Source organism: Rutidosis leptorrhynchoides, chromosome 1 (assembly GCF_046630445.1).
Source record: "Rutidosis leptorrhynchoides isolate AG116_Rl617_1_P2 chromosome 1, CSIRO_AGI_Rlap_v1, whole genome shotgun sequence".
NCBI classification, from domain to species: Eukaryota; Viridiplantae; Streptophyta; class Magnoliopsida; order Asterales; family Asteraceae; genus Rutidosis; species Rutidosis leptorrhynchoides.
The window spans coordinates 71,850,971-71,923,059 of NC_092333.1; the positions used below are offsets into that span (position 1 = coordinate 71,850,971).

At 31.9% G+C, this 72,089-nt stretch overlaps 1 protein-coding gene and 1 long non-coding RNA gene across 2 annotated transcripts; both read right to left on the reverse strand.

Annotated features, from left to right (window-relative positions):
* Positions 1 to 933: 933 nt before the first annotated feature.
* LOC139861490 (uncharacterized) lies at positions 934 to 38,076 on the reverse strand. The gene is made up of 4 exons (XR_011763779.1): positions 37,695 to 38,076; positions 1,531 to 1,599; positions 1,237 to 1,330; positions 934 to 1,065 (listed from the first exon to the last, which is right to left on the reverse strand). It is a non-coding gene; the product is annotated as an uncharacterized lncRNA (long non-coding RNA).
* Positions 38,077 to 46,078: 8,002 nt separating this feature from the next.
* Positions 46,079 to 48,142, reverse strand: LOC139883658 (uncharacterized). Its single transcript, XM_071867832.1, has 2 exons — positions 47,785 to 48,142; positions 46,079 to 46,614 (listed from the first exon to the last, which is right to left on the reverse strand). The coding sequence occupies exons 1-2, from the start codon at positions 48,140 to 48,142 to the stop codon at positions 46,079 to 46,081; spliced, it is 894 nt and encodes a 297-aa protein (XP_071723933.1).
* Between the last annotated feature and the right edge of the window lie 23,947 nt (positions 48,143 to 72,089).

The window sequence follows — 72,089 nt, forward strand, 5'->3', positions numbered from 1 at the left end:
TTCAAGGATTTGAAGGGTGATGTTGGGGTTAATTGTGTTTGTGAACTTTATGAATCTGATAAACTGAGTCTATCACTATTGGATCAAATGTGCAAGTGTGTTTGTGAAGGTTGATTTGATCTATTCGGGACAGAATCCACTTATATGTTTGGTTGTAATTGTCGGATGTTGTCAACATGACTGATTCGTTGATATGATTAACCAAGAAAAATGTGACTTTTGATTGAACTTGAAACGGGAATTGAATCTTCTAGTGTTGTATTTGACAAATCTTTGTGTAAACCCTAACTGATAAATATGAGGATTCTGTTGATTATTGCGATGTTTCATTGACAGAAGTGTATTGAATATTGGGTAACGAGATCGAGTAATTAGAGTGAAAATTATTGACAATGTGAGTTGTGAACGAGAATTATGATGAATCTAATTAAATGATTGAATATGGTGTTTATGTGATATTTTTACCAAACGGTTGTAATCTTTAAGATGATAACTGATAATGTCTGATTATTTTGGGATTGCAAATGGTGTGACCTCGATGAGTTAAATTTATAACTGATGGAAATCAATTATTACTAATATAGTGGATTTTCTCAATTTATTAGTTTAATAATGCTTAACATGAAATTGTATTCCTCGACAAATGTTTGAACCATATCAGACTTTCCTTATTAAGTAACTCAGAACGAAAGTATAATTTAGAATAATATACTTGTGTCTAGCCAACAAAAGTATATTGTGGTAAATCATACAGAAATTCTGGGAAACTGAAGGAAATTTAGATGACTTAAATCATACATGAATCTTGGACTGTGTCACACCCCCTAAATGGGACCGGGGGTAACTGTGACTAACCAATAGCAAAACACAAGTGTAAAAGAGAGAACACCTCTAAATGAGATGTTTTTATTAAATTCAAATGTATTAAAGCAACGGAATTAAATTGTCATTACAAATAAAAATACAAAATGTAAATTTTAATTGTTTAAATGCAAGAACATAAATATAAATGCGGACTCCATAGCAGCATAGTCCAAGTAGCAAGTAAGCTTTAGCAATCATCACCTGAGACAAAACATGCTTCAAGTGTCAACCAAAATGGTTGGTGAATTCATAGGTTTATTTTAGTAAACTACCAAAGTTTTTATGCCACGAGATTTAGTTAAAACAGTTGATATATCCATATCAGTTGAAGGTAGTGCTGAAGTGTATGATATCGAAACTAAACAAGCTTACCCTATGACACCTTGTACTGTAAGTGCCGTTGAAATCATTATTATGTATCCATTGACCTACGGTCACCTGGATAAAGACGTCACTCTCAATAGGCCTACTCACAATAACTAAGTTTGCGTTATGCATAGCATTTAACGATATCATGGCAGTGATTTAGTATGAAACAAAGCATGGAACAGTTAAAGTTTGTGTACTTGTGTCTAACACATAAAACAGTTTAAAAGCAAGCATGTGTCTCAACCTAAAGTTGTAAAACAGTTATGAAATAGTAAAAAGTGGGGCTATGAAGTTCACCTTAACAGTAGTTGAAGTTATTTCCACGAAAGAGAAGAATGAACGGGAGTAAACGACCGAGATCTCAACCTAGAGATATAAGTTTGGTCATTAGTTTGTTCAATCTAACGAGTAAGTGTTCATAAGAGTCTTATGAGTTATTGAGTTTGTTTAACAAGTTGTGTCCACTATAATCAAGTTTAGATATTGTACAACTTACACAAACCTCGGTGCTATCAAGTAAGTCTAAAGATGACCAGATGCGGATCAGGATCTTTCGGCTACACTTAGTCTACAACCTTGGTCTAATCTAAAACCGTATTCCCATAAGCACTCTGCTACATCATCTCGTTGACCGTAAGTAGCGGTGAGATTCGTATAAGCAATACGTTATCGGTATGATTATAGTTTCCACGTTTTAGGTGCGTATAGGAATACGACACGTTAATGTATTTGATAATGCTAAAAACGAACATATATTTCATAGCATTATTCCTCAAGAAAGACAAGCTTTTAGTTGCAATTGTTCTATTTAAAAGTGATATTCGTTTAAATAATAAAAGGTGAAGACAAAAGACAGATTCGACGAATTGAAGACGCAAACGACCAAAAAGCTCAAAAGTACAAAAGACAATCAAAGAGGTTCCAATTATTGATAAGAAACGTCTCGAAATTACAAGAGTACAAGATTCAAAACGCAAAGTACAAGATATTAAATTGTACGCAAGGACGTTCGAAAATTCGGAACCGGGACCAGAGTCAACTCTTAACGCTCGACGCAACGGACTAAAAATTACAAAACAACTATGCACATAAATATAATATAATATTTAAATAATTCTTATAATTATTTAATATATTATATATATTTATAAATCCGTCGGCAAGAAAGACTCCAAAGTATCTGAGCTGTAATTTCAAACTCCGCGACTCACGGAGTTTGAAGGCAAAATTGGCCGCGAGTCGCGGAGCCCCAATTTCTGAAACTCCCTATAAAGCTCGCGCATTCTGATCGTAAAAATTCACCAAATATATATCTCTCTCTCTCAATATATCGTAAATATTTATATTTATATTTTAATTTTAATTTTAATTTTAATTATAATTCTAATAATAAGGGTATGTTAGCGAATGTTGTAAGGGTGTAAGTCGAAATTCTGTCCGTGTAACGCTACGCTATTTTTAATCATTGTAAGTTATGTTCAACCTTTTATATTAATGTCTCGTAGCTAAGTTATTATTATACTTATTTAATCCGAAGTAATCATGATGTTGGGCTAATTACTAAAATTGGGTAATTGGGCTTTGTACCATAATTGGGGTTTGGACAAAAGAACGACACTTGTGGAAATTAGACTATGGGCTATTAATGGGTTTTATATTAACTAAACAATACCTTGTTAATTTAATATACAAACTTATAATTTGAAGTATTTATATATAACCACATACGCTTGACTGGGTACGGTGGGCGGGATATCTATAAATACCAATAATTATTCATTTTACCGGACACGGAACTGGATTAGTAGTTAATAGACTTGTTGAAACAGGGGTGAATTACATTCAAGGGTAATTGGTGTAATTGTTAACAAAGTAGCAAAACCTTGGTTTACACGCAGTCGATAACCTGGTGTATTCATTAAACAAAGTATTAAAACCTTGTTACAATTCGAATCCCCAATTAGTTGGAATATTTGACTTCGGGAATAAGAATAATTTGACGAAGGCTTTCGCTCTTTATATTTATGACTGATGGACTATTATGGACAAATCCGTATGGACATATTAAATAATCCAGGACAAAGGACAATTAACCCATGGGCATAAAACTAAAATCAACACGTCAAACATCATGATTACGGAAGTTTAAATAAGCATAATTCTTTTATTTCATATTTAATTTCCTTTATTTTATATTTAATTGCACTTCTAATTATCGCATTTTTATTGTTATTGTATTTAATTGCACTTCTAATTATCGTACTTTTTAATTATCGCAAGTTTATTTTATCGCACTTTTATTATTCGCAATTTCATTATCGTTATTTACTTTATGCTTTAATTTAAGTCTTGTATTTATTTTTAATATTTTACATTTGGTTTTAACTGCGACTAAAGTTTTAAAATCGACAAACCGGTCATTAAACGGTAAAAACCCCCTTTATAATAATAATATTATTTATATATATATATTTGTATTTTTATAAAAGTAAACTAATATAGCGTTGAGCTTTGTTTAAAAAAGATTCCCTGTGGAACGAACCGGACTTACTAAAAACTACACTACTCTACGATTAGGTACACTGCCTATAAGTGTTGTAGCAAGGTTTAAGTATATCCGTTCTCTAAATAAATAAATATCTTGTGTAAAATTGTATCGTATTTAATAGTATTTTCTGCTAAAATTTAATAGTATTTTATACCCCTTAGCTTTGACATCAAGTATTTTTGGCACCGCTGCCGGGAAACTCTTTTAAAAGCTGGAAGCGCAACGCTAATATAAAAAAAAAATAATTAGTTTACTTTTATAAAAATTCGTTTTTATAAAAATACGTTTTAAATATTTGAAAATATAAAAAGAAAAATTTATATATTTTTAAAATTTTGTTAAATATTTAAGTTTTAGAAAGTTTCTTTATTTTTATTTTATAAAAATATAAGTTTTATTTAAGTATTTTGTTTTTATTTAAAACATAAAATCAAAAACCGAAAAAATATATATATATATATATATATATATATATATAATTCTAGTTTTAAGATTTTTATTTATAAAATTATAAAATATTTCTATTTTAGTTTTTAGATATAAGTTTTTATTATATAAATACTTTTATTAAAACAGAAAATTAAAAACAGAAATTAAAAATAAAAAAAATAAAAAAACGCGTAAAATTTCAAACTGCTCCAGAGTTGAATTTTGGAACCCCGCGACTCGCGGGGTTTGATGCATTAAATACCGCAACTCGCGGAGAAAACCTGACACGTGACAGAACCCTAATTCTGCATTAATTACGGGTAATTAATTATTATTATTATTTAACCCTAATTATTATTATTATTATAATTAGTTTTATTTTAACTTTTACTTTTTATTTAATTTGTTTTATTTAGTAAATTAGTTTAATTAAGTTATAAAATTAGTAGTTTTATTAAATAAATAATATAAAAATAATATTTTTATAAAAATTGTACTTTTTATAACTTTTTGTATACTTTTATATTTTGTCCCTTTTTAATCGTTGTAGCGTAATATTTGTATTTTTAGCTCATATTTAGTTTTAAACTTAGTTTTTGCCCTAGTTATTTTTACTTCTAGATTTTTAGGCTTTGCCGTAGAATTCCTTAAGTGCTTTTTCTTTAGACTAAGATATAGGTGCTTTAGAATTTTGCGACACCTTTTTAAATTTTAGTTTCTTTTTAAGTTATTTCCATTTGGGATATAGTTTTACTTGTAAGCTTTAATATTTTTAGACACCTTTTACTATGTACCAATTATCATTCCAATTAGTAATTTCAATTTGCGATTATAATTTTAAGTTAGTTGTAGTAATAAGGTTAGGTTAGTCAAGTATTTTTAAGTTTTTATAAGTTTCTTTAATTTTTTTTCGTCACCTTTTATTTTTCAACCATTTTTCTTTTTCGATCTTTTTCGACGAACTCTTTTTCTTTCTTATTTCTCGCTATTCTAGTTTTAGGACATAGATTTTTATTCTACTTCTTATCTAAATTTCTTAAAATTACGAAAATTTATTTTAAGTGGTTAAATTGATAGACATCAAAATTTTCCGGTTCGTAGTAATAGTTGGATTTGTACGTGGACCGGGTTATTGGAGCCAAACAGTCCTCAATTATATTGAGACCAAACGAATCCTGCCCCTCTGCTGCATCTTTTGGCTATTCGAAACGTGGGCAAAATCAGAAAAGTCTATTGATTGGATAACTTATTATAATTTTTCTTTCCTTTTAAAAAAAAACTAATAGGATATTCAGTGAATGCACCGAGCAAGACGTTCACCACCCTTTGTACGTTCACCACCTGTAACTAGATCAAGACATTTAGCAAATATAACCGCCGTTGATTTTTCTTTAGAATCGTCATCCAGTCGACCAAGTACTTCAGTTCAAATTTCCGATAATCCATTTTTTGAACCCGACCTCACAATTGAGAATCCAGAGAATATTCAGGAACGGTTCGTAGATCCTGAACCATTAAACTTTCCTCCGGAACCACCAATCATTCAAACATAGATTGTTGAGGAACGAACCATTAAATCAGAATCCTCTAGTGATTCCGATTCAACAAATTCAATTATGGAGAATCTGGAACCTTTAAGTATGGAAGACCGAATGAGAGCTAAACGCACTGGCCAAGGTCACGCAATTACTCATCCAGACATTAATGCGCCAGATTATGAAATCAAAGGACAAATTCTACACATGGTGACTAATCAATGCCAATTTAGTGGTGCGCCGAAGGAAGATCCAAATGAACATCTACGTACCTTTAATAGAATCTGCACACTATTTAAAATCCGAGAAGTGGAGGATGAACAGATATATCTCATGTTATTTCCCTGGACTTTAAAGGGAGAAGCCAAAGATTGGTTGGAATCGTTACCTGAAGGGGCGATTGATACATGGGATGTTTTAGTTGACAAATTTCTTAAACAATTCTTTCCCGCATCTAAAGCCGTAAGACTTCAAGCAAAAATTGTTACGTTTACACAGAAACCAAATGAAACTCTATATGAGGCATGGACTAGATATGGAAAGTTGTTAAGAGGATGTCCGCAACATGGTTTAGACACCTGTCAAATGGTACAAATATTCTACCAAGGATGCGACATCACTACAAGAAAAGACATAGATATAGCAGCTGGTGGTTCTATTATGAAGAAAACCGAAACTGATGCTTACAAAATTATTGATAACACTGCTTCCCACTCACATGAGTGGCACCAAGAAAAAGATATCGTTAGATCATCTAAAGCAGCTAGAGCCGATTCTAGCCATGATTTAGATTCCATTTCCGCAAAGATAGATGCTGTGGAGAGACGAATGGAAAAGATGACTAAAGATATTCACTCAATACGAATTAGTTGTGAGCAGTGTGGAGGACCACATTTGACAAAAGATTGTCTCAGTATTGAATTAATAATGGAACAAAGAGAGAATATCTCATACATAAACCAAAGGCCTGGAAATAATTATCAGAATAATTATCAACCGCCAAGACCGATTTACAATCAAAACCAGAATTATAACAGAAATATTCCATACAACAACCAACAAGGTCCTAGCAATCAAAAAGTATCCAATAATACTTACAATCAGCAAAGACCTAATTTTCAAAACAAACCACCACAACAAACCGATGATAAAAAGCCGAATTTAGAAGATATGATGACGAAGCTAGTTGAAACTCAAACGCAGTTTTTCACATCTCAAAAACAAACTAATGAACAAAATGCTCAAGCATTTAGAAATCAACAAGCTTCTATTCAAAATCTGGAACAAGAAGTAAGTAACCTAGCAAGGTTAATAGGTAAAAGAAAACCGGGAAGTTTACCTAGTGATACAAATGCTAACCCCCGGAATGAAACAGCTAAAGCTATTACCACAAGAAGTGGTACAACGCTTAAACCACCGGAAATACCTGTAACTTCTGATGAAGCTATTCCTACTCCACAAGAACCACAACCTGATCAAGATAAGGAAAAAGAACCGGTAGTTGAAAAGGTTAATGAAGATAACACAGTTAAGGCTAAACCTTATGTTAAACCATACCAACCACCACTTCCTTACCCGAGTAAAATGAAGAAAGAGAAACTTGAAGCCGAGCAATCCAAATTTTTGGATATGTTTAAACAGATAAATGTAAATCTTCCTTTCATTGATGTGATTTCAGGAATGCCTAGATATGCTAAATTCTTGAAAGATCTAATCTCAAATAGAAAGAAAATGGAAGAACTCTCGGCTGTTACTATGAATGCTAATTGTTCAGCAGTGCTGTTGAATAAGATACCAGAAAAACTATCTGATCCAGGAAGTTTCACAATTCCATGTTTTCTGGGTAGTCTTAGTTCAATAGAAGCATTGGCAGACTTAGGTGCTAGTATAAATTTAATGCCGTATTCACTATACGCTAAACTAGACCTTGGAGAATTGAAACCAACCAGAATAAGCATACAACTAGCCGATAGATCAATAAAATATCCTAGAGGGATAATGAAGAACATGCTAGTTAAAGTTGGTACTTTAGTATTTCCAGTAGATTTTGTTGTTTTGGACATGGAAGAAGATTCTCAAGTTCCTCTCATATTATGAAGACCATTCTTAAACACAGTTAAAGCAATGATAGACGTGTTCGGTAAGAAATTGACCCTAAGTATAGAGGACGAGAGTGTTACCTTTTTAGTTGATAGAGCAATGCAACATCCGGAATCTGCAGATGATACATGTTATTATATTCAAACTATAGATGCACATGCATAATTATTAGAAGAATTTCCAGAATTACAAGGAACAGGAGAATGTTCTTTAGGAGAAGGTAATGAACCAATTGATGAAGCTGAAATGTTAGCTACACTAATAGCTAATGGATATGAACCAACAACAGAAGAAATTCAAATGCTAAAAGAAGAAGACAGATATCGATATAAATCATCGATAGAAGAACCTCCGAAATTAGAGTTAAAGCCACTTCCAAACCATTTGGAATACGCTTATTTACATGGTGAATCTGAATTACCTGTAATAATATCATCTTCTCTTACTGAAAATGAGAAATCACAACTCATTTCTGTGTTGAAAGCTCATAAACCAGCCATTGCATGGAAGATTCATGATATTAAAGGAATAAGTCCTTCGTATTGCACACATAAAATCCTTATGGAAGAAGGTCATAAAACGTATGTGCAACGCCAACAAAGACTAAATCCTAATATGCAAGATGTAATTAAGAAAGAGATTATTAAACTACTAGATGCAGGTTTAATTTATCCAATTTCTGATAGTCCATGGGTAAGCCCAGTTCAATGCGTACCTAAGAAGGGTGGCATGACTGTCATTACAAATGAGAAAAATGAGCTTATTCCTACTAGGACCGTAACAGGATGGCGTGTATGTATTGATTATAGAAAATTAAATGACGCCACCAGAAAAGATCACTTTCCCTTACCTTTCATAGATCAAATGTTGGAAAGATTAGCCGGAAATAGTTACTATTGTTTTTTAGATGGATTTTCCGGATATTTTCAAATTCCAATAGCACCAGAAGATCAAGAGAAAACCACATTCACGTGCCCTTATGGTACTTTTGCTTACAAACGCATGCCATTTGGACTTTGCAACGCCCCTGCAACCTTTCAAAGGTGTATGATGGCATTTTTTCACGACATGATAGAAGAATGCATGGAAGTATTCATGGATGACTTTTCAGTCTTCGGTGATACATTTGAATCATGTCTAGTTAATCTGGAACGAATGCTTCTTAGATGCGAACAATCAAATCTAGTACTTAATTGGGAGAAATGCCATTTCATGGTTAAAGAAGGCATCGTTCTTGGACATAAAATTTCAAAAGAAGGAATTGAAGTGGATAGAGCTAAAGTAGATGTAATTGCTAAACTTCCACATCCCACCAATGTTAGAGGAGTTAGGAGTTTTCTAGGGCATGCCGGTTTTTACCGACGTTTCATAAAAGATTTTTCTAAAATTGCCACTCCTATGAATAAACTCCTAGAAAAGGATGCTCCATTCATCTTTTCAGATGAGTGTATCAAATCTTTTAATATTCTTAAAGAAAAACTCACTAATGCGCCGATCATGATAACACCAAATTGGAATCTACCATTTGAACTAATGTGCGATGCAAGTGATTTTGCAATGGGAGCCGTTTTAGGACAAAGGATTGAAAAACGATTTCAACCTATATATTATGCTAGTAAGACGTTACAAGGAGCACAAACGAACTATACAACTAATGAAAAAGAACTCCTTGCTATTGTCTTTGCTTTTGACAAATTTCGATCATATCTCGTTCTAGCAAAAACGGTGGTCTATACCGACCATTCTGCTCTTAGATACCTATTTTCAAAACAAGATGCTAAACCAAGATTAATCCGTTGGATCTTACTCTTACAAGAGTTTGATATTGAAATCCGAGATAAAAGAGGAGCAGAAAATCTCGCCGCTGATCATCTTTCTCGTCTTGAAAATCCCGAATTAGAAGTTCTAAATGAATCGGCCATACAAGACAACTTTCCTGATGAATATCTATTGAAGATAGATTATAATGAAATCCCATGGTTTGCAGACTATGCAAACTACTTAGTTTGTGGATTCCTTGAGAAAGGATTATCGTACCAAAAACGAAAGAAATTCTTCAGTGAAATAAAACACTATTTTTGGGAAGATCCACATCTGTTTAAAAGTTGTCCCGATGGAATAATACACCGATGTGTATTTGGAGATGAAGCTAGTAAAATATTAAACCATTGTCACACAGGACCAACAGGAGGGCATTATGGGCCTCAACTAACAGCAAGAAAAGTTTATGATGTTGGATTCTATTGGCCTACAATTTACAAAGACGCACACCTTCTTTGCAAATCCTGTGATGCTTGTCAAAGGGCCGGAAAAATAAGTCAACGTGATGAAATGCCACAAAATGTCATCCAAGTATGTGAAGTATTTGACATTTGGGGTATTGACTTTATGGGTCCATTTCCAAAATCTCATAATAATCTATATATACTCGTAGCCATTGATTATGTATCTAAATGGGCGGAAGCACAAGCTCTCCCAACTAACGATGCACGAGTTGTAGTCAACTTTTTAAAACGTCTTTTTGCAAGGTTTGGAACACCGAAAGCTTTAATAAGTGATCGGGGTACTCATTTCTGTAATAATCAACTTGAGAAAGTTCTTAAAAGATATGGAGTAACTCATAAAATCTCCACCGCATATCATCCACAAACAAGTGGACAAGTTGAAAATACCAACCGAGCTTTAAAACGTATTCTAGAGAAAACCGTAGGATCAAATCCGAAGGAATGGTCCATTAAATTGGAGGATGCACTCTGGGCTTTTAGAACAGCCTACAAAACTCCAATTGGAACCACACCTTTTAGACTTGTTTATGGAAAAGCATGTCATCTTCCAGTAGAAATTGAACACAAAGCATTTTGGGCTTTGAAGACATGTAATCTTGATATACATGAAGCCGGACGTCTACGATTAAGTCAACTAAATGAATTAGAAGAATTAAGACATGAAGCATACGAAAATTCGTTAATCTATAAAGAAAGAACTAAGAAATGGCATGATAAAAGAATCAGAAGTTCAAAAGAATTTAAGGAAGGAGACAGAGTTCTTCTTTTCAATTCACGATTCAAGCTATTTCCTGGAAAATTGAAATCAAGATGGTCTGGACCATTCATAGTCAAAAGAGTTTTCCCATACGGAACGATAGAATTAATAAATTCAAATGGGATTGAATTTAAAGTTAATGGTCACAGAGTTAAACATTACATACATGGTCAGATGGAAGTTGACAATGAAGTTAATCATAATTTCACCACCCAAGAAAACCTTCAAAATGAAAACATAAATATGTTATCAACAACATATGAAAAATCAAAACTGGAATATAGGGAGGATTCAAATTTGAGTGATGAAGAAGAATTCCTATACAAACCTCCTATTCCAATAAACGAAGAAAAATGTGAACAAGAAATTCAACTAGAAATGAAAGAACCAAGGAAAGAACACCCGAAAAAGGTTTACAAACCAACTCGACTTACTAAAGCAGGAGACCCGGGTGAATTTATCATTTCTTGCTTACTTAATGATGGTGCTGTATATAATGGACTCGCAGATTTAGGAGCAAGTGCAAATATTATGCCTCTTTCCTTATACAAAAGATTAGGCATGGGTAAATTAAAACCAACCAAAATAGGTGTTCAATCATTTGACCAAACCATTAAACACCCGGTTGGAATAGCAGATAATTTACTTGTTAAAGTGGGAAGTTTGACCTTTGTTGCAAACTTCATAGTGATTAATATGGAGGAAAACCTTGATATTCCTCTAATTCTAGGTCGCCCATTTTTAGCAACCACCAAGGCATTCATTGATGTAAGAGAAGGTAGAATAACACTTAGGGATGGTGATACATCGATCACCTTTGTGAACCGAAAGTTTAGATCTCCACAAACCAAAACTGTTAGACCAATAAAAACGCATAAGTGTGGGGAAGATGAAGAAACACTTAATGATGATCCAATCACAAAGAATGCCGTTGATGATACGAAATTAGATGAATCCATTTTTAACAGTTCAACGAAGAAACTTTATAAACGGATTCACGATGCTAAGATTAAAGGAAACTTTAAGTTATATAACCGATTAATATCCAATTTATCGTCAAAAGAAAAGGCAATGTTAGTTGAATTTGTGAAAGTTACGGAGGAAATCAACAAATGGATTGAAGTAAAAGTCAAAGATATACAAGTTGTTGATGATTCAATTGAAAATAATGTTAATCACAATTTCGATACCACAGCCAACTAAGTGTGGGGAGAATCAAGGGGTTTATGTATTTCTGTTAGAGTTAGATTGTCTGTTTTCGTGTAGTTCTCGAAAATGGAACCCAAATGGTCTTTCCCTAGCAGACCCTAAAGAACTAGTCTTCTCCCCCCATTCTGAATTTTTATTTTTTTTAGGTTTTTACAAAATGAAGACTGCCTGTGAACTAAACCATGGTCTAATGCTACACGCTTTGATCACTAAACGTAATAATGACATACTACCGAGTGAAATAGTATCAGTAATCAGAGAAAGAATGGACGGAGTTAGAAAAGAATCCAGATGCGAAGATAATAAGTTACAATTTGGTAAAGGAAAATCAAAATCCGCAGCGAAAAGAAGAGCACGACACCTAGAAAGATGTCACAAATGCGGAAAATGGTCACATGGAGGTAAATGTTCAAATAATCAAACCTATTCAAACACCGAATTTGTTACTTTATGCAGAGACGGACCATTCATATGTTTAGAAGAAAAGACACTAAATGCTCGAGGTTACGCCTATGTAGCCATGGAAAACCAATTAAACCAACTATCTTATGAATGGGATAGATCATATAACTAAGAAATCTATTTCACAGGTATGTCTGTACAGTTTTTATTTTTTATTTTTATTTTTAACCTTTTGATAATAAACGCTAATTTGTTCGCTAAAAAGTATTAAATTGGTATTGAATAAAATTAGGTTTGGCGACCGAAATTATTGATATCATTCAAAAATTTATTACATCACTGCGAAATTTAACGTTTATTCTTAAGGTATAAATATCTTTAATCAATCAACACAAAATATTTTAAAAATTCGTCATGAGTTAAATTAGGTCTTGGAACCGAAATTACTTTACCGAAAAGAGGGGCGCATATTTTTGATAATATTTGATTGATTAAAGTGGGATAAAATGCCAAAAAGATTTTTAATTTTATTTTTACCATGTTTTTAAAATTAATATTTAAATCTTAAATTAATATTGTAAACTTTGTAAAAACAATATATTTAGAATTGTAAATATTTGAAAAATTAATATAAGTTTGGTATGAATTTATAAATTTTTAAATTAAGTTTGGTGTGAATTTTTAATTTTTAAAATATGAAATTTTAATTTTATGCATTTCAAATTTTAAGTTTGGTGTGAATTTTTAATATTAATTTTGAATTTTATATTTAAATTGTGTGAATTTAAAAACAAAAATTTACTTTATCTCATTAAGTTAAAAATATGATTTTTAAAATTCGTCGTAAGTTGAAGACTAAGTCTTTGAACCGAATTTGCTTTACCCGAGGGAGGGACGAGAACTTTTATTATCATTATTTTTAATCTTATTGAATTAAAGTATGCCAAAAACATTAAAAAAACCCAAAAATCTTAGCTTTTAAAACAATCGCTACAAAAAGACAAATTTTAAAATTTTGTCGAGGGACAGACTAGGACATCGATCCGAAACGACCTCGTCCTCAATAATAAGGAAAACAAAATTTTAAAAATTATTTACTTAATTGTTTTATAAGTTAAAGATTATATAAAAAAAAAAATATATATATATAACAAACTCCGCGACTCGCGGAGTTTGAAGGCTTAAATGCCGCGAGTCGCGGAGGGACCAAAATACAGAAAAAAAAATATAAACGCATAACAGATCAGTCCCAACCCAAAACAAAAACATACTGCGAAAAACTGCACGAAAAAACCCGAGAAAAAACCCCCAAAATCACAATTTTTAACCGTTAATCACCAAATTTTTTACTAAAATCATGTTGAGAAGGATGCTATCTAGGAATTACTCAAGAAAAACGGTAAATTTCTACACCTAAACACCATTTAATCCGAAATTAGTGTTCTTGAGCAATTTTTTTCCCCAATTTGATTTTGATGCTTTTTAGTGTAATTATGCTTAAATTGTTTATGTATTATGCTTGTATAACCTAGATTGATGCTATTTAACATGATTAGAAGCCTTAAACTTCAAATTTTGAGTAATCTAGGGTTTGTGTTCTTGAGCAAATTTGGGACTTTTTGATATAAACAGGTTATGGCCGATTTTTGTCATGAATTGTTGCTAAATTAAGTAGTGTAACATGTTTAGGTAGTTAAATGATCCAAACTTTGAGCCTAAACATGATTTTGAGAATTAAAGTGGACTTTTTCAAAGTCTAAAATTCATGAACTTGATTTTTGAGAGATAATGCCATTTGAAACTTGTTTAATTGCTAGTAATGATTATTTTGACATGTTATTTGAGTTGAATGCTTATGAACTTGGCGAACATTTTCGTATATGCTTATTTGAAAAAGTGTAGATTTGATGAAAATATGAAAATGAGCTTAAGTTTGATATAAATTGATCATGTCATTGTAATTATTTTGATTGATGATTTTGCTGACACTAATGCATATTTGGATGCACAAAAATTGTGTTTGATGTGTTTTGCAGACTGAAAGGGGTGAATCTTCATCCCAAGCTCGCAATGCTCCTGCTGAGAATGCGGAACAACAGGAGGTGGATAACTACTACAAGCAGGATATACCTCATCCAGTCATGACCTTTTCTGATATGCACTTGGAAGAGTTGCACCCGAACCTGAGATTTGACAGACTTTGGATAGATTATCCAAAATATCAAAGGGGTTTGCATACTCTTCAATCTAAGGTTGTTGAGGTACCGAGGGTCATAGAATGGGGACCCTTAGAAGCTGTAGAATTGGCCGGGCCAATTAGGGAATTACTTGTACAGAGGTATGGTAATTCTACTTTTAATGACTGGGTACGTTTATTCACCATGCGTAGACCTGTATATAAAGTATGGTGTGAAGAATTGTTATGTAGTATAGAGTTGAATGATCGGGTAACTAGTTTAACCGATCGATCTTTTATTAGATTTTTGTTAGGCGGTTCGATGTGCCACATGTCTTTACTGGACATGGCTCAGGCTTTACGTATATATACGCCTGAGGAGTTAGCATCTGCCGATTGTAGAGGGTTGATACTAAACGGTAGAAAGATAGATGAAAATTTTGATACACACGGTGTGTGGAGTCAAATGACAAACCATCACCGTTTCAAAGGGGGAAATTACTCTTATTTGGATATAGATAGAGCCGAATTAAGAGTGATTCATAGGTTTTTAGCTAATTCGATTACACAAAGGGGTAAGAACAAGGAAAAGGTAAATGAACAGGATTTGTTTTACCATATGTGTATTCGAGACCCACAAAGCGCTGTAAGTATACCGTATTGTGTGGGTTATTATTTATCAGCTATGGTTCGGGGGATGAGACCGCATAGCATAATAGGAGGTGGTATTTTTATTACTTTGATTGGTGAATATCTCGGTGTGGATATAAGTCGGGGGGGATTATTAGTGGAAGAACCAGAACCCCGCGATACTATAGGTTTAATTGTATACCATGGTGCGAAACTTTTGAAGAGGCGAAATAACGCCGCAGTACCATACCATGGTAGACATCCACAGGTTGGGAGAAACCAACAGCAAGGTAATGTAGGAGGGGGGAATGAGATGCAAGAAATGCAAAGGTTTATAGCTTCTCAGGAGTACGAAAATGCTAGACAGAGAGCATTTGAAGATTGGCAAGTTCATCAGAACCAAATCATAGCTCATTGCCAACATATAGGTAGAAACTATATTCCTACACCGAAACCCATCTTCCCTCCCTGGTCTATAGAGATGCAGCCACCGTATCCTACGTATAACCCTGCCGAAGCATTCTATAGCACCTATGGTTATGCCTGGAACCCCTATTGGTATCAATATCATCCCTAGTTTACTTATTATATTTTTTATTTTTATTTTGTAATTTGTAATGATTGATACGTTTAATACTTATGTTAATATTGTAATAGTTTTTATAATTTTCTAACTTTTATTCTTAGATTTTAATAATTTTTGAATGTGGGGTAATATACCAAACTTCAAAAATATGTATATATGTTTGCAGTTTATCTTATGTACACAACAGGGTAAAACAACGCATTTTCAAAGACTGGCATTAAGTTCAGCAAAAGCAACTAATTTTGACGACAAGATGCAAAATATATGTGAAATAACAACAAGACGGAATGAACAAATGATGTGCACCATTTATCATTCAGCAAACAAACGCCAATATATTTGGAAACTTTGGTAAAAATTTAATCATTTTCACACAAATCACCCTCAATAATTTAAATTGTTACTGATTTCTTGCAAATGAGGGCATTGCAAGATCTTAAGTGTGAGAAGGGGTTAAATTCTTTTGGATTTTAAAATTTTTATCTTAAACACTTGGTTACCATTAAAAATACTAGTAAAGCAGTAGTTGTATTAGAATCTAGTGCTCTCTGATAATAAAGAACAGCCCTAGTCTTATATACTGACTACCCAATTCTAGTAAAATTTTTCAAAATTTTCAATTAAATGAACTCAAAATCATGTTTATACATATTTATGAACGATAAAACTAGGTTTTAACACCGAAATTATTGTAACCTCGAAAAGGACATAAATTGAGAAACAAACCAAAATGTTAAAATTCATTTAAAATGGAATAGAGGACGATAAAAAGGAAAATAAAAGCCAAGTGTGGGAAAATTTATCAAGTTATTTTAAACATATGTCACATATATCTGTAACAAATAACTGAAAATACTTTTGCTTGGGACTAAACTAAACTGTTTTACCCGATGAAAGAAAAGAAGAGATGGATCTACACGATGAATCAATTCCATCATTAAAAGGAAGTAAAGTCTTCCGAAAAAGACACGCGCTTCTTAATTTAGGTCATGAAGTTGTCGTCCAGACCAGCTGTAGGTTGACGAAAAATCCAGAAAAGTCATCACTAAAATCAGCAGGAAATCCACGGACCTCAGCATAAAATAGCGTCGCCAAGTGGTCAGATTTATCCTAACCATGAGAAGGATTTATCTTGTAAAATGGGGGGGCACCATGCAAATTAGCTGGATAAGACTAATGAATCAGATCCCCAGAAAGGATAATCTCCTTAAAGATTAAAAATCAGCTTTTAAGACTGATATTACTCAATCCTTGAGATTGACCTTAAAGATTGAGAATTACAAACTCATGGAATTCAATGATATCTAAACTCGAGCTTGAACGAGAAAATATTTTGATCAAAAATTACAAACCGATTTGTTTTCTGAAAACCCTATTTTCAATGCGTTCATTACCATTGAACGTAAAATCCTAGGAATTCACCTGGAATTCATTAGGTTACCTGAACCAAATCGGGTGTCAACCATAAGAACGGTGGTTGCATAGTGGTCAAAGACAGGACCTTGTGCCATACCGAAAAATTATAAGGGTGAGCTTTACTATTGCTCCTACCAAGGATAGTAATTGCGTCCGACACGTTATAGACCATAATTAAAAGCATGTCAGGGGACATTGCCTTAACAGTTTCTTGTTCAACGCTTTCCTTTACAACCGGACGGTAGTTTACCGAAAGGTAATATACGGGACAAGTAAACTGGACGTGTTGCTTTCCAAATACAAGGTTAGCAAGTGGGTGACACAAAACCATAAGTTTTGAGCTAAAAATTTTCAAATCTGAAACCCACCAAACCCACAAAAATATTTTGCAACACCAGTAAAGGGTTATCCCGGAAAACTTATCTAGGGTAAAAACTAGATTTAATTTTCAAAAGATCAAATGTTTTCATAAAGATCCAATTGCCTTAATGGATCTAAATTTTTATAGTCATGTGGGACTGTAACCATATCGTTACTACCATTGTTCATACCACCGTATAGAAATCACTGATGTACAAAGTGTGAAGAATAAAGAAGTGATTCTAGTATTTCAAGACGATATTGCTTGAGGACAAGCAACGCTCAAGTGTGGGAATATTTGATAATGCTAAAAACGAACATATATTTCATAGCATTATTCCTCAAGAAAGACAAGCTTTTAGTTGCAATTGTTCTATTTAAAAGTGATATTCGTTTAAATAATAAAAGGTGAAGACAAAAGACAGATTCGACGAATTGAAGACGCAAACGACCAAAAAGCTCAAAAGTACAAAAGACAATCAAAGAGGTTCCAATTATTGATAAGAAACGTCTCGAAATTACAAGAGTACATGATTCAAAACGCAAAGTACAAGATATTAAATTGTACGCAAGGACGTTCGAAAATCCGGAACCGGGACCAGAGTCAACTCTTAACGCTCGACGCAACGGACTAAAAATTACAAAACAACTATGCACATAAATATAATATAATATTTAAATAATTCTTATAATTATTTAATATATTATATATATTTATAAATCCGTCGGCAAGAAAGACTCCAAAGTATCTGAGCTGTAATTTCAAACTCCACGACTCGCGGAGTTTGAAGGCAAAATTGGCCGCGAGTCGCGGAGCCCCAATTTCTGAAACTCCCTATAAAGCTCGCGCATTCTGATCGTAAAAATTCACCAAATATATATCTCTCTCTCTCAATATATCGTAAATATTTATATTTATATTTTAATTTTAATTTTAATTTTAATTATAATTCTAATAATAAGGGTATGTTAGCGAATGTTGTAAGGGTGTAAGTCGAAATTCTGTCCGTGTAACGCTACGCTATTTTTAATCATTGTAAGTTATGTTCAACCTTTTTATATTAATGTCTCGTAGCTAAGTTATTATTATGCTTATTTAATCCGAAGTAATCATGATGTTGGGCTAATTACTAAAATTGGGTAATTGGGCTTTGTACCATAATTGGGGTTTGGACAAAAGAACGACACTTGTGGAAATTAGACTATGGGCTATTAATGGGTTTTATATTAACTAAACAATACCTTGTTAATTTAATATACAAACTTATAATTTGACGTATTTATATATAACCACATACGCTTGACTGGGTACGGTGGGCGGGATATCTATAAATACCAATAATTATTCATTTTACCGGACACGGAACTGGATTAGTAGTTAATAGACTTGTTGAAACAGGGGTGAATTACATTCAAGGGTAATTGGTGTAATTGTTAACAAAGTAGTAAAACCTTGGTTTACACGCAGTCGATAACCTGGTGTATTCATTAAACAAAGTATTAAAACCTTGTTACAATTCGAATCCCCAATTAGTTGGAATATTTGACTTCGGGAATAAGAATAATTTGACAAAGGCTTTCGCTCTTTATATTTATGACTGATGGACTATTATGGACAAATCCGTATGGACATATTAAATAATCCAGGACAAAGGACAATTAACCCATGGGCATAAAACTAAAATCAACACGTCAAACATCATGATTACGGAAGTTTAAATAAGCATAATTCTTTTATTTCATATTTAATTTCCTTTATTTTATATTTAATTGCACTTCTAATTATCGCATTTTTATTGTTATTGTATTTAATTGCACTTCTAATTATCGTACTTTTTAATTATCGCAAGTTTATTTTATCGCACTTTTATTATTCGCAATTTCATTATCGTTATTTACTTTATGCTTTAATTTAAGTCTTGTATTTATTTTTAATATTTTACATTTGGTTTTAACTGCGACTAAAGTTTTAAAATCGACAAACCGGTCATTAAACGGTAAAAACCCCCCTTTATAATAATTGATGAAGTGCGAGGTGTATATAAAATAGTTATTATTTTACTAGGAAAAACTATTAAATACGATACAATTTTACACAAGATATTTATTTATTTATAGAATGGATATACTTAAACCTTGCTACAACACTTATAGGCAGTGTACCTAATCGTACAGTAGTGTAGTTTTTAGTAAGTCCGGTTCGTTCCACAGGGAAATCTTTAAACAAAGCTCAACGCTATATTAATTTACTTTTATAAAAATACAAATATATATATAAGTAATATTATTATTATAAAGGGGGGGTTTTTACCGTTTAATGACCGGTTTGTCGATTTTAAAACTTTAGTCGCAGTTAAAACCTAATGTAAAATATAAAATAAATACAAGACTTTAAATTAAAGCGTAAAATAAATAACGATAATGAAATTGCGAATAATAAAAATGCGATAAAATTAAATTGCGATAATTAAAAGTACAATAATTAAAAGTGCGATTAAATAAAATAACAATAAATAAAAGTGCGATAATTAGAAGTGCAATTAAATATAAAATAAAGGAAATTAAATATGAAATAAAAGAATTATGCTTATTTAAACTTCCGTAATCATGATGTTTGACGTGTTGATTTTAGTTTTATGCCCATGGGTTAATTGTCCTTTGTCCTGGATTATTCAATATGTCCGTCTGGTTTTTGTCCATAACAGTCCATCAGTCATAAATATAAATTGCAAGTGTCCTTGTCAAATTATTATTATACCCGAAGATAAATATTCCAACTAATTGGGGATTCGAATTGTAACAAGGTTTTAATACTTTGTTTAATGAATACACCAGGTTATCGACTGCGTATAAACCAAGGTTTTACTACTTTGTTAACAATTACACCAATTACCCTTGAATGTAATTTCACCCCTGTTTTAATTATTCTAGTGGCTATTAATCCATTCCCGTGTCCGGTTAAATGAACGATTATTCGTACATATAAATACCCCGCCCATCGTGTCCGATCGAGTGTATATGGTAATTTATAGGGACGCCCAATTGTAAATCTTTATATTAACATTAACAAACTTTCATTTAGTTAAACAAATATAAAGCCCATTAATAGCCCATAGCCTAGTTTCCACAAGTGTCGTTCTTTTATCCAAACCCCAATTATGGTACAAAGCCCAATTACCCAATTTTAGTAATTAGCCCAACATCATGATTACTTCGTTTTAAATAAGCATAATAATAACTTAGCTACGAGACATTAATATAAAAAGGTTGAACATAACTTACAATGATTAAAAATAGCGTAGCGTTACACGGGCAGAATTTCGACTTACACCCTTACAACATTCGCTAACATACCCTTATTATTAGAATTATAATTAAAATTAAAATATAAATTATAAATATAAATATATATTACTTCGTATGAATGAGAAGAAAAAATGATGATGATTTTGATCAGAATTCGGGTTGATTTATAGCCAGACTTGATTTTTGGGGCTCCGCGACTCGCGGCCAAATACCCTTAAAACTCCGCGAGTCGCGGAGAGGTATTTACAGTTTACACCCTTGGAGTTTCCTGCTGCCGACGGTTTTAAATATATATATATAATATATATATAATTAATATAATTAATTATATATTATATTATATTTATATACATAGTTAACTTGTAATTTTTAGTCCGTTGCGTCGAGCGTTAAGAGTTGACTCTGGTCCCGGTTCCGGATTTTCGAACGTCCTCGCGTACAATTTAATATCTTGTACTTTGCGTTTTGAATCTTGTACTCTTGTGATTTTGAGACGTTTCTTATCAATAATTGGAACCTTTTTGATTGTCTTTTGTTCTTTTGAGCTTTTTGGTCGTTTGCGTCTTCAAATCGTCGAATCTGTCTTTTGTCTTCACCTTTTATTATTTAAACGAATATCACTTGTAAATAGAACAATTGCAACTAAAAGCTTGTCTTTCTTGAGGAATAATGCTATGAAATATATGTTCGTTTTTAGCATTATCAAATATTCCCACACTTGAGCGTTGCTTGTCCTCAAGCAATATTGTCTTGAAATACTAGAATCACTTCTTTATTCTTCACACTTTGTACATCAGTGATTTCTATACGGCGGTATAAACAATGGTAGTAACGATATGGTTTACAGTCCCACATGACTATAAAAATTTAGATCCATTAAGGAAATTGGATCTTTATGAAAACATTTGATCTTTTGAAAATTAAATCTAGTTTTTTTTTTTTACCCTAGATAAGTTTTCCGGAATAACCCTTTACCGGTGTTTGCAAAATATTTTTGTGGGTTTGGTGGGTTTCAGATTTGAAAATTTTAGCTCAAAACTTGCGGTTTTGTGTCACCCACTTGCTAACCTTGTATTTGGAAAGCAACACGTCCAGTTTACTTGTTCCGTATATTACCTTTCGGCAAACTACCGTCCGGTTGTAAAGGAAAGCGTTGAACAAGCAACTGTTTAAGGCAATGTCCCGTGACATGCTTTTGATTATGGTCTATAACGTGTCGGACGCAATTACTATCCTTGGTAGGAGCAATAGTAAAGCTCACCCTTATAATTTGTCGGTCTGGCACAAGGTCCTGTCTTTGACCATGTTATGCAACCACCGTTCTTACGGTTGACACCCGATTTAGTTCAGGTGACCTTAATGAATTCCAGGTGAATTCCTAGGATTTTACGTTCAATGGTAATGAACGCATTGAAAATAGGGTTTTCAGAAAACAAATCGGTTTATAATTTTGATCAAAATATTTTCTCGTTCAAGCTCGAGTTTAGATATCATTGAATTCCATGAGTTTGTAATTCTCAATCTTTAAGGTCAATCTCTAGGATTGAGTAATATCAGTCTTAAAAGCTGATTTTTAATCTTTAAGGAGATTATCCTTTCTGGGGATCTGATTCATTAGTCTTATCCAGCTAATTTGCACGGTGCCTCCCCATTGTACGAGATAAATCCTTCTCATGGTTAGGATAAATCTGACCACTTGGCGACCCTGTTTGATGCTGAGGTCCGTGGATTTCCTGCTGATTTTAGTGATGACTTTTCTAGATTTTTCGTCAACCTACAGCTGGTCTGGACGACAACTTCATGACCTAAATCAAGAAGCGCGTTTCTTTTTCGGAAGACTTTACTTCCTTTTAATGATGGAATTGATTCATCGTGTAGATCCATCTCTTCTTTTCTTTCATCGGGTAAAACAGTTTAGTTTAGTCCAAAGCAAAAGTATTTTCAGTTATTTGTTACAAATATATGTGGCATATGTTTAAAATAACTTGGTAAATTTTCCCACACTTGGCTTTTTATTTTTCTTTTTATCGTCCTCTATTCCATTTTAAATGAATTTTAACATTTTAGTTTGTTTCTCAATTTATGTCCTTTCCGAGGTAACAATAATTTCGGTGTTAAAACCTAGTTTTATCGTTCATAAATATGTATAAACATGATTTGAATTCATTTAATTGAAAAATTTTACTAGAATTGGGTAGTCAGTATATAAGACTAGTGCTGTTCTTTTTTTATCAGAGAGCACTAGATTCTAATACAACTACTGCTTTACTAGTATTTTAATGGTAACCAAGTGTTTAATAAAAATTTTTAAAATCCGAAAGAATTTAACCCCTTCCCACACTTAAGATCTTGCAATGCCCTCATTTGCAAGAAATCAGTAACAATTTAAATTATTGAGGGTGATTTGTGTGAAAATGATTAAATTTTTACCAAAGTTTCCAAATATATTGGCGTTTGTTTGCTGAATGATAAATGGTGCACGTCATTTGTTCATTCCGTCTTGTTGTTATTTCACATATATTTTGCATCATTGTCGTCAAAATTACTTGCTTTTGCTGAACTTAATGCCAGTCTTTGAAAATGCGTTGTTTTACCCTGTTATGTACATAAGATAAATTGCAAACATATATACATATTTTTGAAGTTTGGTATATTACCCCACATTCAAAAATTATTAAAATCTAAGAATAAAAGTTAGATAATTATAAAAATGATTACAATATTAACAAAAATATTAAATGTATCAATAATTACAAATTACAAAATAAAAAATAATAAATAAACTAAGGATGATATTGGTACCAATAGGGGTTCCACGCATAACCATAAGTGCTATAGAATGCTTCGGCAGGGTCATACGTAGGATATGGTGGCTGCATCTCTATCGACCAAGGAGGGAAGACGGGTTTCGGAGTAGGAATATAGTTTCTACCTATATGTTGGCAATGCGCTATGATCTGGTTCTGATGAACTTGCCAATCTTCAAATGCTCTCTGTCTAGCATTTTCGTATTCCTGAGAAGCTATAAACCTATGCATTTCTTGCATCTCATTCCCCCCTCCTACATTACCTTGTTCCTGGTTTCTCTCTACCTGTGGATGTCTACCATTGTATCGTACTGCGGCGTTATTTCGCCGCTTCAACACTTTCGCACCATGGTATACATTTAAACCTATAGTGTCGCGGGGTTCCGGCTCTTCTACTAATAATCCCCCCCGACTTATATCCACACCTAGATATTCACCAATCAAAGTAATAAAAATACCACCTCCTATTATGCTATGTGGACGCATCCCTCGAACCATAGCTGATAAATAATAACCCACACAATATGGTATACTTACAGCGCTGTGTGGGTCTCGAATACACATATGGTAAAACAAATCTTGTTCATTTACCTTTTCTTTGTTTTTACCCCTTTGTGTAATCGAATTAGCTAAAAACCTATGTATTACTCTTAATTCGGCTCTATCTATATCCAAATAAGAGTAGTTTCCCCCTTTGAAACGGTGGTGGCTTGTCATTTGACTCCACACACCGTGTGTATCAAAATTCTCATCTATTTTCCTACCGTTTAGTATCAATCCTCTACAATCGGCAGACGCTAATTCCTCAGGCGTATATATACGTAAAGCCTGAGCCATGTCCAGTAAAGACATGTGGCGCATCGAACCGCCTAACAAAAATCTAATAAAAGAACGATCGGTTAAACTAGCTACCCGATCATTCAACTCTATACTACATAACAACTCTTCACACCATACTTTATATACAGGTCTGCGTATGGTGAATAAACATATCCAGTCATTAAAATAAGAATTACCATACCTCTGTACCAGTAATTCCCTAATTGGCCCGGCCAATTCTACAGCTTCCAAGGGTCCCCATTCTATGACCCTTGGTACCTCAACAACCTTGGAATGAAGAGTATGCAAACCCCGTTGATATTTTGGATAATCTATCCAAAGTCTGTCAAATCTCAGGTTCGGGTGCAACTGTTCCAAGTGCATATCTGAAAAGGTCATGACTGGATGAGGTACATCCTGCTTGTAGTAGTTATCTACCTCCTGTTGTTCCAAGTTCTCAGCAGGAGCATGACGGGCTTGGGATGAAGATTCACCCCTTTCATTCTGCAAAACACATCAAACACAAATTTTGTGCATCCAAATATGCATTAGTGTCAGCAAAATCATCAATCAAAATAATTACAATGACATTATCAATTTATATCAAACTTAAGCTCATTTTCACATTTTTATCAAATCTACACTTTTTCAAATAAGCATATACGAAAATTTTCGCCAAGTTCATAAGCATTCAACTCAAATAACATGTCAAAATAATCATTACTAGCAAATAAACAAGTCTCAAATGGCATTATCTTTCAAAAATCAAGTTCATGAATTTTGGACTTGAAAAAGTCCACTTTAATTCTCAAAATCATGTTTAGGCTCAAAGTTTGGATCTTTTAACTACCTAGACATGTTACACTACTCAATTTAGCAATAATTCATGACAAAAATCGGCCATAACCTGTTTATATCAAAAAGCCCCAAATTGCTCAAGAACACAAACCCTAGATTATTCAAAATTTGAAGTTTAAGGCTTCTAATCATGTTAAACAGCATCAATCTAGGTTATACAAGCATAATACATAAACAATTTAAGTCTAATTACACTAAAAAGCATCAAAATCAAATTGGGGAAAAATAGCTCAAGAACACTAAAATTCGAATTAAATGGTGTTTAGGTGTAGAAATTTACCGTTTTTCTTGAGTAGTTCTTAGATATCATCCTTCTCAACATGATTTTAGCAAAAAATTTGGTGATTAACGGTTAAAAATTGAGATTTTTGGGGGTGATTTTCGGGTTTTTTCGAGGTGTTTTCGCAGTATTTTTGCTGTGTTTTTGTTTGTGGGAGTGAACTGATCGTGCAGCTAGTTTTATTTTTTTTTTCTGTAATTTTGTCCCTCCGCGAGTCGCGGAGGTTTTGTACTGAAAACTCCGCGAGTCGCGGAGTTTACCCTTTTTTTTTTTCTTTTTTTTTTTTTTTTTTTTTTTTTATAATCTTTAACTTATAAAACAATTAAGAAATTAATTTTAAAATTTTGTTTCCCTTGTTATTTAGGACGAGGTCGTTTCGGATCGATGTCCTAGTCCGTCCCTCGACAAAATTTTAAAATTTGTCTTTTTGTAGCGATTGTTTTAAAAGCTAAGATTTTTGGGTTTTTTAATGTTTTTGGCATACTTTAAATCAATAAGATTAAAAATAATGATAATAAAAGTTCTCGTCCCTCCCTCGGGTAAAGCAATTTCGGTTCAAAGACCTAGTCTTCAACTTACGACGAATTTTAAAAATCATATTCTTAACTTAATGAGATAAAGTAAATTTTTGTTTTTAAATTCACACAACTTAAATATAAAATTCAAAATTAAAATTAAAAATTCACACCAAACTCAAAATTTAAAATGCATAAAATTAAAATTTCATATTTTAAAAATTAAAAATTCACACCAAACTTAATTTAAAAATTCATAAATTCATACCAAACTTATATTAATTTTTCAAATATTTACAATTTTAAAAATATTGTTTTTACAAAGTTTACAATATTAATTTAAGATTTAAATATTAAGATTAAAAATATGGTAAAAAAAAATCTTTTTGTCTTTTTATCCCACTTTAATCAGTCAAATATTATCAAAAATATGCGCCCCTCTTTTCGGTAAAGTAATTTCGGTTCCAAGACCTAATTTAACTCATGACGAATTTTTGAAATATTTTGGGTTGATTGATTAAAGATATTTATACCTTAAGAATAAACGTTAAATTTCGCAGTGATGTAATAAATTTTTGAAGGATATCAATAATTTCGGTCGCCAAACCTAATTTTATTTAATACCAATTTAATACTTTTTAGCGAACAAATTAGCGTTTATTATCAAAAGGTTAAAAATAAAAATAAAAATAAAAACTGTACAGACATACCTGTGAAATAGATTTCTTAGTTATATGATCTATTATATTCAAAAGATAGTCGGTTTAATTGGTTTTCCATGGCTGCATAGGCGTAACCTCGAGCATTCATTGTCTTTTCTTCTAAACATATGAACGGTCCGTCTCTGCATAAAGTAACAAATTCGGTATTTGAATAGGTTTGATTATTTGAACATTTACCTCCATGTGACCATTTTCCGCATTTGTGACATTTTTCTAGGTGTCGTGCTCTTCTTTTCGCTGCGGATTTTGATTTTCCTTTACCAAATTGTAACTTATTATCTTCGCATCTGGATCCTTTTCTAACTCCGTCCATTCTTTCTCTGATTACTGATACTAATTCACTCGGTAGTATGTCATTATTTCTTTTAGTGATCAAAGCGTGTAGCATTAGACCATGGTTTAGTTCACAGGCAGTCTTCATTTTGTAAAAACCTAAAAAAAATAAAAATTCAGAATGGGGGGAGAAGACTAGTTCTTTAGGGTCTGCTAGGGAAAGACCATACGTGTTCCATTTTCGAGAACTACACGAAAACAGACAATCTAACTCTAACAGAAATACATATTATCTTTTAAAGACTTGATTCTCCCCACACTTAGTTAGCTGTGGTGTCGAAATTGTGATTAACTTCGTTGTCGACTTCCATCGGACCATGTATGTAATGTTTAACTCTGTGACCATTAACTTTAAATTCAATCCCATTTGAATTTATTAATTCTATCGTTCCGTATGGGAAAACTCTTTTGACTATGAATGGTCCAGACCATCTTGATTTCAATTTTCCAGGAAATAGCTTGAATCGTGAATTGAAAAGAAGAACTCTGTCTCCTTCTTTAAATTCTTTTGAATTTCTGATTCTTTTATCATGCCATTTCTTCGTTCTTTCTTTATAGATTAACGAATTATCGTATGCTTCATGTCTTAATTCTTCTAATTCGTTTAGTTGACTTAATCGTAGACGTCCGGCTTCATGTAAATCAAGATTACATGTCTTCAAAGCCCAAAATGCTTTGTGTTCAATTTCTACTGGAAGATGACATGCTTTTCCATAAACAAGTCTAAAAGGTGTGGTTCCAATTGGAGTTTTGTAGGCTGTTCTAAAAGCCCAGAGTGCATCCTCCAATTTAATGGACCATTCCTTCGGATTTGATCCTACGGTTTTCTCTAGAATACGTTTTAAAGCTCGGTTGGTATTTTCAACTTGTCCACTTGTTTGTGGATGATATGCGGTGGAGATTTTATGAGTTACTCCATATCTTTTAAGAACTTTCTCAAGTTGATTATTACAGAAATGAGTACCCCGATCACTTATTAAAGCTTTCGGTGTTCCAAACCTTGCAAAAAGACGTTTTAAAAAGTTGACTACAACTCGTGCATCGTTAGTTGGGAGAGCTTGTGCTTCCGCCCATTTAGATACATAATCAATGGCTACGAGTATATATAGATTATTATGAGATTTTGGAAATGGACCCATAAAGTCAATACCCCAAATGTCAAATACTTCACATACTTGGATGACATTTTGTGGCATTTCATCACGTTGACTTATTCTTCCGGCCCTTTGACATGCATCACAGGATTTGCAAAGAAGGTGTGCGTCTTTGTAAATTGTAGGCCAATAGAATCCAGCTTCATAAACTTTTCTTGCTGTTAGTTGAGGCCCATAATGCCCTCCTGTTGGTCCTGTGTGACAATGGTTTAATATTTTACTAGCTTCATCTCCAAATACACATCGGCGTATTATTCCATCGGGACAACTTTTAAACAGATGTGGATCTTCCCAGAAATAGTGTTTTATATCACTGAAGAATTTCTTTTGTCTTTGGTACGATAATCCTTTTTCAAGGAATCCACAAACTAAGTAGTTTGCATAGTCTGCAAACCATGGGATTTCTTTATAATCTATCTTCAATAGATATTCATCAGGAAAGTTGTCTTGTATGGCCGATTCATTCAGAACTTCTAATTCGGGATTTTCAAGACGAGAAAGATGATCAGCGGCGAGATTTTCTGCTCCTTTTTTATCTCGGATTTCAATATCAAACTCTTGTAAGAGTAAGATCCAACGGATTAATCTTGGTTTAGCATCTTGTTTTGAAAATAGGTATCTAAGAGCAGAATGGTCGGTATAGACCACCGTTTTTGCTAGAACGAGATATGATCGAAATTTGTCAAAAGCAAAGACAATAGCAAGGAGTTCTTTTTCAGTAGTTGTATAGTTCGTTTGTGCTCCTTGTAATGTCTTACTAGCATAATATATAGGTTGAAATCGTTTTTCAATCCTTTGTCCTAAAACGGCTCCCATTGCAAAATCACTTGCATCGCACATTAGTTCAAATGGTAGATTCCAATTTGGTGTTATCATGATCGGTGCATTAGTGAGTTTTTCTTTAAGAATATTAAAAGATTTGATACATTCATCTGAAAAGATGAATGGCGCATCCTTTTCTAGGAGTTTATTCATAGGAGTGGCAATTTTAGAAAAATCTTTTATAAAACGTCGGTAAAAACCGGCATGCCCTAGAAAACTCCTAACTCCTCTAACATTTGTGGGATGTGGAAGTTTAGCAATTACATCTACTTTAGCTCTATCCACTTCAATTCCTTCTTTTGAAATTTTATGTCCAAGAACGATGCCTTCTTTAACCATTAAATGGCATTTCTCCCAATTAAGTACTAGATTTGATTTTTCGCATCTAATTAGCATTCGTTCCAGATTAACTAGACATGATTTAAATGTATCACCGAAGACTGAAAAGTCATCCATGAATACTTCCATGCATTCTTCTATCATGTCGTGAAAAATTGCCATCATACACCTTTGAAAGGTTGCAGGGGCGTTACAAAGTCCAAATGGCATGCGTTTGTAAGCAAAAGTACCATAAGGGCACGTGAATGTGGTTTTCTCTTGGTCCTCGGGTGCTATTGGAATTTGAAAATATCCGGAAAATCCATCTAGAAAACAATAGTAACTATTTCCGGCTAATCTTTCCAACATTTGATCTATGAAAGGTAAGGGAAAGTGATCTTTTCTGGTGGCGTCATTTAATTTTCTATAATCAATACACACACGCCATCCTGTTACAGTCCTAGTAGGAATAAGCTCATTTTTCTCATTTGTAATGACAGTCATGCCACCCTTCTTAGGCACGCATTGAACTGGGCTTACCCATGGACTATCAGAAATTGGATATATCAAACCTGCATCTAGCAGTTTAATAATTTCCTTTTTAACTACATCTTGCATATTAGGATTTAGTCTTCGTTGGCGTTGCACATACGTTTTATGACCTTCTTCCATAAGGATTTTATGTGTGCAATACGAAGGACTTATTCCTTTAATATCATGAATCTTCCATGCAATGGCTGGTTTATGAGCTTTCAACACAGAAATGAGTTGTGATTTCTCATTTTTAGTAAGAGAAGACGATATTATTACAGGTAATTCAGATTCACCATGTAAATAAGCGTATTCCAAATGGTTTGGAAGTGGCTTTAACTCTAATTTTGGAGGTTCTTCTATCGATGATTTATATCGATATCTGTCTTCTTCTTTTAGCATTTGAATTTCTTCTGTTGTTGGTTCATATCCATTAGCTATAAGTGTAGCTAACATTTCAGCTTCATCAATTGGTTCATTACCTTCTCCTAAAGAACATTCTCCTGTTCCTTGTAATTCTGGAAATTCTTCTAATAATTCTGCATGTGCATCTATAGTTTGAATATAATAACATGTATCATCTGCAGATTGTGGTTGTTGCATTGCTCTATCAACTGAAAAGGTAACACTCTCATCCTCTATACTTAGGGTCAGTTTCTTACCGAACACGTCTATCATTGCTTTAGCCGTGTTTAAGAATGGTCTTCCTAATATCAGAGGAACTTGAGAATCTTCTTCCATGTCCAAAACAACAAAATCTACTGGAAATACTAAAGTACCAACTTTAACTAGCATGTTTTCCATTATCCCTCTAGGATATTTTATTGATCTATCGGCTAGTTGTATGCTTATTCTGGTTGGTTTTAATTCTCCAAGGTCTAGTTTAGCGTATAGTGAATACGGCATTAAATTTATACTAGCACCTAAATCAGCCAATGCTTCTATTGAACTAAGACTACCCAGAAAACATGGAATTGTGAAACTTCCTGGATCAGATAGTTTTTCTGGTATCTTATTCAACAGCACTGCTGAACAATTAGCATTCATAGTAACAGCCGAGAGTTCTTCCATTTTCTTTCTATTCGTGATTAGATCTTTCAAGAATTTAGCATATCTTGGCATTCCTGAAATCACATCAATGAAAGGAAGATTTACATTTATCTGTTTAAACATATCCAAGAATTTGGATTGCTCGGCTTCAAGTTTCTCTTTCTTCATTTTACTCGGATAAGGAAGAGGTGGTTGGTATGGTTTAACATAAGGTTTATCCTTAACTGTGTTATCTTCATTAACCTTTTCAACTACCGGTTCTTTTTCCTTATCTTGATCAGGTTGTGGTTCTTGTGGAGTAGGAATAGTTTCATCAGAAGTTACAGGTATTTCAGGTGGTTTAAGTGTTGTACCACTTCTTGTGGTAATAGCTTTAGCTGTTTCATTCCGGGGGTTAGCATTTGTATCGCTTGGTAGACTTCCCGGTTTTCTTTCACCTATTAACCTTGCTAGGTTACTTACTTCTTGTTCTAGATTTTGAATAGAAGCTTGTTGATTTCTAAATGCTTGAGCATTTTGTTCATTGGTTTGTTTTTGAGATGTGAAAAACTGCGTTTGAGTTTCAACTAGCTTCGTCATCATATCTTCTAAATTCGGCTTTTTATCATCGGTTTGTTGTGGTGGTTTGTTTTGAAAATTCGGTCTTTGCTGATTATAAGTATTATTGGATACTTGTTGATTGCTAGGACCTTGTTGGTTGTTGTATGGAATATTTCGGTTATAATTCGGGTTTTGATTGTAAATCGGTCTTGGCGGTTGATAATTATTCTGATAATTATTTCCAGGCCTTTGGTTTATGTATGAAATATTCTCTCTTTGTTCCATTGTTAATTCAATACTGAGACAATCTTTTGTCAAATGTGGTCCTCCACACTGCTCACAACTAATTCGTATTGAGTGAATATCCTTAGTCATCTTTTCCATTCGTCTCTCGAAAGCATCTATCTTTGCGGAAATGGAATCTAAGTCATGGCTAGAATCGGCTCTAGCTGCTTTAGATGATCTAATGATATCTTTTTCTTGGTGCCACTCATGTGAGTGGGAAGCAGTGTTATCAATAATTTTGTAAGCATCAGTTTCGGTTTTCTTCATAATCGAACCACCAGCTGCTATATCTATGTCTTTTCTTGTAGTGATGTCGCATCCTTGGTAGAATATTTGTACTATTTGACAGGTGTCTAAACCATGTTGCGGACATCCTCTTAATAACTTTCCATATCTTGTCCACGCCTCATATAGAGTTTCATTTGGTTTCTGTGTGAACGTAACAATTTCTGCTTGAAGTCTTACGGCTTTAGATGCAGGAAAGAATTGTTTAAGAAATTTGTCAATTAAAACATCCCATGTATCAATCGCTCCTTCAGGTAACGATTCCAACCAATCTTTGGCTTCTCCCTTTAAAGTCCAGGGAAATAACATGAGATATATCTGTTCATCCTCCACTTCTCGGATTTTAAATAGTGTGCAGATCCTATTAAAGGTACGTAGATGTTCATTTGGATCTTCCTTCGGCGCACCACTAAATTGGCATTGATTAGTCACCATGTGTAGAATTTGTCCTTTGATTTCATAATCTGGCGCATTAATGTCTGGATGAGTAATTGCGTGACCTTGGCCAGTGCGTTTAGCTCTCATTCGGTCTTCCATACTTAAAGGTTCCAGATTCTCCATAATTGAATTTGTTGAATCGGTATCACTAGATGGTTCTGATTTAATAGTTCGTTCCTCAACAATCTCTGTTTGAATGATTGGTGGTTCCGGAGGAAAGTTTAATGGTTCAGGATCTACGAACCGTTCCTGAATATTTTCTGGATTCTCAATTGTAAGGTCGGGTTCAAAAAATGGATTATCGGAAATTTGAACTGAAGTACTTGGTCGACTGGATGACGATTCTAAAGAAAAATCAACGGCGGTTATATTTGTTAAACGATGTCTTGATCGAGTTACAGGTGGTGAACGTACAAAAGGTGGTGAACGTCTTGCTCGGTGCATTCACTGAATATCTTATTAGTTTTAAAAAGGAAAGAAAAATTATAATAAGTTATCCAATTAATAGACTTTTCTGATTTTGCCCACGTTTCGAATAGCCAAAAGATGCAGCAGAGGGGCAGGATTCGTTTGGTCTCAATATAATTGAGGACTGTTTGGCTCCAATAACCCGGTCCACGTACAAATCCAACTATTACTACGAACCAGAAAATTTTGATGTCTATTAATTTAACCACTTAAAATAAATTTTCGTAATTTTAAGAAATTTAGATAAGAAGTAGAATAAAATTCTAAGTCCTAAAAACTAGAATGGCGAGAAATAAGAAAGAAAAAGAGTTCGTCGAAAAAGGTCGAAAAAGAAAGAAAAAAATATGGTTGAAAAATAAAAGGTGACGGAAAAATAAAAGAAACTTATAAAAACTTAAAAATACTTAACTAATTTAACCTTATTACTACAACTAACTTAAAATTATAATCGCAAATTGAAATTACTAATTGGAATGATAATTGATACATAGTAAAAGGTCTAAAAATATTAAAGCTTACAAGGAAAAACTAAATTCCAAATGGAAATAACTTAAAAAGAAACTAAAACTTAAAAAGGCGTCGCAAAATTCTAAAGCACCTAAATCTTAGTCTAAAGAAAAAGCACTTAAGGAATTCTACGGCAAAGCCTAAAAATCTAGGAGTAAAAATAACTATAGCTAAAACTAAGTTTAAAATTAAATATGAGCTAAAAATACAAAAGTTACGCTACAACGATTAAAAAGGTACAAAATATAAAAATATACAAAAAATTGTAAAAAGTACAATTTTTATAAAAATATTATTTTATATTATTTATTTTACTAAACTATTAATTTTACAATTTAATAAAAACTTAATTAATACTAAATACATAAATATAAAGTAAAAAGTAAAAATAAAACTAAAATTAATAATAATAATAATATTTAGGTTTTAATAATAATAATAATTAAAAATAACCCGTGATTAGGGTTTTTGTCCGTGTGTAAGAGGGTCTCCGCGAGTCGCGGCAAATAAAGAATAAATCCCCGCGAGTCGCGGGGTTCAGGAATTCAGTTGACAGCTTTGTCTTTTTACGCGTTTTTCTTTTTATTTTTTTTTTTTATTTTGTTTTCTGTTTTTTTTAATTAAATAAAAGATATTAAAATTAAAACTTATATTTTTATAAACTAAAATAAAAATAAAGAAACTTATAAAACTTAAATATTTAACAAAATCTTAAAAATGCTTATATTTTTGTTTTTTATATTTTTGAATAATTAAAACGTATTTCTACAAAAGCAAATTTTTAATAAAAGTAACTAAAAATCTTGTTTTTTTTTTTTTTTTTTATATTAGCGTTGCGCTTCCGGCTTTTAAGATGTTCCCCGGCAGCGGCGCCAAAAATACTTGATGAAGTGCGAGGTGTATATAAAATAGTTATTATTTTACTAGGAAAAACTATTAAATACGATACAATTTTACACAAGATATTTATTTATTTATAGAATGGATATACTTAAACCTTGCTACAACACTTATAGGCAGTGTACCTAATCGTACAGTAGTGTAGTTTTTAGTAAGTCCGGTTCGTTCCACAGGGAAATCTTTAAACAAAGCTCAACGCTATATTAATTTACTTTTATAAAAATACAAATATATATATAAGTAATATTATTATTATAAAGGGGGGGTTTTTACCGTTTAATGACCGGTTTGTCGATTTTAAAACTTTAGTCGCAGTTAAAACCTAATGTAAAATATAAAATAAATACAAGACTTTAAATTAAAGCGTAAAATAAATAACGATAATGAAATTGCGAATAATAAAAATGCGATAAAATTAAATTGCGATAATTAAAAGTACAATAATTAAAAGTGCGATTAAATAAAATAACAATAAATAAAAGTGCGATAATTAGAAGTGCAATTAAATATAAAATAAAGGAAATTAAATATGAAATAAAAGAATTATGCTTATTTAAACTTCCGTAATCATGATGTTTGACGTGTTGATTTTAGTTTTATTCCCATGGGTTAATTGTCCTTTGTCCTGGATTATTCAATATGTCCGTCTGGTTTTTGTCCATAACAGTCCATCAGTCATAAATATAAATTGCAAGTGTCCTTGTCAAATTATTATTATACCCGAAGATAAATATTCCAACTAATTGGGGATTCGAATTGTAACAAGGTTTTAATACTTTGTTTAATGAATACACCAGGTTATCGACTGCGTATAAACCAAGGTTTTACTACTTTGTTAACAATTACACCAATTACCCTTGAATGTAATTTCACCCCTGTTTTAATTATTCTAGTGGCTATTAATCCATTCCCGTGTCCGGTTAAATGAACGATTATTCGTACATATAAATACCCCGCCCATCGTGTCCGATCGAGTGTATATGGTAATTTATAGGGACGCCCAATTGTAAATCTTTATATTAACATTAACAAACTTTCATTTAGTTAAACAAATATAAAGCCCATTAATAGCCCATAGCCTAGTTTCCACAAGTGTCGTTCTTTTATCCAAACCCCAATTATGGTACAAAGCCCAATTACCCAATTTTAGTAATTAGCCCAACATCATGATTACTTCGTTTTAAATAAGCATAATAATAACTTAGCTACGAGACATTAATATAAAAAGGTTGAACATAACTTACAATGATTAAAAATAGCGTAGCGTTACACGGGCAGAATTTCGACTTACACCCTTACAACATTCGCTAACATACCCTTATTATTAGAATTATAATTAAAATTAAAATATAAATTATAAATATAAATATATATTACTTCGTATGAATGAGAAGAAAAAATGATGATGATTTTGATCAGAATTCGGGTTGATTTATAGCCAGACTTGATTTTTGGGGCTCCGCGACTCGCGGCCAAATACCCTTAAAACTCCGCGAGTCGCGGAGAGGTATTTACAGTTTACACCCTTGGAGTTTCCTGCTGCCGACGGTTTTAAATATATATATATAATATATATATAATTAATATAATTAATTATATATTATATTATATTTATATACATAGTTAACTTGTAATTTTTAGTCCGTTGCGTCGAGCGTTAAGAGTTGACTCTGGTCCCGGTTCCGGATTTTCGAACGTCCTCGCGTACAATTTAATATCTTGTACTTTGCGTTTTGAATCTTGTACTCTTGTGATTTTGAGACGTTTCTTATCAATAATTGGAACCTTTTTGATTGTCTTTTGTTCTTTTGAGCTTTTTGGTCGTTTGCGTCTTCAAATCGTCGAATCTGTCTTTTGTCTTCACCTTTTATTATTTAAACGAATATCACTTGTAAATAGAACAATTGCAACTAAAAGCTTGTCTTTCTTGAGGAATAATGCTATGAAATATATGTTCGTTTTTAGCATTATCAATAATAATATTATTTATATATATATATTTGTATTTTTATAAAAGTAAACTAATATAGCGTTGAGCTTTGTTTAAAAAAGATTCCCTGTGGAACGAACCGGACTTACTAAAAACTACACTACTGTACGATTAGGTACACTGCCTATAAGTGTTGTAGCAAGGTTTAAGTATATCCGTTCTCTAAATAAATAAATATCTTGTGTAAAATTGTATCGTATTTAATAGTATTTTCTGCTAAAATTTAATAGTATTTTATACCCCTTAACTTTGACATCAGTATTATTTACATTATTATACTTTACATTTTTTTTAGTAAGTATTGTGTAATAGTTTAGTTATATTGAAAATGTAATAGTATAATAATAATTTATATATTTATTACTATTATCGTTATATTATTTATTCTACAAATCTTTTTACTTTAACTATTTATTATTATGTTTAAGTAACCTAAGTAAAGTCTAACTTTTATCTTATCTCATATGTTTAAACTTATCATTATTACTTCAGTATTATCTTCAAGTGTTTTTAATTACTATTATCTTTTATAGTTATCCTCCTATTATAATTAATAACTTACTATATAATAGTTTATATAAGTTTTATCCCTTTTATTTTGCTAATTCATTCTTATCTTTATTATATTACTTGTATCATCATTTTCACAATTATTATCTCAATTATATTACATATTCATATACTTTCATATTATACATATAGATATACACTAATACTTTTAATCTTCATAATCATTATCTTAATTATATCATAACATAATCTTAAATCCTATTTGCATAACCTTAATCATACTTACATGTTATCATAATCACAATTTTAATTTCAATATCATATATACAGACTCATGTTTTACGTGTGCATGCATTCATGCATGCAATATCATTTTTTACACAATCATATTCATAATCTATTCACCATCCTTACTAATCACAACTTATATTCATATTCTTAAATTTCATAATACTTATAAAGATTTAACATGTTCATAAATCATATTCATAATTCATCTTCATGTGTTTATATTCAAGATCATTATCAATACATAATAATTAAAAAGAAAGCAAATTAAGAAGTATGATTAACTTAGAGATTAAGGATACCTCAAAGTGGACTAAAGCAAGAAAAAGATGGTAGCGAATGGTGGTGGTTATGACCCGAAACAGAAGCAGAAACACAGCAGCAACGGAGTGGCAATTTGAGCAGGTTTTGGGCCTGTTATGGTCACGCAGGTACATCAGAAAAGAAGCAGCAACAAGGCGACTTATGGGGCTATTTTGGGTGGCGAAAAACAGCAGAAAAACAACAGCAAGAGTGGCGAACAAGAGCTGCAAAAAGGCAACAGCAACGGCTGTGATGGTGGTGGTTTTGGTGGCGGGTTTTGGTGAAGAAACGGGCTATAGAATGGTGGCGATGGGCTGCAGAAAAATGCAGCAGAGGGAACTGTTTTGGAGGTGGTGGTGATCGACTAAATTAGTGGTGATGGTGGGGTTGGAAGTGATAAACAAAGAAAGAAGAGGGAGCGGGATTATATGAGTGTTTTGATGAATTACTTGTGAATGAAAAACTATGGGACTTGGGGTTCCTTTTATAGAGTGGAATTTAGAGTTTGATCCAAAATACAATTGCTCATGGATTATTCTAGAGGTTAAGTTAGGATTAGGATGAAATTGGAACTAGATTAGGATAAGACTTGAAATTGTGATTAGATTAGGATTTGTTAGTTTATCTCTCTCTCTCTCTCTCTCTCTCTCTCTAAATAATAGCAGCCGTTTTTTATATTATTTAAATATTTTTTTTTTTTATATTCGGCCTAATTTTTATTTATATTTTTTATATTTTTTTAACAATTATCTTTATTTTATTAAATATCATTTATATACAATAAGTATTATTTTAGTCCATAACACTTGTTTATTTTTATTTATTTCTCAAATGTTTTATTATTTATATAAATGTCACTTTTTATTTATTACTGTCGATTAATAGTTATAATATTACAGAAAGACATAAATTTTTAATTAGCAGTGAGTGTCGACTAAAAGTTTACTATTTGGTCAACGTTTTGCTAAATAGAATTATATGCACACAATATCTTAAGGGAAAAATAGTAATTTAGAAGTGGAAAAGTGAGGATCGTTATAGACTGACGCTTGAAAAATGAATTTTTTGAGCATGAAATGACTAACAAGGACAATTTTAGTGAATTACCGAATTAGTTAAATGAATAGAATTCAATTACTATTTAGTTACATCCATGATCACTATATTCAATATATTATTTTTGTAGTTTTACAACAGATACATCTAACACCATTCGCGTATTTTAAAACATATTCACGTGGCAGATGAAACAAACATAGAAACACTATATTCGATGTACATTAAATTAAATATCGAGCTTAGAGAAGAGATGTCATATAACTGTTTGTTTATACATAAATATGCGAATAACTAGCTAATATTTCTTGTATTATTGCTCGAATAGATATTTCTACCACTAAAATATATGTAAGTTGATACAAATTACTCGGTATCCCCACTCCCCATGATTCTATGAATAAGTGATATGATAGAATATATGCCACAAGTTGATTATTTTAAGGCACCTTTAGTTTTAAGTATGTTTAGGTAGAAATGTGTTCGAACGGAAACATTCTCATTTTAATTTTAGTTGAGAACACATTTAGATCCTTGATGAAATAGGTCAATGGTGTTAAGCTTTTCACAATTAAAATAAACTAACAAGGTTACATTTGAAAAATAAGGGTGCTGAAAATTCTTATCATGATAACTGCTTCTCCTTCACAAAAATTTTCGTAACCTCCATTGTAGATTCTAGCCATTGCAAAATTCGCATATGCTATATCTTCGTAAAATAATGGTGGTCTCTGGTTATTTAAACCATCCCTCCAAGATGGATACATTAATGTAAAAATTATATTCATTTATCTCTTTTAACATATATTAGTCTAGTGACCCGTGAAATTACGTATATGTTTACGAAAAATATAAAAAAAATTAATTAATAGTATCTAAGTAAATACACATCTTCTTTAAAAGTTAACCTACAGAAGTTTCTATAAGTGATGAAAAAGTAACTTTTGAATTTCATTTATACTGAACTAGTTTAGATATAATTATACTCCTTATTAAATTTATTAATAATAAATATTTGTTATACAACTTGAAGGAGTAAAGGTTGTATTTTTCATTTCTCACATGAATTATAACATCATTTGCAAGTTATTTTAATATACATGTACTTTCGAAACTCAAAATATCATACTTTATTTGTTCTACTGTGAATTAATATAATATAAAAACAATTCAAGGTACATATATTATTTAATTTGAAACTACGTAGTTATTATTCGAATTTGCGTGGTGATATAATAATAATAATAATAATAATAATAATAATAATAATAATAATAATAATAATAATAATAATAATAATAATAATAATAATAATATTGTTTGCTTAACAATTGAATATTTAAATTTTTAATAATTCTTATCATTAATAACAAATTACTCTTAAATTTTTTAAATTAAAATAAAATGATTACACAAAAGTCGTACAATATGCTTCAAAGTTATTACATGTGTTCATGTTGTGTTTTGTAAATATTGTACAATTTATATTAAAGATTGTACATATGATGATGGAGTGTTTTATCATAAGGTTGTACATAATGCTTCAAATATTGTATATATGATTATTGTGGTGTTTTTACCATAAAGTTGTACATAATATTTCAAATCTTATTTTTTTTAATTTTTTTGAAAAGCAAGGTAATTCTATTAATCACAATAAAAAGTATAAAATGTCCACAATTACAACACGAATATAGGTTGCAAAGTGAGTAACCAATAATTTTCTAAGCTAACATGAGAGATAAAAATGTGGGCTACTCAACCAAGTAAGTCATTCGAATTTTTTTCCCCTTGATCTAAGTGAGATTCATTCGAGAGACTTGACTTGGATTTCAATGAGAGTAACCAAAGCACTCCATGAATTTTCACGAAAAAATTTGTTATTACGATTATTTCAAATGTAGTACACACTTATCCATTCAATAGCTTGTTAAATTTTCTTCCCGAATGTCGACATCAAAGAACCATAATTGCCTCTAAGAATCTCATTGAAACTAAGATTTGAAAAAGCACCCAGCCCCCACCAATTAAAAATCTGAGTTCAAGAGGATGTTTTACCATAAGATTGTAAATGATGCTTCTAATATTGTACATATAGCATAAAAAAACATACTTGAATTATTTATTTATCATCTATTAATTAGTTAATTAACTTTAAAGACTAACTATATTTATAATATTATCAAATTGACATCTTACAACCCTTATAGTAAATGTTACAAACTTTAGAAGTATATGATTACCTCATCATAAATTCTCATTTATTAGATAGAATAGAATAGATATGTACATATCTAATTTTGTTGAATAAATGTATCCATCAGACTCTCACTACACAAAATACATCTCTAATTTTGTTGAATAGATGTATCCATCGAGTATACGAATCTTCTTTGTTGTATATTACGGAGTATCAATTAAAATTAATTAATGACCATCAAACCCACTTTATACCAGTTGTGATCAAATTATTACTTTTTTTTTGCGAAAAAAGGATAAACTTATATAAAACGAACAGGATCATAAAATATGAAACCTCCTTGAAACCTACAAACCGAGAACCCGGGCAAAAACAAAAACAACCTAAGGCTCGCAACAAAAACAACGGAGAAAAAGAATTACGATAAAAAATATAACAGAAAAATGAAATCAATCTAGCCGGAAAACGAAAGATTAAGATTCATATTGGACAAAAGACTAAAAAGAAAACCGCCATCAAATTATTTTTGATAAATCATGATACGTGTGTGAAATAAGAAATCCGTAGCCTTTATGACGTCATGCATCCGTTTTTAAATTGTAAAATATGGAAGCAACAAGATTAAATTAATCGACGCATCCATATGATAGACTCATGCATTCGTCAATTAATTAATTGATGCTTATTCTAGTTAATTTGCATCAATTAATTAATTGATGCTTATTTTAGTTAATTTGCATTCAAAATTTTGACTTGTAATTTCATTTCATTATGTTATCGCGAATGTAATTATATTTAAATATTGTTTATAAAACAAATTGAAGAAAATGAATTATAGAAAGGTTGGTTTTTGTATGGAAATAATAACCTTGATAATTTTAAGCATATGAAATAGGATTGAAAAATCACTTATGTAAATCTGTTCTCTTTTATATATTTGTGAAAATATTTTTATTAAAACGTTATCATGTTTAGCCTTTAGGTATATATGTCTATAAACGATAAAGAAAAATACTTGCTTCATCTTATAATTTCCAATTATAATGTCCTAAATGAGAGGATAATCAAATTTCGATTTTTTTGCGGATCTCTTATTGTTACTACCTACCTGAGTCAAAATATTCACTTTAACAATGAGCAGTGGGCACAAAGTATTAACTAACTCATATATATATATATATATATATATATATATATATATATATATATATATATATATATATATATATATATATATATATATATATATATATATATATATATATATATATATATATATATCAGTGATGTAAATATCCTTATTTCTCCCGAGATCTCGTTTTTGGAATGCCGCCGAGATGAGAAATCCATCTCCCGAGATTTCTCAATCAACGGGGTCAAACTTGGTCAAAGTCACGATTTCTCGAATTTTCTCGCTCATTTCTCGAATTTTCTCATAAAAGCTTGTAATTTGTTTGGATTTTTTCGCTCATTTCTTCGATTTACTTATAAAATTTCGTAAAAATGTATATAAATGTGCATATATTTATTTATTTATATATATTTATAATATAAGTACTAAAAAGTCAACGTAAGTCAACGCCCGAGATCTCTCCGAGATTTTTCCGAGATGCCGAGATCTCCCCAAAAATGTCCAAATGAGATCTCCCCGAGATCCGAGATCTCCAACCTTGATATATAATATCTTTTTTTAAGGCAAAACAATTTTATTAATAGAAGAGAGTACAGGAGCATTGGGATAATCTTGTAAACTTATACAATACACCTACAACCTAATACAGAAGAGCCAAACCGGACTTAAAGGATATTCGAATGAAACAAAAACGAGTAATCTAACAATGTTTAACCATGGTCTTCGTAGATGCAAGGGTTCGTGTAATGACCCGGAAAATTTCGACTTATTTTGAACCAAATCTATATATGATTTAATAATTCTGAGACGATAAACTAAGTCTGTTAAACTGAGCCTCAAAATTTTTGGAACTGTTTTCAAGAACTCAGTTAACCTTTATCTATTCCCGACGATTCACGAACAATTGTTGTAAATAAATATATAATATATATACATATTATATATTACATAATTAATAACTTAATATATTAAATTACAAGTTGAAAATATAGTTGTTATACTAACATTATTATTATTACTTTATTATTAATATTAATATTAATATTAATATCAGTATTACTAATATTATTATTATTAATATATAATATGAAATTTATTATACGTAGTTTGTTATATTATTATTATTATTATTATTATCATTAAAAATTAATATAGTTATTATTAATATAAAAATAATACAATTTATTATTATTATCATAAATAATATTATTATAATTTTATATTTATCATTATCATTATAATTATTTATTATTATTATTATATTTCTATTATTATTATCATTATTATTACTTTTATTATTATTAATAATATTAGCAAATTATTATTAATAATATATTTATTAATTATTAATATCAATAAAAATAATAATAATAAATTAAAAAGTCAAATAAATGGTATGAATCATTATCTGCTTTTTATTTTTTATATATTTTATTTATTTTATTTATTTTTTTTCTTCCTCCTTGATTAGAATTCTGTCGACACCACATTCAATAAATAAATCGATCAATTCCAGTGTTATGTAATCAATTCCACCTTCTATCATCAACTATCAACTATATCCTACCTTTATCTGCTACAAAAATTATCGAATTAAATAAAAAAATCGAAGAACCAGTCGATATATCTCTATTATTGAGTCATTTTATCAATAGCTCACAAACAATTCGATTTTCAAAAAGTAATAATGCAAAGTTGTTAGGAATCATTCACTTAAACTTTCTGCAAAGTTTTAAATCCCAATTCCTAATAACGAATCCGAATTTTGAAGTCAAAGTTAAATTTCAAAAAGTCAAAGAAATTGTTCATCGTAAAATTTGAATTGGTTTCGATGTTTTCGGATCAATTGATGATTTAGGAAGTTTCTATGAGTGGTTTCTAACCTTTTTCATGTAATAATTATGATCCAAATGTGTTTAGAAATCAAAATCAAGTTTGAGTTCATAATATGTTCTTCGAAGGTTGACTGCTGTTAAAATTTTGATTCTTTCCTGTTTCTGTTAATCACGATATCACAGAAGATCGATTATGTTCCAAGTCCAAATCGTGAATTAAGTAAATAACTTGTCATTATGAATTTGTGGAAATCTGATTGATTAATTAAAGAAGAAGATGAAACAGAAACAGAAATACATTAAATAAAATAAATATCGAGTATAATTCAGAAAAACAGAATGGATTGGATGGTTAAGGGGTGTTTTGGTTTAAGCAAGAGGTCACGGGTTCAAGCCTGGTTCGGGGCATTATCTTTTTGGAAAAAAACATTTAAAGGTAGCCTTTTATTATTATTATTATTATTATTATTATTATTATTATTATTATTATTATTATTATTATTATTATTATTATTATTATTATTATTATTATTATTATTATCATTTTTATTGTTATTATTAGTAATATAATAATAATTATTATTATTATTATTTTATTATTATTATTATTATTATTATTATTATTATTATTATTATTATTATTATTATTATTATTATTGTTATACTAACATAAGAATTAAGGATCATTTATTATTATTGTTATTATAAGTATTATTAATATTATCAATATTATTATTATGATATTTAGTATTATTATTATTAAACTTATTATCATTATTATCATTAGTAGTAAATTATTAAATTCGTAGTTATTATTATCAGTATCATTATTTTAAATCTGTCATTATTATTAAAAATTAGTATTATCATTATTATTATTAATATTACAAAGTATCACTAATAAAATTGTCATTTAAACATTAATATTAGTATTATTATATGATTACTGAAATTTCTATTAAAACTATTATTATTACTAAAATTACTTTTATTACTAAAAGTATTATTTTTATTAAAACTATCATTTTATCTTATCATTTATATTAAAGTTATTATTATTAAAAGAATTATTATTATCAAAATTATCATTTTAACATTTTTATTGAAAACATCATTTTTAATAAAATTATCATTTTTATTAAAGTTATCATTATTATCATTGTTATTATTATTAACAATACATAATCAAATAAATACTTATATATATATATATATATATATATATATATATATATATATATATATATATATATATATATATATATATATATATATATATATATATATATATATATATAACAATTGAAATAAAATATATAAGCTTGTTCGATTACGAGTATATGTGTAGGTTCGTGAATCCGAGGTCAACTATGCACTTATTCAGTGCCGTCATACGCATAATTACCTACGAAATACAGTATCGTGAGTTTTCATTTGCTCCCTTTTTATCTATATTTTTGGGCTGAGAATACATGCAATGTTTTATAACTGTTTTACAAAATAGATACAAGTACTAAACTTAATTCTACGTGGGTTAGAATTACAAATATTCCCCTAGCTTGGTAACGTAATCTATTGGTCTCTGTACCATAGGAACGAATCCTATTGATAGATCTATCGGGTTTGACAACCCCATCCGGGCTAGTCGCACTAGCAGTCAACGGATGTTTAGTACTTCGAGGGTATTTATCGCACTTGATTCGGTGCTCTATAGACATCAGGGATTATCATTATTATATTATTATCGTTAAGGCTTGTTACCAGGTGCCCATGGTTGTAGAATCTTTTTATTACACGGTGGTGTAAGGATATTTATGGAAACTCAAATCTTGTGATCTATTACTGTTATCAAAATCATTAATTATGACAAACCTATGAACTCACTCAACCTCGTGTTGACTTTTTAAGCATGTTTATTCTCAGGTACTTTTTGCTTCCGCTGTAAAACTTTGCTGTTACATAGAAGTCAAGCCAAGCACTGGGACCAGAGTTAACATCGCCGTTAATGGATTATGACGGGGTGTTACAGTTCGAAAGCCATTGGCTCCAATCAAGAGTGAGCCTTCTCGATCGATTCGATATCTATTGAAACGACTTAAGTTGTATTTCGTTTACAGCCATAGGTGCAGTCCAAGTGTTGTTTCAGAAAGTTTTTTCATTTCAGAACTTCCACAAGGAATAGCCATAAACCCATTCAACGGCTTGCCATACCTTGCACGTAGAGGTGATGCTTGAAGTAGAATGATTGCCACGAAACAAGTCGTTTACTCTTGAATAATGTTGATTAGGCAGTTCCCACCATTGGCGAACACGATACCATACATCAATGGTGAATGGACATGAGCATAGTATGTGTTCTACAGATTCAATATCCGTGTTACACATTAGACAAACGAGGGTATTGAGATCGATTCCCCTTTTATCTAATTCTTCTCGGACCGGTAATCTTTTCATTTTTTCCTGCCATATGAAAACTCCAATTTTTTTAGGCACTAAAATGTTTCGGTCAGTTTGAGAGCCAGAAGCCGTGGAAGATAGCAAGTTTTCGTTGATCTTTTCTGCAAGTGATTTCGTTGAAAACAGTCCGTTAGCATTCAGCTTGTAGATCCAATTGTCTTTGGAGCTGTAGGAGAATCTAAAAGGTCTAATTAGTTCCTCGAGCAGTAGCATTTCATCAGCAGTACGACCCCTAGGATCTCGCAACCAATTTCCAATTTAGCCTTCAAGATGAACCTTCAGTTATTAGGCGATCCGAGATCAAAGCATTCTCGTCTGAGTCCAACCTGAAAAGTCTTGAAAATTTCTCACTAGGGATGGCATCGGGTCGGGTTTAGTTAATCCCAGACTCGAACCCGATTAAGAAACCCCGTCCCAAACCCGGCCCGAAACCCGTCGGGTCCCCATTTATTTACATACTATCGGGTTTCGGGTTTCTCCACGGGTAAACGGGGATACTCGATTAGTCATTCTGTATCTATTTTTCAATAAGTTACCAAATCAAAATATCGAAAAATAATTTAACTACTTCATGTTTAAAGTATTATAAAATATCACATATAAAAAGTTGATTGAAAAGTTTCTAAAATACTCAAATACACAAAGTATATAAAATATCACATCTCGAAAACTTGTTGTATATGATTATATTGAATAAAAGTGTACTCGTTTTCAAAACAAATAAGAGAAATCTTTCATACAGTAACAATATAATACTAACACTAAAATTTTACATAAAAATTATTAATAAAATTCCTCAGGCCGGGTATACGGGTATTCGGGTCGGGTATACGGGTTTGTATCCAAAACCATACCCGAACCCGAACCCAAATTTTTTTTTTTTAATCATCCCCATACCCGGTCCATGACCCGATGGACTCGGGTCAGACCCGACCCAATTATAACGGGTTTCGGGTTTCCCCATCGGGTACGGGTCATTTTTTCATCCCTATTAATTCTTACAAAAAAGCTCGTTATAAACCAATGATCCTTCCAGAATAACGTTTTGTTCCCATTGCCAACCACCTTCTCTAAGATACTGTTAATATCCAGATTAACTTTTTCGAAGTGTTCATTTAGCCTTTGAATGGAGTTCCAAATCGAACCTTTTCTGAAAGATATGTTTTCTGCCTTGAGACCTAACCCTTCGTCCCGCCTGTAAATGCTTTTGATTACGGAGACCCACACAGCATTTTCATTGGTACGAAAACGCCACCGCTATTTCCCTAACAAAGATAGATTTTTAGCTTTTAGGGACCAGATATTTAACCCGCCCTTATCATATGAATTGAGAATCAAATCCCACCTGACCCAACAAATTTTATTGTGTTGATTCCCCAACCCTCCCCAAAAGAAATTTCTACGAATACCTTTGAGATGTTTGATGACCCCGGCGGGAGCACGGAATAGGGAGAAAGCATATAGCGGGAGGCTACTTGGACCAAATTTATGAATGTAAGTCGACTGCCAAAAGACAACATTTTTGGCTCTCCATTCTCCTAACATGTTATTGATTTTATCAACATAGGGGGCCCAATCTTTTAATTTATTCATCCTCGAACCAATAGACAATCCAAAGTATTTCATCGAAAATTTCCCAGCCTTACAACCTAGTGCCTCAGCTAGTGAAGAAATAGATGCTTCCGAGACACCAATTCCATAAAGGCAGCTCATTCCAAGATTCACCTTAAGCCCTGAGAGCTTTTCGAAACATTGAAGCACCTTCATAAAACTATTCACATTTTTTGGACTCCAAACCCCGAAAAAAATTGTGTAATCCGCATATTGTAAGTGCGACACCAAGGTATTGCTTGACCCGAATTTGACTCCTTGAACTAGCCCCACGCTGTAAGATCCTGTTTTCCTAGTTGTTTGGGACGCGTCCAAAATGGTGAGATGCCGTCCCAGTGTGAAGGGCTGGACGCCGTCCAGATGAACTGACGGGCCAGCTGTTTTGTTTTTAGATATTTAAAATGGGTATTTTGGTAATTTCACATGGGGGACGACTTAAAGGTCCCAAGATCAGTTTGGTGAGCCTCATTACTCCATTTTCATCTACCATTACCCTTCCACTTTAATTCTAGAGAGAGAGAAAGTTCTAGAGTGAGAGAGCTCAAATCAAGGAAGATGAAGGTCGAATTAGGGCTTAGTGCGAGTTCTAAAGTTGTTCATCTAGTCCCTAGCTACATTTTGATTGTAGTGGTAAGTCTTAACCTTGATTTCCTTGTTTTAATTGTTTAAGGACTAGGGTTTGGGCTAGAAATGAACATAAAACCCAATTGTTAATGTTTTGGGGGTCTTTGGGTAAGTTTGGGTCATGAGGACTCAAAGATGACTAACCAAGGGTTTTGAGATGTTAAATTATGTATATGGGTCTTAAATGTTAGTAAATCACTAGCACACTTAGTGTTTAAAGTGAATGGGTGTATTTGGGTATGATAGTGACCCAAATGAGTGTGTTAACCTTGAAGTAGGTCAAATAAGTCTTTGATGACCTAGGTGGGTTAATGGGTGCGAAAGTGTGATAACCTTGTGTTAAAAGGTGTATTAAGACCATAATCGAATTGTTAGTAAGGGTTTGACGAAATCCCGACCTAGTGTTAGAATGAATGGTGCAAGTGGGTCGCGTTTGCGCTATGGGCCAAATGGCACTTGTATGGCGAATAAGTTGGTTAACCAACTTGGATGAATGTTTGATGTATGTGCATAATGTAATAGGTACGTTACCTTGAAGTTGCGAGCTTGGTTTATTAATTCACCGAAGACGTAAGGTGAGTGGAATAATTATGCGTATACGTATATAATGTATTTATTTGTGTAGCATGGAATGTGGAATTGTCGCGGTGCTCAAGACACCACATTCTACGTAACGAGTGGAATTGTCGCGGTGTTCAAGACACCACTCGTTGATTTGATTGACATGTGGAATAGTCGCGGTGTTTAAGACAACACATTGTCATGGGAGTGGAATTTTCGCGGTGTTCAAGACACCACTCATTTGGTTTGATTGACATGTGAAATTGTCGCAGTGTTCAAGACACCACATTTTCATGGGGGTGAAATTGTCGCGGTGTTCAAGACATCACCCGGGGGATTAGTGATTACGCGTCGTATGTACACTAATGGATGTTATGAACTCCGATGGTCTCTAGCGAGTACTGTTCCCTTGTACGATTGGTTAAACATGGTTGTGTGAATTTTGTATTAGCATATTTAATTGTGAACTATATACTTTTGATGTAGCTAGCTTATTATGAATTGCTGTTATTGGTTTATGCATAATGTTTGCATAATTGTCGAATTGCTAGCTTGTATGCGGTATTATGTAAGTGATTGCAAGTAAGTATGTTATATATGTATATGTATAATTATTGCATTCACTAAGCTTTAGCTTACCTTCTCGTTGTTTACCTTTTTAGGCTCTGGCGTAGACAAGGGCAAAGTTATCCGTTTGGAATAGTAGTGACTCTCGGGGGTTTAGCTTTTTGGAAGTTCGGCCAAGATTTGGGTAGTTTAACCCCAAACACCATGCTCTAGTGTCGTTTGGAAATTAAACTAGTACGGTCGAAACTTGTATTTTTGAACGAACTCGTAAAAGGCCGATGCGGGCCCGATGTTGTAAAATTTGATTTTATTGTGGAAATCTCTTAGTTTAACTTATTATGACATGTTGTGAAAAGGTTTTCATTTAAAAGTGTCGGGAAGCGGGTTTTCCGCTCACGTAAGTTGGACACGGGGATCAGCAGGTTACAGTTCATTTGGACGCCGTCCAGATCTTCTGGACGCCGTCCAAGGCTTCTTTGCTGGACGCCGTCCAGATGTATTGAATCGGGAAAAAAAAAATTAGTGTATTTTTGAGATAACAAAGTCGGGTCGTTACAAGTGGTATCAGAGCATGGTCTAAGGGATTTAGGCGACTTGAAATAGGTGCCTAGACTTAGACTTGAATTGTTTATGCGCGTTATGTGGGACTTTTAGGAGACGGGTCGGACCGGGGAATGGTTAGTGCCTAGGATTAGGTGAACTAACTATGCGCTAATTGTTTTGTGTTGTGTTTTTGCAATCATCAAACGAGATGGACGTTGTACTAGCAAGTTAATGCTACGTGCTCGCGTAACAATGAGTAGCTACCATTGTTATGGGTTCAAATCGTGTCAAACAAGCGATGTACGACGATTGTTGAGCAAGATGGGGCGGTGAGGTGAATATGTATATGTGTCATGTCTTTTCGTTCGTTGTTTAACCTATTTTCGTTTTATAGAATGAAGATGAGAAATGGACACGACACCAATGACGGAAGTATGAGTGAGGACGCCGAGTTTACGGTTAAGGTTGAGGCCATCTTCAAACGTTAAAAAGTGGAGTTTCTCGAAGAGGTTAAGAAGATGTTTCTAGATTCGATTGACGAGCAAGTAGTCAATATGGTTAAGAAACAAGTTAAGCTTGTTCTACAAGAAGATAATGTGGGAAGACGGGACTTCTTTTATAAGAATTTCAAGGATTCTCAACCTCCCACCTTTGACGGTGAATGAGACCCTCTTAAGAGTGTCCGTTGGATCTCCGATATGGAGGGGGCTTTCCGTACTTGTGAATGCCCTTTTGATAAGAAGACAAGGTACGGGTGTAGTATGTTGCGGGGCGATGCCAAGTTGTGGTGGGATGCGAAAATCCAACTTTATGGTGAAGAACAATGCATGGATTTCACTTGGGATGAGTTCAAGGCGAAGTTTTTCAATGAGTACCGAACCTCGGCCGATCTTACTAGACTTAAGGACGAGTTGCGTGCCTTGAGGCAAGGGTCGATGGATTTGAACACTCTTAAATCCGTTTTCTTGTCAAAGACCCAATTTTGCCCGGAGTATGTCGGGAACGATAAAATGTTGAAGGAAGATTTCTATCGAATCTTGAACGACAACTATCAAGATAAGATTAGTGTGAATGTGGTGAAAAACTTTGATGATTTGTTTGATATGGCCAAAGGTTTTGAGTCGCTCGCTTTGAGAAAGAGTGGCTTTACTTTTGGCAAGAGGAAGTTCGAAGCTACTAGTCATTCGAGCTAGAAGAGTAAAGGTGTAACCGAGAGTGTCGGTTGTGTGAAGAAAGGTGCTTCCAGATTTTTCCTTTTTCTTGTCACAATTGTGGGCGAAGGGGGCATATGGCCCGTGATTGTACCAAACCATCTACTACAACCAAACTCACTTGTTATAATTGTGGTAAAGAAGGGCACCGAAGGCCGGAGTGTCCCGATTTGAACACTGATCATGTTAAAAAGTTGGAGAAGGCGGCGGATACGGCTCGGGGATATAATTATTTGATGACCCATGACGAGGCCAAGCAATCAAACGAAGTTGTCTTAGGTACTTTCATGGTTAACTCTAATCCGGCAAGAATCCTATTTGATAGCGGTGCTAATTTATCATTTGTTTCTCCAAGATTCGTGTCTAAGCTTGATAAACTGCTAGCTAAGTTAAGTCATCCGGTAGAAGTTGAAATAGCGGATGGTAAGACGGTGCTAGGGGTTGATGTTTGTAATAATTGTGATATTGTGTTTGGTTTCGAAACGTTTAAAATTGATCTTATCCCGATGACCTTGGGTGAATTTGATATTGTCGTTGGTATGGATTGGCTCGATCGTTATAGAGCCGATATTGCATGCCATGAGAAATCTATTCACGTGAAGACCCCAAGTGGGGGAGAGTTACTTATTCATGGCGAGAGACGGAGAAGACTTGTGCCATTATGCACGTATGCACGGGCACCTCGTTTTCTTGTTAGTGGTGGCATGGCTTTTCTTGCCCATGTAGTTGATACTCGTGAAGAGCCACCATCCATTCGTGAAATTCCGTGTGACAACCCAGAAATTTCCGACCAAATTTAAACTTTAATCTTTATATATTCCCGACACGATAAGCAAATGTTTGTAAGTTGAATCTCAAGAATTTTAAACTGTGTTCATACATTCATTTAACCTCGACCAAATTACGACGATTCACGAACCAATATTTAATTAGATATGAATATGTATAGGTATATGTATATATAACAGTTTGAGAATGTTAACAAAATATTAAACGTATAATACTTTATATGAACGTATTTGTTTCAATATGATTAGCGATGGAATTAGAAGATAATATCAAGTGATTGATTTATCAGATACATTGAATTATGATCACGAGTCCCTATTGAGAGGTCCACTTTGATTTAGAAAATCTTTCCTTTTTAACGATATTCGGAATAAATGGTAAAGTGATCTTCGAGTAAGGACAAAGTGTCAAGTAGCGAGAGCAAGTCAGATTGGTGGAAATTTCTGTTAAATTCCAATACATGCCTTACAATAATTGCCTTGTGACTGTTGATAAGATAAATTAATTAACCTTCATATTAGATATTGTGAAAGTGAAATTAAGGAATATAGGTAAATTAGAAAATAGATATTGACAAGTTAAAAAGATCGACGTTTTACATTAAGATGATTACATACGTTTGATGTTCCCTTAGACTTAATCCTACGAGTCATGATTGAAATGGAAATTTAAAACCTTGAAACCTGATATGATTCATATATAACATTACTTTCTTAAACGAAAACGTCTTTTCGATATAATAGACTTTTATTATTAAAAACGTCTTATGACATAACAACTTCTAGTATTATAACCTTTGTAATAAAATGATTTTTTTTTTTTTGCATATAAAATAATTTTGATTATTAAAATGTTTTATGAACGTTTGTATATAAATGAACTATATCAATTTTTAAACTTTAAAATATAAATGTTAAGAAATAGTAATTCTTAATATTTAAACGATTTCTAAATATATAAGTTTGGAATGACATTAGTTTTGAAAAACTATATTATGTAAATAGTTCAAATTTATATTTCAAAATGAAAAAATAAATATATATAATCTAGTCATAAAACGTCCTGATTTAAACTAATATATTTTGACAAACAACGAGCCACTGATTTATAGAAGCAAATGACCACAACGCTCAATTTTATAAGTTACATTTTTTATAAGGTAAATTATTGATGAGTAAGTCAAATTATTAATAAGGGTACACGTCGCGTAACATAAAAGGCTAGTTTTCTAAACGTACGAAAGTGCGTTCGAAAAACCGAAAGTGGTACATGAGTCGAGTGACAACGTACGAGTCATTTGAACAAAAATTACATTTTTACTACGCACGTAAATATAATATAATATTTAATTAATTCTAAAGATTAAATATAATATATATTAAATAATATATAATTACGTATCATGTTATATAAGTAATAAAAGTGTGTCGGCATAAATTGGAAATGGATACCATCTGGGAGATGGGGTCATGAGGTTGGTCACATTATATAGCTCGATTATTTTGGCTTCGGACGAACACACACACATATATCCATTCCTTTACTCCCTCTGTATAATTAATATTATTATCTACATATTATTATTATTATTATTACTTAAGATTAATGTTATTATTAATCTTATTATTAGTAGTATTATTATTATTAGTATTATATATAAAATACTACGACGAGGTCATGAACGGCTTATTTTCAAACTGGTTATCGAGTAGGATAAGGCTAAGAAAATTATGGGTTATAACTATGGAGGTGATGGGTATGGATCAGGGGTATAGCTCATGAGGTAAATCTAGTATTTATAGTCTCCGTTGCGTCTACGTACTTTCCTGCAATATTGAATCTCAATATTGATACGTAAGCACTCATAATTTAATTTTTACATACTAATAGTGTATCCCTGACTAGTGCTTGAGAATATAGGATTATGCATACTTGTACTTGTGGTATTGCTTTTAGTTAGGTTATGTTGAATCCTGAATTAGTTACATATACGGCTGAGATAAGGTATAAGATATGCATGTCGTTGGAAAGCTAGCGAAAAATTAAGAACTTTTCATTTAGATATCGAATGGTTTTGAGGAACGGATTTGAAGTTATAGTCAATTGAAATTTGGTATTATTATATATATAAAAAAAGATTATTATTATCGTCGTTATTATCGTCGTTCTAGTTTTATCTTATTATTATTATTATTATCAATAAAAGGATTTATCATTATAAATTGTTATTTTTATTATTATTACTATCGTTATTATCGTTAAAGTTATAATTAGTATTATTATTATTATTATCTAATTATTATTATTATTATTATTATTATTATTATTATTATTATTATCATTATTAATATATAAATCATTATTTAAAAATGGTTATTGTTATTATTATTATTACGATATTAGTATTATCGTTAACAATGTCATAGTAATTATCATTATTGGTATTAAGGTAATTAAAACTAATATTAGTAACACCTAATTATTTTGATTACTATTATTATCATGATCACGATATAAAAGACGATTAAAAGCTATTAAATGAACCGATTAAGAAATAATGAGTTAGAGTATCTTGATAAAATTAAAATATTATAAGATATTGATTTAGATAAAATTATTGTTCTTATTATTTTTATCATTACTATTATTATTAAAAGTATCGTTAGTATTAAAGCTATCATTTTAACAAAAATTATCATTTTAATAGAAATGTCATTGTTATTATAAAATACCACTATTATTATCATTTTAAATAGAATTATTATTTTATAGATAATATTAAAAAGTGTCGTAAATATTAAAGTTATCATAATTAGAATTATCATTTTATCATATTGTCATCTTAGTAATTATAAATATTGATATTTTTATTAATAAAATAATAATAATTATTATTACAAAATAATACAACTTTTACTTACTATTATTATAGATATTATTTTATCAAATAAATATGTGATACAAACATATTTTACTACGTGAAATAATTTTTTTTTAATAATACCTATCATATTATCTTTATGATATCAAATGAACTCTATAGATCTTATTACTTAATATATATAAAAGTATATTTTATTATATAAATTTTAATATAAAATTTTATTTATTAATAAATGAATTATATTATTTACTCTATTTTTTTTAAATATTTAAAAAAATATAAAACGACAACATTTAAACTATATATTAATTATGTATAGATTTTGGAATTCATTTTGAGTCAAATTGACTTTTGTTGACTTTCGCATATTAGTCTCGAGCATTAGGATTGTGGTACACTATGACCTGACCTAAATTACTATACAAATATTGACCAACATATAAATATATATACTTAATTTAGGTTCGTGAATTCGAAGCCAACTTTGCACTTGTTCAATGACATTATATGTATTTTTACTACGAAATACAGTATGGTGAGTTTCATTTGCCTTTTTACCCTTTATATTTTTGGACTGAGAATACATGCTCAATTTTTATAAATGTTTAAACACAAGTAATTGAAACTACATTATATGGTTGAATGGATCGAAGCCGAATATGCCCCTTTTAACCTGGTAATCTAAGAATTTGGGAACAGACCCCCAAATTGACGTGAATCCTAAAGATAGATCTATCGGGCCCAACAAGCCCCATTCTGGAATTTGGAATGCTTTAGTACTTCGAAATTTATCATGTCCGATGGGTGTCCCGGAATGATGGGGATATTCTATATGCATCTTGTTAATGTCGATTATCAGGGTTCAATCCATATGAATGATTTTTGTCATTATGCATGGGACGTATATTTATGAAAACTAGAAATGAAATTCTTGTGGTCTATTAAAATGATGAAAATGAATGATTATGATAAACTAATGAACTCACCAACCTTTTGGTTGACACTTTAAAGCATGTTTATTCTCAGGTGTTAAAGAAATCTTCCGCTGTGCGTTTGCTCATTTTAAAGATATTACTTGGAGTCTTTAATGGCATTTTTCGAAGAACGTTGCATTCGAGTCATTGAGTTCATGAAAGATTATTATTAAGTAAAATTGATAATGCTAAAAACGAACATATATTTCATAGCATTATTCCTCAAGAAAGACAAGCTTTTAGTTGCAATTGTTCTATTTACAAGTGATATTCGTTTAAATAATAAAAGGTGAAGACAAAAGACAGATTCGACGAATTGAAGACGCAAACGACCAACAAGCTCAAAAGTACAAAATACAATCAAAGTGGTTCCAATTATTGATAAGAAACGTCTCGAAATTACAAGAGTACAAGATTCAAAACGCAAAGTACAAGATATTAAATTGTACGCAAGGACGTTCGAAAATCCGAAACCGGGACATGAGTAAACTCTCAACGCTCGACGCAACGGACTAAAAATTACGAGTCAACTATGCACATAAATATAATATAATATTTAAATAATTCTTAAAATTATTTATATATTATATTTATATTAAAAATCCGTCGGCAAACAAAGAGCCAAAGCTGGGTGAGCTGTAATTTCAAACTCCGCGAGTTGCGGAGTTTGAAGGCAAAAAATTACGCGACTCGCGGAGTTCACCTGGACTCAAATTCCTATAAAAGCCAACGCAGTTCGACGAGTTTTAAAATGATATAATCTATCTCTCTCTCAATATATACGTAATATATATATATATATATATATATATATATATATATATATATATATATATATATATATATATATATATATATATATATATATATATATTTATATTTTAATTTTAATTTTAATTTTAATTCTAATAATAAGGGTATGTTAGCGAATGTTGTAAGGGTGTAAGTCGAAATTCTGTCCGTGTAACGCTACGCTATTTTTAATCATTGTAAGTTATGTTCAACTTTTTTAATTTAATGTCTCGTAGCTAAGTTATTATTATGCTTATTTAATCCGAAGTAATCATGATGTTGGGCTAAAAATATTAAAATTGGGTAATTGAGCTTTGTACCATAATTGAGGTTTGGACAAAAGAACGACACTTGTGGAAATTAGACTATGGGCTATTAATGGGCTTTATATTTGTTTAACTAAATGATAGTTTGTTAATTTTAATATAAAGATTTACAATTGGACGTCCCTATAAATAACCATATACACTCAATCGGACACGATGGGTGGGGTATTTATATGTACGAATAATCGTTCATTTAACCGGACACGGGAATGGATTAATAGCCACTAGAATTATTAAAACAGGGGTGAAATTATGTACAAGGACACTTGGCATAATTGTTAACAAAGTATTAAAACCTTGGGTTACACTCAGTCGACATCCTGGTGTAATTATTAAACAAAGTATTAAAATCTTGTTACAGTTTAAGTCCCCAATTAGTTGGAATATTTGACTTCGGGTATAAGGATAATTTGACGAGGACACTCGCACTTTATATTTATGACTGATGGACTGTTATGGACAAAAACCAGACGGACATATTAAATAATCCAGGACAAAGGACAATTAACCCATGGGCATAAAACTAAAATCAACACGTCAAACATCATGATTACGGAAGTTTAAATAAGCATAATTCTTTTATTTCATATTTAATTTCCTTTATTTTATATTTAATTTGCACTTCTAATTATCGCATTTTTATTTATTGTTATTGTATTTAATTGCACTTTTAATTATCGTACTTTTTAATTATCGCAAGTTTATTTTATCGTACTTTTATTATTCGCAATTTCATTATCGTTATTTACTTTACGCTTTAAATTAAGTCTTTTATTTATTTAATATTTTACATTTGGTTTTAACTGCGACTAAAGTTTTAAAATCGACAAACCGGTCATTAAACGGTAAAAACCCCCCTTTATAATAATAATATTACTTATATATATTTGTATTTTTATAAATTAAACTAATATAGCGTTAAGCTTTGATTAAAAGATTTTTCCTGTGAAACGAACCGGACTTACTAAAAACTACACTACTGTACGATTAGGTACACTGCCTATAAGTGTTGTAGCAAGGTTTAAGTATATCCATTCTCTAAATAAATAAATATCTTGTGTAAAATTGTATCGTATTTAATAGAATTTCCTTGTAAAATTTAATAGTATTTTATACCCTTTAGCTTTGACATCAAGTAATTTTGGCGCCGCTGCCGGGGAACTTAAACGCCGAAAGCGCAACGCTAAATATTAAAAAAAAATTATTTTTAGTTTACTTTTATAAAAAGAAGCTTTTGTAAAAATACGTTTTAAATATTCGAAAACATAAAAGAAAAACAAAAATATAAATATAAATATTTTTAAGAGTTTATTAAATATTTAAGTTTTATAAAGTTTCTTTATTTTTATTTTATAAAAATATAAGTTTTATTTAAATATTTTGTGTTTATTTAGAAAAAAAATTAAAAACCGAAAAAAATAAATAAATAAATAAATATATAAATCTAGTTTTAAGATTTTTATTATAAAGTATTTCTATTTTTATTTTAGTTTTTAAAACATAAGTTTTTATTTAGTTTTTATAAATATTTTATTTAAATATTTAAACAGAAAATATAAAAAAAAAAAAGTAAAACGTCGAATTTAAATCAGCCTATCAACTGAAATTCCAAACCCCGCGACTTGCGGCGTTTGTAGCCACGAGGCACCGCGACTCGCGGAGCCATTTGACACGGGCCACACAGAAGCCCTAATTCGCATTAATTACGGATAATTATTAATTATAATTAATTTTAAACCCTAATTAGGTTTAGATTTTAATATTATTTAGTTTTACTTTTTATTTAATTTGTATTTTAGTTTATTTAGATTATTTAAATTACAAAATTAATAGTTTTATAAAATAAATAATATAAAAATAATATTTTTATAAAAATTGTACTTTTTACAACTTTTAGTATATTTTTATATTTTGTCCCTTTTTAATTGTTTTAGCGTAATTTTTGTATTTTTCGCTCGTTTTTAGTTTTAAACTTAGTTTTTGCCATAGTTATTTTTACTTCTAGATTTTTAGGCTTTGCCGTAAAATTTCTTAAGTGCTTTTTCTTTAGACTAAGATTTAGGTGCTTTAGAATTTTGCGACGCCTTTTTAAGATTTAATACCTTTTTAAGATATTGCCATTTGGGATATAGTTTTACTTGTAAGCTTTAATATTTTTCGACGCCTTTTACCTATGTATCAATTATAATTCCAATTAGTATTCTCAATTTGCGATTATAATTTTAAGTTAGTGATAGTAATAAGGTTGGGTTAGTCGAGTGTTTTTAAGTTTTATAGTCATTCTCTGTTTCATTCATTTTTCGACGCCTTTTTCAATTTTTTTTTTCTTTTTCGACCTTTTTCGACGCGCTCTTTTTCTTTCTTATTTCTCGCTATTCTAGTTTTTAGGTCATAGATTTTTATTCTACTTCTTATCTAAATTTCTTAAAATAACGAAAATTTATTTTAAGTGTTTAAATTAATAGACATCAAAATTTTCGGGTTCGTAGTAATAGTTGGATTTGTACGTGGACCGGGTTATTGGAGCCAAACAGTCCTCAATTATATTGAGACCAAACGAATCCGGCCCCTCTGCTGCATCTTTTGGCTATTCGAAACGTGGGCAAAATCAGAAAAGTCTATTGATTGGATAACTTATATAATTTTTCTTTCCTTTTTAAAAACTAATAGGATATTCAGTGAATGCACCGAGCAAGACGTTCACCACCTTTTGTACGTTCACCACCTGTAACTAGATCAAGACATCTAGCTAATATTGTCGCCGTTGATAATCCATTTTTTGAACCCGACCTCACAATTGAGAATCCGGAGAATATTCAGGGACGATTCATAGATCCTGAACCACTAAACTTTCCTCCGGAAACACCAATCATTCAAACAGAGATTGTTGAGGAACGAACCATTAAATCAGAATCCTCTAGTGATTCCGATTCAACAAATTCAATTATGGAGAATCTGGAACCTTTAAGTATGGAAGACCGAATGAGAGCTAAACGCACTGGCCAAGGTCACGCAATTACTCATCCAGACATTAATGCGCCAGATTATGAAATCAAAGGACAAATTCTACACATGGTGACTAATCAATGCCAATTTAGTGGTGCGCCGAAGGAAGATCCAAATGAACATCTACGTACCTTTAATAGAATCTGCACACTATTTAAAATCCGAGAAGTGGAGGATGAACAGATATATCTCATGTTATTTCCCTGGACTTTAAAGGGAGAAGCCAAAGATTGGTTGGAATCGTTACCTGAAGGGGCGATTGATACATGGGATGTTTTAGTTGACAAATTTCTTAAACAATTCTTTCCCGCATCTAAAGCCGTAAGACTTCAAGCAGAAATTGTTACGTTTACACAGAAACCAAATGAAACTCTATATGAGGCATGGACTAGATATGGAAAGTTGTTAAGAGGATGTCCGCAACATGGTTTAGACACCTGTCAAATGGTACAAATATTCTACCAAGGATGCGACATCACTACAAGAAAAGACATAGATATAGCAGCTGGTGGTTCTATTATGAAGAAAACCGAAACTGATGCTTATTAAATTATTGATAACACTGCTTCCCACTCACATGAGTGGCACCAAGAAAAAGATATCGTTAGATCATCTAAAGCAGCTAGAGCCGATTCTAGCCAGGACTTCGATTCCATTTCTGCAAAGATAGATGTTGTCGAGAGATGAATGGAAAAGATGACTAAAGATATTCACTCAATACGAATTAGTTGTGAGCAGTGTGGAGGACCACATTTAACAAAAGATTGTCTCAGTATTGAACTAACAATGGAACAAAGAGAGAATGTTTCATACATAAACCAAAGGCCTGGAAATAATTATCAGAATAATTATCAACCGCCAAGACCGATTTACAATCAAAATCAGAATTATAACCGAAATATTCCATACAACAACCAACAAGGTCCTAGCAATCAACAAGTATCCAATAATACTTACAACCAGCAAAGACCTAATTTTCAAAACAAACCACCACAAACCGATGATAAAAAGCCAAATTTAGAAGATATGATGACGAAGCTAGTTGAAACTCAAACGCAGTTTTTCACATCTCAGAAACAAACTAATGAACAAAATGCTCAAGCATTTAGAAATCAACAAGCTTCTATTCAAAATCTGGAACAAGAAGTAAGTAACCTAGCAAGGTTAATAGGTGAAAGAAAACCGGAAAGTTTACCTAGTGATACAAATGCAAACCCCCGGAATGAAACAGCTAAAGCCATTACCACAAGAAGTGGTACAACATTTAAACCACCTGAAATACCTGTAACTTCTGATGAAGCTATTCCTACTCCACAAGAACCACAACCCGAACAAGATAAGGAAAAAGAACCGGTAGTTGAAAAGGTTAATGAAGATAACACAGTTAAGGCAAAACCTTATGTTAAACCATACCAACCACCACTTCCTTACCCGAGTAAAATGAAAAAGGAGAAACTTGAAGCCGAGCAATCCGAATTCTTGGATATGTTTAAACAGATAAATGTCAATCTTCCTTTCATTGATGTAATTTCAGGAATGCCTAGATATGCTAAATTTCTGAAAGATCTAATATCAAATAGAAAGAAAATGGAAGAGCTCTCGGCCGTTACTATGAATGCTAATTGTTCAGCAGTGCTGTTGAATAAGATACCAGAAAAATTATCTGATCCAGGAAGTTTCACAATTCCATGTTTTCTGGGTAGTCTTAGTTCAATAGAAGCATTGGCAGACTTAGGTGCTAGTATAAATTTAATGCCGTATTCATTATACGCTAAACTAGACCTTGGAGAATTGAAACCAACAAGAATAAGTATACAACTAGCCGATCGATCAATAAAATATCCTAGAGGGATAATGGAGAACATGCTAGTTAAATTTGATACTTTACTATTTTTAGTAGATTTTGTTGTTCTAGACATGGAAGAAGATTCTCAAGTTCCTCTCATATTAGGAAGACCATTCTTAAACACGGCTAAAGCAATGATAGACGTGTTTGGTAAAAAATTGACCCTAAGTATAGAGGATGAGAGTGTTACCTTTTCAGTTGATAGAGCAATGCAACAACCGCAATCTGCAGATGATACATGTTATTATATTCAAACTATAGACTCACATGCAGATTTATTAGAAGAATTTCCAGAATTACAAGGAACAGGAGAATGTTCTTTAGGAGAAAGTACTGAACCAATTGATGAAGCTGAAATGTTAGCTACACTAATAGCTAATGGATATGAACCAACAACAGAAGAAATTCAAATGCTAAAAGAAGAAGACAGATATCGATATAAATCATCGATAGAAGAACCTCCGAAATTAGAGTTAAAGCCACTTCCAAACCATTTGGAATACGCTTATTTACATGGTGAATCTGAATTACCTGTAATAATATCGTCTTCTCTTACTGAAAATGAGAAATCACAACTCATTTCTGTGTTGAAAACTCATAAACTAGCCATTGCATGGAAGATTCATGATATTAAAGGAATAAGTCCTTCGTATTGCACACATAAAATCCTTATGGAAGAAGGTCATAAAACATATGTGCAACGTCAACGAAGACTAAATCCTAATATGCAAGATGTAGTTAAGAAGGAGATTATTAAACTGCTTGATGCAGGTTTAATTTATCCAATTTCTGATAGTCCATGGGTAAGCCCAGTTCAATGCGTGCCTAAGAAGGGTGGCATGACTGTCATTACAAATGAGAAAAATGAGCTTATTCCTACTAGGACTGTAACAGGATGGCGTGTGTGTATTGATTATAGAAAATTAAATGACGCCACCAGAAAAGATCACTTTCCCTTACCTTTTATTGATCAAATGTTGGAAAGATTAGCCGAAAACAGTTACTATTGTTTTCTAGATGGATTTTCCGGATATTTTCAAATTCCAATAGCACCCGAAGATCAAGAGAAAACCACGTTCACGTGCCCTTATGGTACTTTTGCTTACAAACGCATGCCATTTGGACTTTGCAACGCCCCTGCAACCTTTCAAAGGTGCATGACGGCGATTTTTCACGACATGATAGAAGAATGCATGGAAGTTTTCATGGATGACTTTTCAGTCTTCGGTGATACATTTGAATCATGTCTAGCTAATCTTGAACGAATGCTTATTAGATGCGAACAATCAAATCTAGTTCTTAATTGGGAGAAATGCCATTTCATGGTTAAAGAAGGCATCGTTCTTGGACATAAAATCTCAAAGGAAGGAATTGAAGTGGATAGAGCTAAAGTAGATGTAATTGCTAAACTTCCACATCCCACCAATGTTAGAGGAGTTAGGAGTTTTCTAGGGCATGCCGGTTTTTACCGACGTTTCATAAAAGATTTTTCAAAAATTGCCACTCCTATGAATAAACTCCTAGAAAAGGATGCTCCATTCATCTTTTCAGATGAATGCATCAAATCTTTTAATATTCTTAAAGCGAAACTCACTAATGCACCGATCATGATAACACCAAATTGGAATCTACCGTTTAAACTAATGTGCGATGCAAGTGATTTTGCAATGGGAGGCGTTTTAGGACAAAGGATTGAAAAACGATTTCAACCTATTTATTACGCTAGTAAGACGTTACAAGGAGCACAAACAAATTACACAACTACTGAAAAAGAACTCCTTGCTATTGTCTTTGCTTTTGACAAATTTCGATCATATCTCGTTCTAGCAAAAACGGTGGTCTACAAAACTCCAATTGGAACCACACCTTTTAGACTCGTTTACGGAAAAGCATGTCATCTTCCAGTAGAAATTGAACACAAAGCATTTTGCGCTTTGAAGACATGTAATCTTGATTTACATGAAGCTGGACGTCTACGGTTAAGTCAATTAAACGAATTAGAAGAATTAAGACATGAAGCATACGAAAATTCGTTAATCTATAAGGAAAGAATGAAGAAATGGCATGATAAAAGAATCAGAAGTTTAAAAGAATTTAAAGAAGGAGACAGAGTTCTTCTTTTCAATTCACGATTCAAGCTATTTCCTGAAAAATTGAAATCAAGATGGTCTGGACCATTCATAGTCAAACGAGTTTTCCTATACGGAATGATAGAATTAATAAATTCAAATGGAATTGAATTTAAAGTTAATGGTCACAGAGTTAAACATTACATAGATAATCCGATGGAAGTCGACAACGAAGTTAATCACAATTTCGATACCACAGCTAACTAAGTGTGGGGAGAATCAAGTCTTTAAAGGATAATATGTATTTCTGTTAGAGTTAGATTGTCTGTTTTCGTGTAGTTCTCGAAAATGGAACCCGAATGGTCTTTCCCTAGCAGATCCTAAAGAACTAGTCTTCTCCCCCCATTCTGAATTTTTATTTTTTTAGGTTTTTACAAAATGAAGACTTCCTGTGAACTAAACCATGGTCTAATGCTACACGCTTTGATCACTAAACGTAATAATGACACACTTCCGAGTGAAATAGTATCAGTAATCAGAGAAAGATTGGACGGAGTAAGAAAAGAATCCAGATGCGAAGATAATAAGTTACAATTTGGTAAAGGAAAATCAAAATCCGCAGCGAAAAGAAGAGCACGACACCTAGAAAGATGTCACAAATGCGGAAAATGGTCACATGGAGGTAAATGTTCAAATAATCAAACCTATTCAAACACCGAATTTGTTACTTTATGCAGAGACGGACCGTTCATATGTTTAGAAGAAAAAGCACTGAATGTTCGAGGTTACGCCTATGTAGCCATGGAAAATCAATTAAACTGACTATCTTATGAATGAGATAGATCATATCACTAAGAATACTATCTCACAGGTAAGTCTGTACAGTTTTTATTTTTTTTATTTTTATTTTTAACCTTTTGATAATAAACGCTAATTTGTTCGCTATAAAGTATTAAATTGGTATTGAATAAAATTAGGTTTGGCGACCGAAATTATTGATATCATTCAAAAATTTATTACATCACGGCGAAATTTAACGTTTATTCTTAAGGTATAAATATCTTTCATCAATCAACCCAAAATATTTCAAAAATTCGTCATGAGTTAAATTAGGTCATGGAACCGAAATTACTTTACCGAAAAGAGGGGCGTATGTTTTTGATAATATTTGATTGATTAAAGTGGAATAAAAAGCCAAAAAGATTTTTAATTTTATTTTTTCCATGTTTTAAAATTAATATATAAAAATTAAAATAATATTGTAAACTTTTTAAATCAATATATTTAAAATTGTAAATATTTAAAAAATTAATCTTTTTAATATAAGTTTGTATGTATAAAAACAAAAATATAATATAAGTTTGGTGTGAATTTATAATATGAATTTTTAATTAAGTTTGGTGTGAATTTTTAATTTTATGCATTTTAAATTTAAGTTTGGTGTGAATTTAAAAACAAAAATTTACTTTATGTCGCTAAGTTAAAAATATGATTTTTAAAATTCGTCGTAAGTTGAAGACTAGGTCTTTGAACCGAAATTGCTTTTCCCGAGGGAGGGACGAGAACTTTTATTAACATTATTTTTAATCTTATTGAATTAAAGTATGCCAAAAACATTAAAAAAAAACCCCAAAAAAAAAATCTTTGCTTTTAAAACCGCGCTTTAAATAGACAAATTTTAAAATTTTATCGAAGGACGGACTAGGACATCGATCCAAAACGACCTCATCCTAAAACAAAGGAAAACAAAATTTTAAATTTATTTTATATTTGTTATAAGTTAAGGATTATTAAAAAAAAAAAAAGCACCGCGACTCGCGGAGTTTGCAATGGCCAAATGCCGCGACTCGCGGAGGATGTAAAATACAGAAAAAAATAAAAGGGGCCGAACAGATCAGTCTGCACACACCACACCCACAAATAACTGCGAAAAACACCCGAAAAATCACACAAAAATCGAATTTTTTCACCAAAAATCATCAAATCTTTTACTAAAATCATGTTGAGAAGGATGCTATCAAGGAATTACTCAAGAAAAACGGTAAATTTCTACACCTAAACACCATTTAATCCGAAAATTAGTGTTCTTGAGCAATTTTATACCCAATTCGATTTTGATGCTTTTTAGTGTAATTATGCTTAAATTGCTTGTGTATTATGCTTGTATAACCTAGATTGATGCTATTTAACATGATTAGAAGCCTTAAATTTCAAATTTTGAGTAATCTAGAGTTTGTGTTCTTGAGCAATTTGGGGCTTTTTGATATAAACAGGTTATGGCCAATTTTTGTCATGAATTGTTGCTAAATTAAGTAGTGTAACATATTTAGGTAGTTAAATGATCCAAACTTTGAGCCTAAACATGATTTTGAGAATTAAAGTGGACTTTTTCAAGTCTAAAATTCATGAACTTGATTTTTAAGAGATAATGCCATTTGAAACTTGTTTAATTGCTAGTAATGATTATTTTGACATGTTATTTGAGTTGAATGCTTATGAACTTGGCGAACATTTTCGTATATGCTTATTTGAAAAAGTGTAGATTTGATAAAAATATGAAAATGAGCTTAAGTTTGATATAAATTGAACATGTCATTGTAATTATTTTGATTGATGATTTTGCTGACACTAATGCATATTTGGATGCACAAAAATTATGTTTGATGTGTTTTGCAGACTGAAAGGGGTGAATCTTCATCCCAAGCTTGCAATGCTCCTGCTGAGAATACGGAACAACAGGAGGTGGATAACTACTACAAACAAGATATACCTCATCCAGTCATGACATTTTTAGATATGCACTTGGAAGATTTGCACCCGAACTTGAGATTTGACAGACGTCGGATAGATTATCCAAAATACCAAAGGGGTTTGCATACTCTTCATTGTAAAGCTGTTGAAGTACCTAGGGTAATAGAATGGGCACCGTTAGAAGCTGTAGAATTAGCCGGGCCAATTAAGGAATTACTTACACAGAGGTATGGTAATTCTACTTTTAACGATTGGGTACGTTTATTCAACATGCGTAGACCTATATATAAAGTATGGTGTGAAGAATTATTGTGTAGTATAGAAATAAATGATCGGGTAGTTAGTTTAACCAATCGATCTTTTATTAGATTTTTGTTAGGAGGTTCGATGCGCCACATGTCTTTACTAGACATGGCTCAGGCTTTACGTATATATACGCCTGAGGAGTTAGCATCTGCCGATTGTAGAGGGTTGATACTAAATGGTAGAAAGATAGACGAAAATTTTGATACGCATGGTGTATGGAGTCAAATGACTAGCCATCACCGATTTAAAGGGGAAAATTACTCTTATTTGGATATAGATAGAGCAGAGTTAAGAGTAATTCATAGGTTTTTAGCCAATTCGATTACACAACGAGGTAAGAATAAGGAAAAGGTAAATGAACAGGATTTGTTTTACCACATGTGTATTCGAGACCCACAAAGCGCTGTAAGTATACCTTATTGTGTGGGATATTATTTATCAGCTATGGTTAGGGGGATGAGACCGCATAGCATAATAGGAGGTGGTATATTTATTACTTTGATTGTTGAATATCTCGGTGTGCATATAAGTCGGGGGGGATTATTAGTCGAAGAACTAGAACCCCGCGATACAATAGGTTTAAATGTATACCATGGTGCGAAGGTTTTGAAGAGGCGAAATAACGCTGCAGTACAATACCATGGAAGACATCCACAGGTTGAGAGAAACCAACAGCCAGGTAATGTGGGAGGAGGAAATGAAATGACAGAAATGCAAAGGTTTATAGCTTCACAAGAGTATGAAAATGCTAGACATCGAGCATTTGAAGATTGGCAAGTTCATCAAAACCAAATCATAGCTCATTGCCAACATGTAAGTAGAAACTATATTCCTACTCCATCGCCCGTATTTCCTCCCTGGTCTATAGAGATTCAACCACCGTATCCTACGTATAACCCAGCTGAAGCATTTTATAACACATATGGTTATGCATGGAACCCCTACTGGTATCAGTATCATCCCTAGTCTACTTAGTTTTATTTATTTTATTATTTGTAATGTTGATACATTTAATACTTATGTTAATATTGTAATAGTTTTTATAATTTTCTAATTTTTTTTTTATTAGATTTTAATAATTTTTGAATGTAGGGTAATATACCAAACTTCAAAAATATGTATATATGTTTGCAGTTTATCTTATGTACACAACAAGGTAAAACAACGCATTTTCAAAGACTGGCATTAAGTTCAGCAAAAGCAACTAATTTTGACGACAAGATGCAAAATATATGTGAAATAACAACAAGACGGAATGAACAAATGATGTGCACCATTTATCATTCAATACAAACAACAATATGTTTGAAAACTTTGGTAAAATTTAATCATTTCTACGCTAATCACCCTTAATAATTTAAATTGTTACTGATTTCTTGCAAATGAGGGCATTGCAAGATCTTAAGTGTGGGAAGGGGTTAAATTCTTTCGGATTTTTAAAAATTTTTATCTTAAACACTTGGTTACCATTAAAAATATTAGTAAAGCAGTAGTTGTATTAGAATCTAGTGCTCTCTGATAATAAAGAACAGCCCTAGTCTTATATACTGACTACCCAATTCTAGTAAAAAATTTTCAAAATTTTCAATTAAATGAACTCAAAATCATGTTTATACATATTTATGAACGATAAAACTAGGTTTTAACACCGAAATTATTGTTACCTCGGAAAGGACATAAATTGAGAAACAAACCAAAATGTTAAAATTCATTTAAAATAGAATAAAGGACAATAAAAAGGAAAATAAAAGCCAAGTGTGGGAAAATTTACCAAGATATTTTAAACATATGTCACATATTTCTGTAACAAATAACTGAAAATACTTTTGCTTTGGACTAAACTAAACTGTTTTACCCGATGAAAGAAAAGAAGAGATGGATCTACACGATGAATCAATTCCATCATTAAAAGGAAGTAAAGTCTTCCGAAAAAGAAACGCACTTCTTGATTTAGGTCAGGAAGTTGTCGTCCAGACCAGCTGTAGGTTGACGAAAAATCTAGAAAAGTCATCACTAAAATCAGCAGGAAATCTACGGACCTCAGCATAAAACAGGGTCGCTAAGTGGTCAGATTTATCCTAACCATGAGAAGGATTTATCTCGTAAAATGGGGGGGCACCGTGCAAATTAGCTGGATAAGACTAATGAATCAGATCCCCAGAAAGGATAATCTCCTTAAAGATTAAAAATCAGCTTTTAAGACTGATATTACTCAATCCTAGAGATTGACCTTAAAGATTGAAAATTACAAACTCATGGAATTCAATGATATCTAAACTCGAGCTTGAACGAGAAAATATTTTGATCAAAATTACAAACCGATTTGTTTTCTGAAAACCCATTTTCAATGCGTTCATTACCATTGAACGTAAAATTCTAGGAATTCACCTGGAATTCATTAGGTCACCTGAACCATATCGGGTGTCAACCGTAAGAACGGTGGTTGCATAGCATGGTCAAAGACAGGACCTTGTGCCAGACCAAAAAATCATAAGGGTGAGCTTTACTATTGCTCCTACCAAGGATAGTAATTGCGTCCGACATGTTATAGACCATAATTAAAAGCATGTCAGGGGACATTGCCTTAACAGTTGCTTGTTCAACGCTTTCCTTTACAACCGGACGGTAGTTTACCAAAAGGTAATATACGGAGCAAGTATACTGGACGTGTTGCTTTCCTAATACAAGGTTAGCAAGTGGGTGACACAAAACCACAAGTTTTAAGCTAAAATTTTCAAATCTGAAACCCACCAAACCCACAAAAAGAATTTGCAAACACCGGTGAAGGGTTATTCCGGAAAACTTATCTAGGGTAAAAACTAGATTTAATTTTCAAAAGGTCAAATTTTTTCATAAAGATCCAATTTCCTTAATGGATCTAAATTTTTATAGTCATGTGAGACTGTAAACCATATCGTTACTACCATTGTTTATACCGCCGTATAGAAATCACTGATGTACAAAGTGTGATGAATAAAGAAGTGATTCTAGTATTTCAAGACTATATTGCTTGAGGACAAGCAACGCTCAAGTGTGGGAATATTTGACAATGCTAAAAACGAACATATATTTCATAGCATTATTCCTCAAGAAAGACAATCTTTTAGTTGCAATTGTTCTATTTATAAGTGATATTCGTTTAAATAATAAAAGGTGAAGACAAAAGACAGATTCGACGAATTGAAGACGCAAACGACCAAAAAGCTCAAAAGTACAAAATACAATCAAAGTGGTTCCAATTATTGATAAAAAACGTCTCGAAATTACAAGAGTACAAGATTCAAAATGCAAAGTACAAGATATTAAATTGTACGCAAGGACGTTCGAAAATCCGGAACCGGGACATGAGTAAACTCTCAACGCTCGACGCAACGGACTAAAAATTACGAGTCAACTATGCACATAAATATAATATAATATTTAAATAATTCTTAAAATTATTTATATATTATATTTATATTAAAAATCCGTCGGCAAACAAAGAGCCAAAGCTGGGTGAGCTGTAATTTCAAACTCCGCGAGTTGCGGAGTTTGAAGTCAAAAAATTACGCGACTCGCGGAGTTCACCTGGACTCAGATTCCTATAAAAGCCAACGCAGTTCGACGAGTTTTAAAATGATATAATCTATCTCTCTCTCAATATATACGTAATATATATATATATATATATATATTTATATTTTAATTTTAATTTTAATTTTAATTCTAATAATAAGGGTATGTTAGCGAATGTTGTAAGGGTGTAAGTCGAAATTCTGTCCGTGTAACGCTACGCTATTTTTAATCATTGTAAGTTATGTTCAACCTTTTTAATTTAATGTCTCGTAGCTAAGTTATTATTATGCTTATTTAATCCGAAGTAATCATGATGTTGGGCTAAAAATATTAAAATTGGGTAATTGGGCTTTGTACCATAATTGAGGTTTGGACAAAAGAACGACACTTGTGGAAATTAGACTATGGGCTATTAATGGGCTTTATATTTGTTTAACTAAATGATAGTTTGTTAATTTTAATATAAAGATTTACAATTGGACGTCCCTATAAATAACCATATACACTCAATCGGACACGATGGGTGGGGTATTTATATGTACGAATAATCGTTCATTTAACCGGACACGGGAATGGATTAATAGCCACTAGAATTATTAAAATAGGGGTGAAATTATGTACAAGGACACTTGGCATAATTGTTAACAAAGTATTAAAACCTTGGGTTACACTCAGTCGACATCCTGGTGTAATTATTAAACAAAGTATTAAAATCTTGTTACAGTTTAAGTCCCCAATTAGTTGGAATATTTGACTTCGGGTATAAGGATAATTTGACGAGGACACTCGCACTTTATATTTATGACTGATGGACTGTTATGGACAAAAACCAGACGGACATATTAAATAATCCAGGACAAAGGACAATTAACCCATGGGCATAAAACTAAAATCAACACGTCAAACATCATGATTACGGAAGTTTAAATAAGCATAATTCTTTTATTTCATATTTAATTTCCTTTATTTTATATTTAATTGCACTTCTAATTATCGCATTTTTATTTATTGTTATTGTATTTAATTACACTTTTAATTATCGTACTTTTTAATTATCGCAAGTTTATTTTATCGCACTTTTATTATTCGCAATTTCATTATCGTTATTTACTTTACGCTTTAAATTAAGTCTTTTATTTATTTAATATTTTACATTTGGTTTTAACTGCGACTAAAGTTTTAAAATCGACAAACCGGTCATTAAACGGTAAAAACCCCCCTTTATAATAATAATATTACTTATATATATATATTTGTATTTTTATAAATTAAACTAATATAGCGTTAAGCTTTGATTAA

Coding starts and splice junctions, on each gene's coding strand:
- LOC139883658 (XM_071867832.1), bottom strand. CDS start 48,142: ATGAAGGTGCTTCAATGTTTCGAAAAGCTCTCAGGGCTTAAGGTGAAT. Junction 46,615..47,784: donor GGTCATCAAACATCTCAAAG/GTATTCGTAGAA, acceptor ATTGGTTGCGAG/ATCCTAGGGGTCGTACTGCT.